At 38.2% G+C, this 60,948-nt stretch overlaps 2 protein-coding genes across 13 annotated transcripts; one reads left to right on the forward strand and one right to left on the reverse strand.

The window, feature by feature from the left end:
• Nucleotides 1–16,208: 16,208 nt before the first annotated feature.
• TRIP13 (thyroid hormone receptor interactor 13) lies at nt 16,209–28,434 on the reverse strand. Its single transcript, XM_009910150.2, has 14 exons — nt 28,336–28,434; nt 27,387–27,489; nt 26,556–26,721; nt 25,938–26,067; nt 24,662–24,717; nt 22,877–22,967; nt 21,406–21,478; nt 20,394–20,457; nt 20,064–20,150; nt 19,209–19,315; nt 18,314–18,467; nt 18,016–18,128; nt 16,817–16,886; nt 16,209–16,324 (listed from the first exon to the last, which is right to left on the reverse strand). The coding sequence occupies exons 2-14, from the start codon at nt 27,476–27,478 to the stop codon at nt 16,229–16,231; spliced, it is 1,299 nt and encodes a 432-aa protein (XP_009908452.1). The 5' UTR covers nt 27,479–27,489; nt 28,336–28,434; the 3' UTR covers nt 16,209–16,228.
• Nucleotide 28,435: 1 nt separating this feature from the next.
• On the forward strand, nt 28,436–56,091 carry BRD9 (bromodomain containing 9). 12 transcript variants are annotated; one of them, XM_054164044.1, is made up of 19 exons: nt 28,437–28,565; nt 29,843–29,893; nt 31,462–31,682; nt 33,324–33,456; nt 33,568–33,628; nt 37,141–37,285; nt 40,662–40,772; nt 41,551–41,726; nt 43,255–43,362; nt 44,237–44,369; nt 45,600–45,675; nt 46,595–46,690; nt 47,414–47,546; nt 48,477–48,588; nt 50,211–50,249; nt 51,716–51,787; nt 52,842–52,944; nt 54,623–54,790; nt 55,516–56,091. In XM_054164044.1, the coding sequence occupies exons 1-19, from the start codon at nt 28,493–28,495 to the stop codon at nt 55,614–55,616; spliced, it is 2,112 nt and encodes a 703-aa protein (XP_054020019.1). In that variant the 5' UTR covers nt 28,437–28,492; the 3' UTR covers nt 55,617–56,091. The 12 variants fall into 12 exon arrangements, with proteins under 12 accessions (XP_054020020.1, XP_054020019.1, XP_054020021.1 ...); XM_054164046.1 differs by having other exon boundaries at nt 41,611–41,726; XM_054164047.1 differs by having other exon boundaries at nt 41,614–41,726.
• Nucleotides 56,092–60,948: the final 4,857 nt, after the last annotated feature.

Genomic DNA, 60,948 nt, shown 5'->3' on the forward strand with positions numbered 1-60,948 from the left:
GAACAGCAAAATTTAACTGACTTTTTTCCTTTGTTCTGCCTTCATAGAGTTGTACTGATTGTACAATGTTTGAGCTCTGTCCTCAAGATCTGTACTCAGTCCTCCAGATCAGTATCAAGGTCTGTCTTGTGAAGTGAGCATAAAAATATCTTCCTTTTTTTGAGAAAAAATACCTCAGCTTTAACTGGTATGAGAAGGAACAGATCCTTATACGTATTTAGGTGATGTTTGTACTGCTGGTCTTTTACCAGTTCTTTTCAAACCTGGAAAAATTTTCCACAGTATCAGCCAAAAGTGTTTCATGGTGGATATAGTTGAACGTATTTGTACCACACTGATCGTATTGTCATTATATCAATGACCATGTTGTGCTTGAGAAACACTGCAACAGTCACACTTTGTAGCATGATTACATTTATCATATTTATAAAGGATTAATAATTCTGCTTTCTAGAAGTGGAAATTATTTCATTGCAATATTTGCTACTACAGAAGAAGACGCTGCAGGTTGCTAATAATCTATTAACCTACTAAAAACTCTAAAAATAGAACTGAGTTTCATAGACTGTAAGCAGGCATCACTATCCTGTTCATACAGAAATTGCTTGTCTGGAACTCCTTTACAGTTATGCAGACACTGACAAGTGTTTGCAGATGTTAATCATAGAATATTGATGTTCAAAGAACATGCCATTGGTGAGTCTCTTAAAGCTTGGGTCGGATTTGCCAGTACATGCAAATTCTTCATCCAAAAGAGTTGTGTTTGTTGCTGTTCTGGGTTTTGTTTTTTTTTCTCCAGAATAAATAAGGCACTTGATCTTCACAAAAAGTCTTTCAAGGTTTTCATTTCCACAGGAAAATATTTATTCCTTTCCAATCACAAGAAGCCAAAACAGAACAATTTCAGGTATAATCAAGTATGTTACTTTAATTTTTCCCCATTTCATCATTGTAAGTGGGAAACAAGCATTTTTAAACTGTAAATCATCTTCATTATTGTACCCCTTTTAATCTGGACTGATTAGGTCAAATGAAGTCCTAAAACCAGTATAAATTAATTGTATGACATTTTGTTTTGACTTCCTAGCTCCACTTCATATTATGGTATGTGTGACACTCCATTCTATGGCATTCTATGATTCTGTAATAATGTAAATCTCATGTATTGGGTCAATTCTACATTGTATAAGCACAAAAAAAAAATTGAGGAAGATGAAAATCAAACAGAATGACAATGCCTACTGTTTGCAGCAGGCCTCCTTGGAAACAAACAAAAAGGAAAAGAAAAAACACACAAAAACAACAAAACAAAACCAAAACCCACCAAAACCTACAGAAACAAAAACCAACCCAAAATAAGAGCAACCTTCCCTACCCACTCTTCCCTATCCCCTCCTGTCCCCATATAAAATTAGTACAATTTGTATTTGCCTTTGGCAGATTTTTTGGCATATATTAAGGTAATTCTAACCAACAACCTGTCTTCTTGTAAATTGCATTCAGGTACTGCCACTTGAAATGGTAGAGTTCTTTAGCACACCCATGCCCCTCTTGATTTAATCATTGGCATGTGACGGTATCACAGCAGGTTTCAACAGCTTTTCCCTGTAGCTATGTCCTGGGTAATCTGGACAGGCTGCATTCAGTTATTAATCGCCAAACATATTGTCTTTAAACAGCTGAAGCATGCTTGTGAGGCTTTTCCAGAGATGAAATCATCTCCAGCAAGTTCTTATTGTGAGATTTCAGAAGTAAAATGTTAAACAAAATACTGTGGCCGTTTGACGCTGTGCCTTTAAGAAAGGGGCACACTGGCTAAATATAATCTGTTTCCTTGTAAAATATAATCTCATTTCTCCGACTGGGTTTAGCCGTGGTCTCTTTCTCAGTGGGGGAGGGAAAGTAGAGCCTTTCCTTTCAAACCACCACAAATACTCACAAAATAAATATCTCTGTCTGGCACAAAAAGTGGAAATGGTCACAAAATGGTATGCAGCAAGCCTTAGCAACAGTAAATGGAGTGACAAATTCTATTTGTCAGTTTTAACTGTGATTTAATTATCTTTTGTCATTTTCAGCACTCTTGAGTGTTGTGATTCTGAGATTAATGGAGTTAGATAAAATGTGATTTGAATGAGGGAAAGATTGTAAATGGTGTATTTTCAAAAGAATCAGGCTTTAGAGAAAGAGACTTCTGCTAGGGGAACAAACTATTGAGACATTGATTCAGTCATCCCTCAAAAAAGCAAGCATGAAGAGCAGACTCTTTTCATTCCTACAGTGCTTACCTGCACAACACAGACATTAGGCTGCCAAATTAGGAAGGCTTGTCCTGGTTTTAATGAAGCTTATAAACAGCTACTTTAAGCTGCATTATTGGCCTGTGGATGCCACTAAAGATTCTTTCTCCTCTTCAAAATGGATTTGTTCAGCAAATCAATAAATCTGTTTAAATAGGATGGAAGTACTCTGATTTTTTAAGTGCCTTGTGTAGGGTGGGCCAGCAAGTTACAGGCTGTCTGCTGTTAATTCTCAATCCAAAAGGAGTCAACACCATTTAAAATGACATATTGCACTATTTGTAGCGTTTCCTAAAAGTCTGCTTAGCCAGGTGCAACTCTGATCTCGCAGGGACAGAAGCCACAGATGCAAATGGATGGAAATCCAGAATTTTGTAGTGCTATTGAGAGAGGATCACCAGATGGGAAATTTAGCAGGCAATCTCAGGGCATTATGATTCTCCCCTTTTGTATTTCTAAGTCAAAAATAATGCTTGAATACTGGAAAATATTATATAATAAACAGTTAATGTGAATTGCAGATAGCTGGCATAGATTTACCTGGGAGTTTTGGAAGTGCAGATGGCACAGATATACCTGGGAGTTTTGGAACTACAGATGGCAAATTTGACAGAGCCTTGTGTCCCTCTATGAGGACAGACTGAGAGAGTTGGGACTATTCAGTCTGGAGAAGAGAAGGCTCCAAGGAGACCTTATTGTGGCTTTCCAGTATCTTAAGGGGGCTACAAGAAAGCTGGCGAGGGACTTTTTAGGGTGTTAGGTAGTGATAGGACTAGGAGAAATGGAAAAAAACAAACCAAACCAGAAATGGGTATATTCAGATGGGATGTTAGGAAGAAGTCCTTCACCCTGAGGGTGGTGAGACACTGGAACAGGTTGCCCAGGGAGGTGTTAGAAGCCCCATCCCTGGAGGATTTTAAGGCCAGGCTGGATGTCGCTCTGAGCAGCCTGATCTAGTGTGAGGTGTCCCTGCCCATGGCAGGTGGGGTGGAACTAGATGATGATCCTTGAGGTCCCTTCCAACCCTGACTATTCTATAAACAGCAGAAGACAGATTTCCTCCTAGTTTCTCTTTACTATGTTGCAGGTAACCATGGCACTGTTTTGACTGCATTAACTGCTTAGGGATTACACTGAAGTGCTGGCTGTGCAGTGTTCTCCCATCTTGATCCAATAACCTCTTTCATCATTTAGATTAGTAGAACAATTTGATAGCAAATACTTTTAAACAATTTAAATATGCTCTTCCTTCTTTTCTATACTGCTAACCCTTTCCCTCACGAACACACAACTAAAGTGGTTTTCTCAGCCAAATACTTGGTTGTATCCAGGAAATCCCTAAAGAGACAGAGGCAGTTGATCTCTTTTCAAGAGAATGGTAACCACCAACAGGGGTGACCAGTCAAGTGGGCAGAGCTGTTCCTCCCCACATTCCCTGCTTGCTGTGCTTCTGAGCACTCTCATCACAAGCTCCTCTGAGACAGCTAGCCTTGCACATGAGAGATGCTGATTCCTGTTGGGTCCCTCCACTCTCCCTCAGGCTAACCTGGATCCAGGAACCCCCTGTCTACCTCAAACTAACACACAGGCACAGAACTTACAGTTGCCACTGCCTTGTTCTTTGTGATCTGGGTGTAGCTTCTGGTTTCACAGCTTTTAAATCTCCCGGAGTTGCCCTGGCAACACCCCAGCCACATCACCCTCTCAATCTCACGTGAGAGCTGCCTACCCCTGTCACACATGCACTGTGGAGCTGGATACAGCAATGGAAGCAGAGTAACTGGCAGTACATCAGTAAATCCATCTGGGCTGCTGAATTATGGCAAGATATTACTGCTCAGGTAGAGAACTTGGTAGTGAAAGTACATCATGTGGATACCTAAGTACCCAGGAATTCAGCTACTGAGGAACATCAAAACAACCAGCAGGTAGATCGGGCTGCTAAGACTGAAATGGATCAGGTGGATTTGAACTGACAATGTAACAGTGAATTATTTATAGCTCAGTGGGCCCATGACACTTCAGGCCATCAAGGAAGGGATGTGACATTACAGATAGGCTCTAGATTGAGTTGGGGACTTAACCTTGGACAGAGTTGAACAGGTTATCCATTATTGTGAAGTGTGCTGCAGTCAAACATGTCAAGCAGTTAAAGGCTCTGTGGAATGAAGGGTGATGACTGAAATATAAATATAGGGAAGCCTGACAGATTGATAGCATCACACTGCCACAAACACAATAAGGCAAACTTTGTGTGCTTATGATGGTGGAAGCAGCCATTGGATGGCTGGAAACATTCAGTGCCCCATTGCCACTGCCCAGAACACCATGCTGGACCTTGAAACACATGTCCTGTGGTGACATGGCACTCCAGAAAGAACTGAGTCAGATCACAGGACTCATTTTCAGGAAAGCCTTATAGACACCTGGTCCAAAGAGCATGACATTGGGTGGATAGATCACATTCCTTATCAAGCACCAGCTGCTGAGGACATTACAACAGACTGCTAAAAACTTCACTGAAAGCAATGGGAGGAGGAAGCTTTAAAAATTGCAACACACATGTAGACCAAGTGTACTGGTTTCAGCTGAGAAACCAGTTGAAATAGCCTATTGATTCTGATGATGTGTACTCAATACCATGTTGATGTCATGCTAGCTTTAGAATGAAACCACTGGCCAGAGCAAAGAATCATTGGGCTTGGAGTTCAGACTGTAACCTGTGACACTCCCTGTTTCCAGGGGTCTTCCGGCTTCCAGTTTTGGGGGATTGGAATCTATTCTGCATTGCTGGCTGTGGGCTTGAGGTGAGGGGAGTGTTTTATGACTGTCTTGCTTCTCCTGCTGCTTCCTCTATGCTATATATAGCATTTGTATATTGTATTACATCATGAAATTCTTTATCTCAACTGACAGAGCTTTTTGTGTGTTTCATTCTCGACCGTGGGAGTGAGTCTTGTTAGTGCAGACTGTCTTAAACCAGGACTCCAAGCCACCTGGTTATTTAACACTAGACGATCTGCCAATCGAGCTGGCACTGCCCAGTCTGTGTAGAGCACATGAAGAATTTATCAGGGAATATGGCCTGGGTTAGTCCTGCACCAGACCAAGGTAAACCCATACCTGGAATTGCTTTTGCCTAAGGACCTGGGTCCACCTGGTGGGTGATGCAGGAGAATGGAGAAGTTCGTTGTGTACTGCAGAGCAATTTAATTTTGGGTGAGAATAGACAGTGAATGGTGTATGTTGTGTAAGGCATGTTGTATGATGGCAATTGCTGCTGGGAATGGTGTAGATTGTATGGAATAAGGGGTAGATAATGTCCAAGGTTCATCTGGGAGGAAGCATCATCCAGGACAGCCAGCTGAAACAGGGGTATTCGATACCATGCTGATGTTATGCCTGATATAAATGGAAAGGGCTTAATGGGGCAAAGGAGGATGGGACTTGGAATTTGGGCTGTAATATGAGATGTTTTCTGTTTCTAATGTTTTTCTCTTATTCCACTTCCACATTTTTGCTCTGATCTCTCTCTCTCTCTTGCTTGTTCACTTGCTTGCTGCTTACATGGTCTCTCAGCTTCCTGGGAAATCTGGTTTTTTACATTGTTCCATTCAGCTCTTCTTATCTCAACCCACAAGGCTCTGTCTTTCTTTTGCTCCCGATTCTCCTTCCCATCCCACTGGGAGGGTGGTGTAGGGGGGGAATGGCAGATCTGAGACCTGCTCTGTGCTAACTCAGCAGCTGGCTGAGTCTAAACCATAACATTTATGTACTTTTAATTTTGTCAAACAGCAACACGAATAATAATGCTATACAGTGTTTTCAATATCAGCTAGTTGCAGGAACTAGGGAATGTAGGAGATAAGCTTGAAGAGCAAATGGGAGAAACTACAGGGCTTCTCTGCATTCATTCAGGAGTTCAGACTTCTTTGATGGAGAAGAATCAGACAAGTCTTCCTACATATCCACTCACAGTCAATGTAGATAACAGGAAAAAAGAGACAAACCAAAGCAGAAAATGTATGGTCTGGTATTGTTTTAACAGCAGTCTGAGAAATTACTATAAGCACCTGATTTCAAAAATTTTCCTGATTTCAAAATTTTCATTAGTAAACAACAAGGGCTACATTCAGGCATCATGAAAGTGAGTGCAATGTTAGAGAGAAGTGCTCTAGCCCTAATGATGATTGTTTGCTCAATTTCTGTGCCCTGGACAAACACTGCAGAAGGTTATTCTGTCCTCTAAAATTGCTTAATTTGCCTATGACAGCATGTCTAAAAGAATAGCCTGGAATCACTGGTAAAGAGTAATAGACATCAGCACTTCAACTTCTGAACCTTTGATGTGTCTTGCACATTTATTATCACTGTTTATCTTATTTATTACCCGGATCAATTTTATTTAAGACCAAGACTCTGAATGAGACACTATCATTTCAGAACGGTGTTTTCTCTAAGAAATCACACTTCTGGAAAAGGTCAGATGGACTGCATCACAAAGAATTTGGCTTTCTTCCCTAGGTGACTTACATTAAAAAAAATAATTAGAAGTGGCAGCCTTAGGTTGTTAGGAAACAGCATCATTCCAGATACAATCAATGCAAGTAGAACAGCAAGACCTGATAAAATCTTTTTGTTTAGGTTTTGTTCTATGCTTGTATTCTTCCCATTCTTTTCACAAAATTTTGAAACCAAAGAGGACTACAGCTATCATCTCATCCAACAAGCTACAGAATTTCATTAACAAATTCCTGCACTGGATCTGTAATTCCTGCCTAAGCAAGGGTAGGTGTCATTCAGGTAGACAATCAATCTTGATTCACACACTTCAACTGATGGAATATCCCTTTGAGTCATGGTAAATTACTCCAATTGCTATTCATTCACACATTTCTCATTTGAACTTGTCTAGGGTAATTTCCAGTATTGTGTTATGCTTTTCCATGTTAAAATTTAAACTCCTACCTTGAATATGTACATTCTCACAGACGATGGGAAAGTTATCCTTAAACATTTGTTGGATACAGATAAAACAGATAGTTTAGGTCTTTTTCATGTGAGGCAAATTTTCTAGGCAATCAGTTTTATCTCTTGGGACTTTTTTTTTCCTTTTTTTTCCTTTTTTTTCCTTTTTTTTAAATTTTTTTCTTTTTTTTCTTATTTTTTTCTTTTTTTTTTCTTTTTTTTTCATTTTTGGCTACAGCTTTCTAGAAAACAGCCTTGTTTTGAATAGCATTACAGCCATTGGCTGTAAAGCAACCCTCAAAGATGGATGGAATTGCTCTTTTAAATTTGGTCATAAATGTCTCAAAAAATACTTGTGACATTTCTATATACTAATTTATCCTAAAAAGAACAAATATCAGCATTTTGTCCTTACTAGCTGCCATAGTATGGTTTCAAAGCAACAACAAAAATCTTATACTATTCATGTCTATTGCAGGAAATGTCAGTAATAGTCCAGAATTAATGAGGCTGGAATAGATCTCTGAGATCATCAAGTCCAGCCTATCAGCTAACACCACTGCATCGACTAGACCATGTCACCAAGCATCTTTAATGTGGAAGTGACCAAGAGCTTTCCAGTTCCTGGGATCAAATAAACAGAACTCATTAGTCATTTCACATCAGTTCACCTTAATTTACTCCAAGGGAATTTTTAAATCTAGCATGACCTCCCAGTTGCCCAGGATTAGCTCAGGAAATCAGGTCCATGTCAAGGGTCTACTTGCTGAGATCAAAAGCAATAGATACTTATCTGTTACAGAGAAGCATAACTCTATGGAATTCTGTCAGCCTAGAGCTTTTGCTCTCAGGAATAAATTAAATAAGTTCCAACTTATTTGCTACAGCTGCTGGAGTCTTCTGCATTTAATGAGAGTAGAAATCTTACAATTTTAAATAGAATTGTAATTTAAAACAAGATATTATCTGTTTCATAGGTCTCAAAATTATTAAATACTGCTGTTCTCTGTTTTGAAATGAAAATCACTCTTTGTATTACAAATCACTAAATGCATGTCTGATGATAAACCCATGTAATCTTAAATTTGCAACAAATTAAATATCACCAAAGTAACTCTGAACACTCCTCATAAACTGAATCAGGAAAAAGGCTAGAATATGGCATTTATTTACCACACACACAAAGATTATTTGTGTACATATACATGTATTATTATGAAAATGTGAATTATAAAGTATAGCTGTCTTTCCAACTATGAAGATTAAATTACTGCCTTTAGTTAGCTGATGAACTAAGAGGAGCATTTCTTGTTAACAGAAACATAGTAGAGTCATCAGGATGCCTTACAGATACCATATGATATACGACATATAGATAGCATGTAGTATTTAAAAAAGTTCTATGTTCTAATTTTACAGCATACACTTGTATCTATTTTTTGCTATATCATAGTGTCATAGTATCAATCAGGGTTGGAAGGGACCACAAAGATCATCTAGTTCCAACTCCCCTGCCATGAGCAGAGACACCCCACACTAGATCAGGCTGGCCAGAGCCTCATCATGCCTGGTCTTAAGTACCTCCAGGGATGGGGCCTCAACCACCTCCCTGGACAACCCATTCCAGGGCTTCACTACTCTCATGGTGAAGAACTTCCTCCTCACATCCAGCTTCTTTGCATTCCCCCTAGTCCTATGACCTGATACCCTGATATATATATCATATATATGTTAAATTTTGTCACTTTTAAAATGGTTTCAATATGTATCCATGTTACATTTAATGCTTTAAGTAGCAACCAAAATATAGCTTTACCAAGTAAAATAGAACAAGTTGTCAATAGTGAAAAATAACTGTAGACAATGTTTTGTGGGGAAAATCTAGTACTGTGCTAATTAAAATGCAAATTCAAAACTATTTTCTTGTGATTTAAAGTTGAGGGGGGAAGTGTAAATGTTGATGTGCTTTGAAATTTCTATTTTTTCCCCTAAAATATTTTTCTTATCTCTTTAAGTATTGTAAAAATATAGCATTTCCCTTCTTTTACCAAGAGTTCCAAATGCCAATTTTCGCCTCTTTTTATTAAAGTTCTGATAGTGAAAAGTGTTTAGTGCATGACCATAACAGAAAAAAAAAAAATCCGAAATAAATCTGGGCCAATATAAGATTTATGAACAGTGGAGAATGACCAGGAAGATAACAGTGACTGTTACATGCATTACCAATAATTTGTTGCCGAAAAGGTATCTTTTACCTTTGTGGAGTAATAGTGCCCCCTGGTGGTCAACTGGTCGTTAACATCAGTTACTGTCTTTTCCACAAGTATTCAACTCCATTTCAATTGATATGCATGAAGGTACTATCATAATAAAGCTGAGACTCTTGTGTAATTGTTGCCCTAGGAAGTGGTTTTGTTGAAAATTCATTTCAGTGCTTTAGATACCTGGAGTTAAATATGTACTTACATACCTTGGAACTAAATAGCTTTTTTGGGGAAAGAACCAACTAATAAACTCCCTATGCCTGTGGTCTCACCCATCCTTGATTATTATCTTCCCAATCCTCTTCCTAAGGATACAGGGAAATTTTCATCCCTTGTGAAGAGTAAAGCTTTCTAAACCATTTCTCGTTCCTTCTATTTCACATTTTTCACTACACATACAAAAAGGGAAGAGGTTAAATGTCTCCTTATCTTCAAATTCAGTTGAGACATTTTATTTGATTAAGCATATATATGTGTATTTGCATAGATATAACAATCGAAATTTTCACTGTGAAGGATTGACAGGAGAATTTTATAACTTTACATTCTACTCTGATCTCTAGCTTCTGTATGCTATCTATGCAATTTCCTAACAATACTTAGCTTAAATTTTAAACAATATAAGTTTCTAATATGACATCACTAATACTGCTACTTGTCAATATGTTTGACCACCAAAGTGCAAACCTGAGTGAACTTAGAGCTTTCTTTTATGTCAGAATCACAGACTGAAATGAAATTTAGCAAAAAAAAAATATATTTTGGTATGCAAGAACAATATGCTAATAAAATACTCAAATGTGTGCATGGGAGGTGATTAAAATATAAAGCTGGTGATATTCTAGCATCTGTGAAGAGTGTTATACAGAACAGGTAAAGATCTCTTCCTTTGGAAATGCAGATAAGCATGGATCTTTACCATCAGAGGTTAGGAAATAAGTATTCAAAAGGCTGAACTAATTTTCCAGGAGTTTTATTGTTTATGTGTGCTTCTCTTTCTCTATTGTTTCTTTCTCAGTGACTAAATATATCTATAAAAATACCCAATTCTACAATGGCAAGTGGATAGAGATCTGCCTGTAAACCTATTAGAGGTATTTTTAGGTTTTCTATTTTCCTCTCCGTGACAAGAGATGTTTCCTGTTTATGGCTCCAAAGCTTTACAGAGTTAATATACAGTTAGCTACTGCATATTCATGCCATTTCCTATTCATTTGTATTTGATTCCTCTTCTCTGTACATGGCAGTGTCTTTTGGTAGTGGGCTTGTGAGGGTCTTCCTCTCAGCTGCATTTTTCCTCTCCACATATGCTCTTTTGGTTGGGGTTTTTTGTCCTGTTCTGGTCACATCTGCAGGAACATCTGTTCTGCCCATGGCCTGTTTTCCTGTGATCTATTCATTGTCTTAGATAAGCATTCCACAGATACTCCTTCATCTGAACATTACATTGTGATTTGACAGCATTCTTTCTGCATGCTAAGTAGGCCTCAAGCTTCTAAATAAAAAGCCCAAGATTCTTGTATTCCCTTCTTTCAGCTCACAAATTAGAAGCACATCGTGATATATGATCATCCTGTCCCTCAAACTTCCTGGTTTCCATACATTCATTTAGCTCCTGTTATTTTGGCTTCTATACACTGGTTTAGTATAAAAACTCTCTTTCAGTGGGAGTTTGTGTGAGCAGACTGTGTTGGAACTCAGCCAACAGCTGAATCAAACCACAATGCTCTTAAAATTCAAACTACTGAGAAGGCTTACAAGTAGTGACAAACAGAGTATGGTGACACTCATGGGCCAGTGGAAAACATTGATTTGAACTGTAAATAGGTATTATGCTTGAAGAATTATATTACTGTACATCTTTTTGTCACTCTTACTCTGAGTCTCCTGTAAGCAGATTCATTATCTTTATTTGATTATGGCTCTAATAGGCTTTTAGTACCTTGAGCAGATTTATGGCTGAGGAAACACAAAAGTCTGATAAACATCATGTAAAACAGATTGAAGGCACAATTTCCACGGCCCTTTTGTATTCAATAGGTTGTGAATGTTTAAGAATTTTCTGGACAACTATGCTTAACATATAAATGTGTTTATGAGCTTTGCCAATATGAGAGTTGTATAGATATTATGTTTCTATCCTTACTTTAGCTAAGCAAGTAATGTTTTACTGACATTTGTGAAGCATGTCTAGTATGTATGTGTATGCACATGCTCCGTGTGGATTATTTCAGAAGAGCAAACTTGAAAACTACCACAGATTTCCACAGTTTCAGTTAGAAAACCCCCACATATTTGTATCCTCTACAATTAAATATATTCTCATGTCAAATGATACAAAAGAAAGAACTAGAGGACTACAATAATAACAGACACTGTTCAAACATAGGTGGTGCTGCTCCTTGCATCAATGTGGCTTTTAATCCAGATACGACAGATGAAGACACAGGGTGACTAACACTGCAGCAGAAAATGGCTTGATATATTCTTGGTCTAAATTTAATTTGCACATAAGCAACTAAATGGGAAGGAAAAGGGAGTTACACCATGCACATAAATTATGTAGAGAATAAAAGAATGAAGACAGAACATAGAGCAAGTCTGTATAGTGCAGTGAAAATTCAGTAAAACTTCAGTTCCACAAAAGATCAAGAATTCCTGGCAGACTTAGAATGTTACTCTTCACATCATCAGTCTTCACTTTGGCTGTTGCTGTTCATCCCTCCTCTAAACAGCATGGATATGTGTTGCTAATTTTGTTCTTGCACTGTATGCAAATCTCTTATTGATGTCAGTGGAAATGTCAAGCATGAAATGTGTTTAGTGTATGTAACTGATTTGTACAGAGAGTAAAATTTTGCCCTGGTTTTGTCTTCTGGTTTGACACAGATCTGTCATTAGAAAAACATATGCAATGCTGGGCACTCACAACAAAGTTCAAGTTATGGCTTCCAAGGAGCTGATTATATTCTTGTACTGACTGTATACCTACCACTTCTGGTGAATTCAGTACAATGACACCCAATGGGCACATAGCTGAAAGGGAGTTTGATCCTTCATGGTCTGTTGTTTGGCAGGATCAAAAGGATCAAAAAACAGCCAAAAGGCACCGTAATCCTTCTAGTAGGAGCTCACCAAAATCCAGAAGTTGGATGTAAATATCTAAATGCCTTTTTGAAAAATTAGGTTCCTTATTTAAGTTACACAAAACCCAAAGGTTGCAAATCTGTTTTGATCTAAGCTCAAAGTTTAAGAATAATGCCTGGGAGCTCTATTTTTTCTTTCATTACACATCAGTTTTTTAAATATCATAGTGCTTTTCAGTTTATTCCAAATTTGCCATATGCTGTATTTCTAATTTGAGAGCATCCTTACACAAAAGAAAGGCATACTCTCTCAAAATCTCAGATCTGAGAGCAGGGCATGCTGAACAGTAACACTGTTTCTTCTCTGATGGATATTGGACACATGAGATTTCTCTCTTTTATAAATACATGGAAGAAAACATTCTAGAAACAGAGGACCACAAAATCTTGAGGACAGAAAATAAGGCGGACCAGGTACCTCTCAAGAGAACAAAGAGGAGTAATATTCAGAAACTGTGAACAAATTTCTCTAAAGCTCCTCCTCTGGGAGCAGATGGAGGAAAGGAACAAGGCAGCCAGAAGACCAAGGTTCAAAAATGTCCCTCTGCCCAGGGACCAGGGAGGAGTTGGATGAAAGGGAGTCAGAAGGCTCCCAGCAAGGGCCTTGACCCATGCTGGGAAGCACCTCAGAGCCCCAGCCAGTGACCTCAGGACTGCCTCTGCCATGGGCTGACCTGAACTGTCCCACCACCCTGACACCTGGATATCAACTGCCACAACTGCTCCAGGTCCTGGTCCCACTCAACTCTTTGGAGCATGGTAGGACTGTGCCCTGTAGGGCAGAGAGGGCATGGACCTACTGTCCTGCAGTCACTCACTGGACCATGGACTGTGGACCATGCTGGCCCCTAACCAATCTAGCCATCAATCATAAAGTAGGTATATTCTGGTTCTTTTAAATGACATTATTTTCATTATTTATGAGTTTTCAAGCAACTTTATATTTACTGTCAAATGACTTTGAATCTTCAGTTTTGCCTGAGTGCAAAAACAATTACTCACCTGAACGCTTTGTAAATTCCTTCGCTGGTATTCAGACATCATACTGTATTACTTTCCTGCTTCAGAAGCTCAAGTCATCCAGTCAAGGTCTAGAAGTTATTCTTTATGATCTGGATGATCAATCATACAGCACTCTAGTTCTGTAGGACTAGACAGTACTAGGACAAGACAGATTAACCTTGCAGAGAGCAAGAAATACACACTTTTGTGGCCAAAACATCCACAAAATACCAACAGTATATAAACAGATGCAGTGCCCCATTCTGGTAATAGCCTGAGACAATGACTCTACAAGGTGTAATGTGTCCTCTGCACAGGCATGGTATATTAACTGTGAAATGAAAAGCCGTAATGAAGAAAACTATAAACATTTGACTCCTGCTTATGTAACTTGGATCATAAAGTCAAGGTACTAGCTCAGACCCTAGATACTAGATACATTGACATTAAAATGTGTAGACAAAGTCACCATGGGCTGATGTCCAAATGCAAAAAAAAAAATTGCAGTTTAAAGGCAGTCAGAAGGGCAGATAAACAGTTTCTATTTGGTTTTATAACATGTTAAGATGTACAGAAAACAGTCAGCAAAATGGCATCTTTTAATAATAGGAATGCAATATTTCTGGTCATAAAATTTTAATTGAAATGACATTTAAGATCATCAAGCCAAATCATTATCCAACTCTACCGAGTCTGGTGCTAAACTACATCCCTCAGCATCTCACTTCTGCATCTTTTAAATACTTCCAGGGCTGGGGATTCAACCATGACCCCAAAGAGCCTATTCCAGTGTTCGGAATTCTCACAGAGACCAGCAGGTAGGACTGCACAGAGGAAGGGAATTGTGATGAAACAGTCTTGCAAGGAGCAAATTTTGGGGCTTTTTGAAGCTGAGAAAGCGGCTTGCCTATGCTGGGAGCCAGCACATTGTGAATGTGTGCCTGAGGCGGCATGGGCAGAGCCAGGGAAGCCTGAGGAAGAGTGCAGAAACCTGACAGGAGCCTGCAGCATGCAGTTGTGTGGTCTGGTGGTTCACATACAAGAACACGTAGGGAGGGCACTTCACTGAAGGAGTGTCTCCCCACTAACAGTGGTACAACATGAAGTAAGTCTTCCTATATCTGGCTTTTATGGAAAAGTTTCTTGCAGGCACCAGTATTTCCAAAACAATGGTTGTGGGGAAAGCAAAGTACATAACTGAAAGCTACTGAATGTGGTACAATGTTCTCCCTCCCATCCCCTTTCCTTTTTTTGGGGGTGGGTAGCAAATAATATTAAATAAGTTATTTTTACAAGTAATATCATAAACAGTTTACATAAACATAGATGCCATAATAAAAATTTACTAGCATTTGACAAGTTTTAGGGAATTTTTTAATGCACTGTTTGTAAGGTTGATCAATAAAAACAGCTCATGACAAAGGCTTTTTTCTCATGAATGTGTAATATTGATTTAGAAGCTAGAAATAATGAACTAACAAAATGCACTATTATTAAAATATTTCTAATACAAACAGCAAGGATGTGCACATTAACTGCACATTTTCAACTTAAACCTCACTTTTATCTTAATTTAATAAATTTTAAACTTCTAACCTGGAAATTCCTCTATCATTCCATTCTTTCAGCTGACTGCAGGTAAAGTACTCGAAAATATAAACGAAGAGCTGACAGTTTTGGAATGAGTTTTATGTAAGATATGTATTTACAATAAGAAAATTGAATCTGCTCCTTTAGGAACTGGATGTATATATTTCCTGGCTTTTCTGATACAATTCCCACCCTCCACCCCAACACACAACACCCCTTCCCCCCCGCCAAGTTGATTTGTAACTTTCATGTGATGTTTATTAAACAGAACAAAACCAAACTGCATGCATTTTAAGGATCCCTTTCCACACATTGTAGTTACTTTTCAGTGAGTTGTCCTTGCAACAACACTAAAAAGTAGCATTACAAAACACCACTAAGTGATCTCTTGAGATAAAAGTTTTGAATCTGCTATAACTAAAAACAAAACAAAACAACACCAAACAAAACGAAACAAAACAACCTTTATATTAAATGTTAAGATAAAGAGTTGTCAGTATTAAAGGTCTGGACCATCACTAAGCACTTTGAATCCTTTCCAGTTTCATGCTTGTTATTTCAGAAGCAATTACAAATAGTACATTTCTGGCAGAAGTATCAGGCCCAGAGACTGCATTCCTATTGCTATTACAAATACATTTTAAAAAACCATCAGTGTAAAACTTGATGCATGAATAAAATTAGCAATTAAGAAACAACAAACAAAAATCTGCCCACTTTCACTAACTGGAAAAGACAAAAAACTGACTTTTCATGAGAATTTTTTTACAGTCCTCTTACTGGCATTTGAAACAAAGCTTTTGAAAAATACACTGGAAAATTTTCTAAGTATTTATTAATCTTTTGAAAAAAAAAACAGATTAGGGATTCAACTTCATTAAAGATGTTGACCATCTATCTTACAGAGGTTGCACCATTTGTATAAAATGTTTGTAGTTTTCTATGAAATAGCAGACTGTCACACACAGTCTGCAAGTTTCCTTCTTTCTTCGAATTGTTTGTCTACGGCAAGTGAAAGAGCCTGAAGAAACGCTGTCATTGTGACACTGGGAGACTGAAAGGAAGAGACTATTGTTAGACACTCCACAGCAATAGGCATACATAGTATTTCACACACAAGTCAATTCTCAAAATGCTATAAAACATAAATCTGCAGGTTTATTTTAAATCAACTGACATAGTAAAGTCAAAGTCAAGACGTGCAAAATCTTGAGGCAATCATTATTGCTGAGGACTTGCTTCAAAAAAAAAGGGGGTTAACCAAGAATTATTTATGAAGTGTCAGAGGGTTTTCTTTAAGCAAGAAATTATCAAAGAATTAATATCAATCTTCTGCCACAATGTTTAATTAAAAATAGAATGCTGTTGGACAGGTCAATCCCACCTATCTTCTTCAATTACTTTTTAAAATTATAGGCAGCACAAAATTGTTTCAGTCTGCAAAGATGCAGAAACAGTGCAATTTAGATTAAGAGGGGGGGCTAGGCCAATTCTTACTTCAGGAAGTGTCCAAGTATCTTCCCATCTGTCTCAAAACCAAACTTACCTGAATATAAAGTGCGTGTGCTAGGAAAGGAAGTTTCCTCAGGACCCGGCCACTAAGACCTGCACTTCTTCTAGAGTTAAACAGAGAGAAATGCTGTTTAAATGCTAATACCCATTCTTCAAAGAAGACCTTTCATTTTGCTGTGTTTCTTGCACAAGCTGCTCTAAAAAAACTCAAATTGCAATGCAGCAGGTAACGCGCAGCCCTTTTAGCACCTCAGCCTATGGGAGGCTATGCCATACAAAAAAAGCAAGCCAGGGTACAGAAATATCAGTCACATTTGCCTGCTAAAGCTTACCTAATGCCCTTCACATCACTTTGCACAGAAGGTGTTCAAGGAATGCATAAACTATAAAGGCAGACATGACCGCCCATCCACACCTAAAAGGACTTGAAAAACTCAAAGGCTGGACCTCATGTTTACTGTTATCTCCTTTTTTGCAGCAGTTACATACATTTACTTTATCTCACCTACTAGATATATATTGCTGTCTTCTTAAGCACTACTCTGTGTATGTAGAGGCAAAATGTCTACGCCTGGAAAAACTGACTTGCTTTTACTCTTCTGCTCATTGATTAAGGCTGTGTATTTCAGGAACAGAAGGAAAACACACTTCACCAACTTCATGAATGTTACTTTGCTTTGTTCCTCAGGAAGCAGGAGTTTAGAAAAAAATATTGCTTGATAACATGAATCTAATTTGTATCGTTTCAAGAATTACTATGCTGCCATGAAACACCATTTGATCTACTAGCATACTCAGCAAATCATAACAAACTCAATTTATACTTCACTCCTTTCTCCTCTGCTTATATCTCAATGATAAAAACTGACTTGGTAGGTTGCAAGCCGTTCCAAAACACTTTCTTAGCAGGAACTAAGGTCAATGCTATTTCCACTGAACTGCACTACAATTCACAATATCCACTGAAACCTAAAGGATCTCACTAACCCACCAGGCAATTTGTCAAGAGGAGTTTAAAGGGCAGAGCAGAAACAAGAAGCAATACTAAGCCAATCCAGATCTGAGTCTAAAAAATGTTGGCAAATACTGATTGCTTCCACTTTTTGTACCCTGAAAGGTTTTGCACGCACCCTAACAGAAAAAAATTAGATGTTTCAGAGCTCTGTTATGAAATTCAATTACTTCCAGACATCACTACATACATAAATAGAATGTAGACTTTCAGAATCTTACCTTGAGATTTCTTTTAGTACAAGGCTTAACCGTGACACATTATTTTCGACAAAGCCTATCATCTCTAGCTCTCTGAGAGTCAACAGCTGCTGTCGAGGATATATTATTTGACACTAGAAAGAAGAGTTATACATTGTGCTCTGAAAAACTTAAATACATTCAAAATTGAATTCTATAGCAAGAATGGAAACAGAGAAAAAGAAATGCAATGTGTGTATTTTTTGTATTTATGACATGTGATTAAGACATCAGATTTATTAAAATACAACACTTTACAGCCTTGCTTTCAATATGTTACCTTCATCAGTTCTTCCAAGCAAGAAAGATAAATTCTAAATATTGCTGCAGTAGATGGAGGTCCAATGTATTGCTTTATGTCAGCCCTGTCTACAAAGGCCATGTCAATTTTCTCCGTAATATTTGAAGTGGTCAGGATAACTACATTGGGATACCTTCAAGATAAAAGCAGATTTTTATGTCACATGTACAAGAATTACCTCCTTTCGTGACTGGCATATTGAATCCTTCTTTCTTAGGACTCAATCCATTTCATGCAATAAGCTGTCACATCACTCCTGTCAGCCAGCAATTACATTAAATTATCTGACGTTCTTGGACAATTATCACTAATGCATTAAATGCATATAGTCTCTTTCTTTCAGCTGGTTCTCAAGTGCCCATCATTTCTCCAACCCTATTTCAGAAGTGATAGCTATTAACTGGCATAGCTTCTGCCATAACAAAAATATTATGAAAAGATTAATAAATCTGAACCTTCCCTGGGAAGGGAAGTGGCAGGAGTAAAATAAGAGATGGTATCTTGTACTAAATCCAGCAAGTGGATCAAGCATCAGTGATAGCTTCTAGGCCATATGCTGTGCAAACCTGCCACACAGAAGATGTAAATAATTCTTCCTTGATCTTACTTTTGCCTTCCCAAAGGAGGTATCATGACTCTCTCTTCTGTATCTCTCCCTAGCTTTAAAGAAAGTATGCTATCTTTGATTTGATTGCTCACTCTGTTACATGCAAAATATTTTGTTGGATTACTCCTATTTCTTGTCACAATTAGCAAGAATAGTGCAGTAACAAATTCAGTTTAGTATTCAAAGTATTTCATTCTAAGAATTAAGATTCAGCAGGAATCCTGCAATTGTCAATTACTTTTTACTGTTACAATAATACAAGTTTACCTTTTAATCTGATCTATTTGTGTCAGCACAGCATTCACTACACGAATAGCATCTGAAGGTTCTGTGCCTGCCTTGAAGGCACTGCGAGCTGCTGTGAGGCTTTCTACCTACCAAAAAAAAAAATCAATCCATCAGTCAAACAAACAAATCAAACCAATCACCTAAAACAACAACACACACACAAAAAAATCATAAAATATTGTGTATCTGGAATGCAGTCAGCAAGCAAACACCAAAAAAACACACCTTGTGTATGGTATATAAAGCTTAATTTCAAAATCTTTTGTCAAGTATAAATTTACTGTGAGAGAGAAAACAATGCCAAGGAAGAAAAGTCTAGTGAGTAAGATTCTTTTTTAAAGACAACAGAACTCTCTCTGTGTGTGCATAAAGTCCAAAGAGAATCTGTACAATAAACTGAAGCATGGCGCTTCTTTTTAGAGCCTTATACATTTAGAGCACAATTAACACACATTGTTAATTCCTTAATTTTGTTAATTGTCTAGGCTACTTTGAAGTTTAAACAGAGCATTTTTAAGGTTGGAAAAGACCTTTACAATCACTGATTTCATCTATTAATATTCCACTTACAAACACATAGAAACAAAGGAATTTCCACCCAGCAATACTTTGCTTCGCTTTTCAGCTGGAATTTGCCTACTAAATCATACTGTGTTCCTCCTGAATCTCTCAAATCTGCAGCAGTCAAAATTCACACTTCTGCAAAAAGTTGTAACTTACAAAAACACATAAATATGCTTTTATTGTTCTTTATGAATGACAATCATCATAGTTCCCTCTTATCAGTTTACTTTCTGCTGAATGTTATGTACATCAGCACAGTTAGACTCATACCTCATCAATCAGTACAAACACAAGAGCATCTTTGTCATCAATTAACTCTTGAATCTTCCGGAACATCTTGGTTACAAGCTTGCCGCTCTAGAATGACACCATATACATATGTTTAACTATTGTGTTATCACATGACTGCACAAGCCTTATCATATTAAAAATGAAAACCATTGTGTTTTTAAATAATTTTCAAATATAGCTTCTATTTAAGCATTCTCAAATTACATTAATTATTTTGGGTATCTTTGGTGCACGCAGTTATTTCATGAAGCAGTTCCACAGTGTAATTTCTAAAACACAGTCTACTTAATTAGCTACATCAATACATACCTCAGAAAACCATTTAGAGAAAAGGCTATGGCTGTTTATCTCAATTAATTGCCCATACCTGTACCTAAAATATGAAAGGAAAAAGAAGTATCAATCTATTGTAAGTAATAGTCAATAACATTATTAATTTACCGTTAATCTCATTTCTTCCATTTCAGTCCTGGAAATCCACAAATTAGTACTTTAAATTACTTACTTTTGAAAACATACTGTTTTAATTGTCATTTCTAGAAATGTGTCTCACTAGATTTATTTCTACTATATTTCTATTAGAGCTTCTTCATTAGATCAGGTGCTATTTACAGTTTAAGTAATAGTCAACATGCTAATGGCCTCATTTTGTTCAGTTTAGCTAGAACACATATAAAAACATGAAGCTTATTAGCTCTGCATGGGTATTCATGTGACAAAGTATTTCAACCAGACATTATATAGTCCCTGTTTATCATAAATTCAGCTTGGGATAGAGTCAAATCACTCCAACAATTATACATGCTTTATGTAACACCTAGTATTTTATACAATAAATGTATATATATAAAAACATAAAAATCTAAGTTGCTATGAAGTTTAAAGCTAACTCTTATTACTTGTCTGATATACAGACCAGCCTCTGCAGACTGTGGCATTCAGACAATCCAAGTACAAAATTAATTGGTTACAAAATCACTACCCATTAGAAACAGGCTTTCTTGAAGATGAAGATACAAATAGGCTGGGCAATATGACCTTTAGTCCTTTAATATTAGTTGATGTACAATGTAAGCCCACACAAATGACTATACACCCATTGGAATCTGTTTTACATAACTGAGCACAAATAATTACTCATTTTAAAAGGCATTAAAATACCCTAACCAGCCTCTCTGTCAGATCAGTTTTATTGCTATCCAGGTGCACTACAAAAGAAATATCAACTTTACCACTGGCACAAATTACTTTGAATCAAATATTAAACATCTTTGAGCTACTGAAAGTGAAACTAACGAGAAACGTTTCCAAAAATGATCACCTGTACGACAATCGAATTGTCAGCTTCTGAGCCAATGCTTTGCAGAGAGAGGTTTTACCAGTTCCAGGAGGGCCTGATTTGAAAGCAAATCCATACATTACAAAGAATATGCATCAGACTGTTAATGATATGTAATACCTTTTTAACCACTATAGTTCATTACAGAAATAATTGTAGAATATAAACACAGAAGACAACGACTATGAATACCAAGGAATTCTGAAGGCTGCTTACTCCACTACAGTGCTAGAGCTGACCTGTGAATTAATACAATTTCACTGAAATAGTTTATTTGCAGACACCATAAAGTTGAAATATCAATCACAACAGCAAAGTGTATCACTCTATCAGGGCTTATTAGGATTCTTAAAATTTAGTGCTATGCTTAAACTTTTATGTTCCTAAAACAGTATTCTGTTATGCAAAACAGAAACATATCAAGGCCTGTTTGGTCAGCATGCCCTGGCACAAATCTGCATCTGGCTTGAAACCTCATGGAAGAGCCACACAGACCTTCTCAAAACAGGCAAGTAGCTAAAGTATGAACAAGTAGAAGTTGATGTGTGGGTGTTAGTCATCAGTCAGATAACAGTACTTTCATTGAACAGCAGTACTGCCATTAGAGCATACAGATATTTTGCACTGCAACAGTTGTAGATTTCCACACTGTCAACTTCTTTGTGATCATAATAATGAGCTCATTTGTTAAATATGTATCAGATACATTATTAACAGTCTGAAATAGCTTTCCAAATAAAAACATCCTGCAGCTTCTAAACTAATGTCATAATAACTATAATCAATACTCATAATAAACATGAATAAGTCTGGATGACAAAATTGTAATTTATCAGTAACAAGCTGCATTTTGCAATAGATTCAGTTGATGTCAATCTTCTTTAGGATATAACCACAATAAGCTAGGACTGACTGAAAGATTAATAAGTAAACTAGTGAGAGTACTGCCTTCATACATGGCAACAGAACACACAGTTAATAGTGCAACACACTCATTGATTTCCCAGTTTTCTGAGAAGTATGTATGTATATACATATGTATATACTTTGGGCTTTTTTAATGGCTTTGCATTCCTATAAAGCCACAACTAATGTACTTTTTAATACTACAATGGAACTGTAACTGATGTGTGGCTCCTTATGTCCTCAGTACCTGCATTATATTTGCATTTTATTAAAAAAACCCCAATCATTATCACTTAAGAAAATTACAAATCAAACACTGTCACTACATTATAAATTTTAGAACTTAAATTCATGCAAAATAGTACATGTGAACATTTGTTTGATTCTGACATCACACAATCTGAATTTGTATTACAGAAAGAATACTTCTCTGCTGCTTTTCTATCATCAAATTTCACTACACACAAACACAATACAAGTTTTTCCAGAAGGAAAGTATAAATAGGCAGGAAATTAATCTACTTGTTTTAAAACAGGTAATTTTTACCATGCAGCAAAACAACTCTGTTCCATGATACCAGGTTGCTGTCAACGTTTTTGTCAGAAAATAGTAATGTGGTCGTCACATAATCAAGCAACTAGTTGAGAAGAACAAGAGAGACACAAATTAGAGACATACCAGCAAATACCATTACAAATAGAAACAAATTTCTCATGTCTATTGTGTAATCTAAACTAAAACAACAACAACAAAAAAGTCTTTTAGGCATAGGCAAATTTTCTTACTGTAAATGTCAGAAATTAACTTCCTTCCTGCCCCAAGGAAAAAGAATAGGAGGTAGCCGGCACAAAAGGAGTTCCAGAACTTTTACATGAATAATTGAAAAGCATTTCTATCAGCTCCTGCAAGGAATTTTTAGATTGGTCATCCTCCCAAAGACGAGAAGTTTCATGTACTTCCCAGAATGATGCTACACCACAGACATGACAGATATTTTAAGAGCTCAAAACAGAGAAATAGAGCACTGATTTAAAAAAATGCTGGGTGCACTTTTTCTGTCTCTGAAGTTGTACTTTTCTTCCCCATCCATTTTCTTCTCCCCCTTTAGAAAAACATGCAATAAATGAGCCTTAAAACAAGGTGCAGTATTTTAATAAGAGTGTATTTCTACTCTATTCGTAAAGCATTCATTGTTTTCTTCATGCAGACTGATGAATATGCCTGAAGCAAAAGTGAAAATCTGAGAAGTTTTAAGTTGCCACCAAAACACCTCCACCTATTTTCTAAGTAGAAAATTAAATAAAATAAGTTAATGAAAAAGTAGAGGTTTTATAAATAAACATGAAATACTTCAATAGAATAACTAGAGCACAGTAGAGAAGCCATAATTGTTAGCTTATTCGTCTTTTGTTTCTTAAAGATAACACAGAATACAGCTGTAGGCCTCAGATGAGGTGATGAATCATGGAAAAAAGGTGATAAATTGTGAAATAAGCAGTATCCATGAGGGTGAGAAAGAACAGAAAGTTATCTAAGCTATTAAGGCCTTCATTAACAAGTCCACACCTCTCTGAGCATGTGTGAAACTCAGGGTCACAACGAAGACACTGGAAAGGGATGAAGAGAGGGGCTATCTTCTGAAACCCTCTCCCCAATATTCACACAAGATGGCAGTGTGCATGCAGAAGACACATTTGCATATATTAGCAAGACCTCCAGAAGACCAATGAATATGCTAATGATTTCTCAGAAAAGCAATGAATACATAGTGATGTGTTTTATAATGTAACAAAACCCACTTCAGTATGCATTAATGTAGTGAAATTATCTGCTCATACATTCGGCACTGTGAATACACAGTTGCCTTTCTGCTCCCTGAAATTTTCAAGCTGATCTGAGAACTGAATCTGATATTGTATTCTATGTATTCTATTATCAGTGACAGTTTCACCTCCAATTTCTGTACAATAAGCCAATACATATGAAGCAATTCTTTACAATTTGTGGCATGAGCATTACTGAACCCAGTTTCAGCTGACTTCACAACAGTACATATTGCTATATGTCTGGTATATGATGCTTAACCCCAGAACATCAGCTCTGCCTTCTTTTGTCAATGTACATCAGAGAAGTATTTAACTATCAAAAATTTCTATGAAGAGATATTAACCTGGATATAAAGCTTTCCAAAATGGCTAAGCCTACACACCACCTATCAAAATAAAGTATAATAAGCAGACATTGAAATTCTTTCTTGAGATGGCGATTTCCAAATGAGGTCTCCAGTGAATACAGCAAACTTTAAACTTTCATTATTAATTTTCAACTTACATCTGATTTTACTTCAGTGTCATATATAAGACTTTCCCAAAGGCCATGAAATTCAGCTGCAAGAAAAGCAATATATTAATACCTGTTTAGGACAAATCAGTCTGGGAATTTCTAAACTACGATTACAGCACAAAGCAGTTTTCAAATCATTATCAACTACAACGAAGGATGAAGAACATATTTACATGGACTATTAAAATGTATAGAAAAAGATTTAGTTATTTCTCTCAAAATATAAACACTAGTTTCTCACAGACAAATTAAGCAGTTTCACAGACTGCTTTCTCAAATAATTGCAAAGAGAAACTGTTCTTATTAATTTATTAAGATGAAAGGGAAAATACCATTCCTTCTACCCTCAACAGGGGATAGATCTACATTTCCCTAAGATAAAAAGCTATGAAAAGTTGCGGTGGGAGGAGGCTTCTAAGCCTTATTTTATCATGCCCTTTTTTTATTGAGGATGAAAAAAAAATCCACATAGAAGTTGTAATTTGGGTATCAATCATTTCTAGCAGTTACTTTCAAGTGTTCAGCAAAGAAAAGCAAAATAGACATAAATAATTATAAACCAAAATAATATTGGCATAATGTCAAAGTATCAGGTGGAATTATTCCCTAAGAGAAGTGTAATGGATAGTTTGGCTGTTCACAACATGGAAAGAGCAAAAAAATGTCTCAGAATCACTGTCTCTTTGAGTTAAGATCACATCTATACTTCCTTCTTCCAGGTGAAGAATCCAACTTCCCTAAGCACAAGATTGTAACAAGCAAGCCACACTCTGTTGCAGAGCAAAGCCTTATTCTTTTCAGAAGGCACTCTGAGGACTCTAAATCTGTTTAGTTTGTTTGTTTGTTTGTTCCAAATGTAAGAGCAGTCTTGGGGGCTGGAAGCCAACTTTGGGCTCTGGAAAATGAATGTTTAAACTGATGAGTTTCTTGTGGGTCTCCAAATAAAAATTTGAAATACATCATGCAGGGGTACAATTTTCCATGCTTCTGATTATGACTATACATTTTATTCTCTAAGACCAGTTACTTCTACCCATCCACAAGTATTATAGAAATAAATGTCATGTTGGGGTATCATCTGTAGCAGTTCAATCAAAATCATAAAGAAGACAGTCCAAATATATTGGTTCCATTGACAAAGGACAAACTTAAACAACATATAAAATAATACCTTTAATAGGTAACCCTATAAACAGTTTTAGCCTTGCCAAGAGTTTCTTTCATTGTAATTGCTCTAGACCTTCCAGAAATATCACATGGGTACCTGCTGGTAGCACCCAGTGGTTAGCTGCAATGATATCCTCATTCTCTTCTTCCAGGTTTTCAGAGCTTGGTCCTTCTTCATTTAGATGAAAAATATGAAGAGAAAGATTGCTTTTGCTCAAGTCAATAGGCTAGAATAGACATAAAAAGAATTTTAACACCTCATGTATCTTATTCAAAGCTCATTATAATATTAAAAAATTAGTTTTCAGCTGGCATCCAGTTTTGAAGCCTACTACTTCTGTTTCAGACCTTACTAACAGGAGTAGGCCCAAGAACTTAACCACCTACTCCTGGTTATACCAGTCAGCCTAATATGAGATACTACATTGTGCTACAGACCCTGCACTGCATATGTCCTTAGGCTACCACTAGTTTACTTACAACTAGTTCATATGCATATGAACAGAGCTGTGCATTCCTGGAAGAGTGGTCAAGCATTGGTATGGCCTGCCCAGGGAAGTGGTTGAGTCACCAACCCTGGATGTGCTTAAAAATCGTTTGGATGTGGTGCTTGGGGATATGGTTTAGGGGGTGAATGTTGTAGAGTAGGGTTATGGTTGGACTTGGTGACCCTGAGGGTCTTTTCCAACCTGAATGTTTCTGTGATTCTGAATACCTGTCTGTCTTTTAGTTTCAGGTCTGTATCCACAATCGACACGGACTGCACATTGCTGTTAAGGAAACCATCATCGAATTCTGTCCACTTGTAATCACCAAACACAATGTTATGTCTGTTCAACAGCTTTAACACACTCATCCTGATATCTTCTGTCTTGGCCACACTAACAAGAAAGAAACAGCATTATTTATGGCATGGACATTTATAAGGAAGTATGAACTAATGTCAGAGTGCTTAACTTCATACACTGAGTCTACATGGAAAACAACTTCCATCTCATACAAAAGGGTGAAGATACAGTTTACAGAAACTCTCAATCTCACATTTATCAAGTAAACATGAAATTTCTCTCTCCATCTACTTCCTAGACAATGGTACAGACCAGAGACTACCTGGATGAAGAGCAGGTTTGCAGATAAGGATCTTAGTGTACTGGCAGACAAATTGGCCATGCAGAGTGCCGCTGCCACAAACAAGGCAAATCTCATTTTAGGATGTTCTAGCAAGAGTGCAAACATTACAGAAACCAATTCCATTCATCTATTAGCTGTTTGTGATATTACATCTATAGCAGTGCATGCAGTTTTGGGGTCTGCTGTAGAAGAGATAACAATATACTGGAGCAAGTATAGAATATGGCCGAGAACATGATTATGAAACTAGATTGCAGGATGTACATGGAGAATCTGAGATAAATGGGTTTGTTCAACCTTAGGATGAGACACTTGTGAAGAGCATGGAGAAGGCAGAGCACTTTTGTAGCTGCACAGCACATGGATAAAATGCAACAGACCCAAGATGCAGCAAATAGAAGTTCTGATCAGACACCTGGTTGATTTCTGATGAATTTCCACATGTATCTGAACATTTTCACACACGTTTGGGAGGGCTTGCTTCAAATCCCCAGCAGCTTTATCCATCCTTCTTGCTCCTAAGGGAAAAGGGATACCAAGAAGAAGCAGGGTTTCAGTGACAAAGACGATTAGGGGACTGACTGAAGCATCTCTCTTACAAGAAGAGGCTGAGAGACCTAGGGCTCTTTAGCCTAAAGAAGACTGAGAGGGCGTCTTATAAATGCTGATCAATAGCTAAACACTGAAGGTCATGAGGATGGGGCTGAGCTCTTTTCAGTGGTGTCCAGTGACAGGACAAGGGGCAATGGGGACAAACTAGAACACAGAAGGTCTCGCTTTAACTTAAGGCAAGTCTTTCCTGTGAGGGTGCCTGGCCCAGGCTGCCCAGAGAGCTTGCAGAGTCTCCTGCTCTGGAGAAATTCCAAACCTGCCTGGGTGTGATCTTAGGCAACCCGCTCTGGGTGACCCTGTTTTAGCCGAGGGGGTTGGACCTGATGATCTCCAGACGTATCTTCCAACCCCCACTATTCTGTGATTTTCCTGGCTGTCATACTGCAACGGCACAATCAGTCCTTCCTGGCACGGGAAATACCGTGCCCCATCGCGCTCCCCGCGGCCCACGGAGGGGTCCGGCGCTTCCCTCTCCCTCCCTCGGGAGATGTCGCCGACAGCCTCAGGACACGCCGAGAGCGCACTCGCGCGCCCTGGCAGCCCACTCCACCCTCCGCGGACCTCCATTGTGGGGGGACAGGACGTCACCTCGCGCCAGACTCAGCCTGGAGAACGGCGGTCCGTGATCGCGGGGCGCCGGTCCACCTAGGGAGAGGAAGGACCGGGTAGATCCTCTGACTCCTTCGAGGGCTGCGCCTCTGCCACATAAAGAGTGTGAGACTCCGTTACGATTCGGAAAGAACCTGACTCACCGAGACACCGCTACTGCCTTTTTCGTAAAACGCGGGCTAGCGAGCAGAGGCGCGGCCCTTCTCTCCTGACCTGGATCTTCCTTCGCAGCAGACGGAAGGAGTCCTTCCGTCCCGAGCGCTTCCGGCGAGAGTGGTGTGGGCACCGCGCAGTTCTGAGATGGGGAAGAAACACAAGAAACACAAGGCAGAGAAGGCAGAATGGCGCTCGGCCTCCGCTACTGCGTATGGCGGTAAGAAACGGGGCGGTAAAGAGCACCTGGGGACGCGTCTAATCTGCCCGCTTCCCTCCCTGGCTGTCGGCAAGATCTGGCATCCCTTCGTGGGCTGGGTCACAGCGGAGTACATTGAGGGACAGCGTGAAAGCGGTCTGAGGAGCGTAAGCTGCCGGGGGCGGGCCAGTGCCCTGGGGCCGGGTTGCTGGCGCCGTCCAGTTGTGTGGCAGGGCCGAAAGGAAGGGACGTGCCGCGGGAAGTGGCTACAGTGAGGCGGGCGGTGGCTTGCCGGAGCCTGCCGCAACCGCGCGAAGATGACTCGGGAGAGTAACAGGAAGCGCAGGGCGGGCTCTGGGGCGCTGATGTGTGTTTTGAGACCAAGCATCTTCGTGCTTCATGCGGCTGCTGGTGATTGATTCCAATTACTGCACTGTTTGAGTGATGCTTGGTATCACAGGATCATAGATCGCATTGGGTCTGAAGGGACCTTTTAAGGTCATCTAGTCTAACCCCTCTCTGCAGGAAGCAGGGACATCTTTTACTAGATCTGGTTCCTCAGAGCCCCATCAGGACTGCCCCTGAATATCTCCAGGGATGGGGCCTCCACCAACTCCCCGGGCAACCTTTTCCACTGTTCCACCACCCTCAGAATAAAGAACCTCTTCCATCGTCCAATCTAAATCTACCCTTCTCTAGTTTGAAACTATTGTCCCTTGCCCTATTGCTACACACCTTTGTAAACAGTCCCTCCCCAGCTTTTTTGTAGGCCCTTGTCAGGTCCTGCAATGCTGCTATAAGGTCTCCCTGGAGCCTTCTCTTCTCCAGGCTGAACATCTCCAAGTCTCTCAGCCTGTCTTCGTCAGAGAAGTGCTCCAGCTCTCTGCTCATTTTTGTGGCCTTCCTCTGGACTTGTCCATTTTCTTGGGTTGACGCCCCATAGCAGACCCCCAGTTTCACCTTGCTCTGAAAAGAATCATGTTATGTTTCCAGGGAAAGCCAAGGATTTAGATCTTTGTGTACTATAGGTTGATGGAAAATCATGTTGGTAAAATAAATATGAAAGGAAAGAAGTGAAAAAATCTCTTTTGATCTTCACTGTTAAAATTGAGAGTGTATACTGTTAGCAGTTTTAATCCTGGCTCCTCTCTTCCTTACACAGTGAAATGCTGCTTTGCTTTTTTTTGTGTAAGTATTTCACATAGTAGAATTCTGACAACTTGCTATTACAGAATTGTGGTTATGTGCATTTTTTTTGCCTTAAATGTTTTTTGTTTTTTTCCCAATTTTTAACATAGGAGGCAAAATTGCTGTAAGCTACCTGACCAATTTCTGTGAAGGAAGACAAGGTATTATAAAAATTACATAATGAGTCATTTTTAGTTCAAATGCTTTACAGTTAACTAAATTTTCAAAGAAGACCTTTTAATATGGCTGTTCCATACATGCTTTGGAATCCTAATCTTAAAACTAGAGCAAAAAAAATCTTTCCAGGACTAATTTAGTGTCTTTGCCATACAATTTGGCTACATAAGGAAACCATCTAAGACTCCAGTTTTAAGTTTTAAAAGATAGGCGTTTTATTTTAAAGTTGCACAACTTTTGGATGCAAGGAGACTCCTGTCTCAGATCTTGAACACTGACAGATTAGCCACTTTTTATTTCTTAAACACATGCATGTAGATTAGATTTCCTGGAATAGTCATGCATTTTCATATAATTTCTTGGAACTAATTACTATATTTACATATCTGTTATACATGTGGTGCATCCCTTTGGTGGTTTCCAAAGAGTTTCTGGTAGTCTTTGGCAGGTCTAACTTCATGTGCTTTGGTTGAACTTCATTACTGAGTTTGTGCAGTTTGACAGAATTTCCTAATTGTTTTTTCAGCCTCGAGGATGGCTGATTTGGCCTATTCATTTTCTTAGCAAGGAAGCAAGGTTCCTCCCTACCTAATGTGTGTGATGAGAACATGCATCTTCTCCTTGGAAATTCTGTTTGTACAGATAGTCTTAGTTAGCAAGTCTTCATTTCCACTGAGTTGAAAATTTGTCATCTTAGCAGATGTTAAAGGAGAAGAATAGCTCAAATTGACAGCAAATGTAACTGTTTTGGGAAACTATCCATTTTGGCAGTGAATAGGATACAATAGAATTAATGAGGCAGGAAAAGACCTTTGAGATCATCAAGTCCAGCCTATCACCCAACACCATCTAATCAACTAAACCATGGCACCAAGTGCCCCATCCAGTCTCCTTTTAAACACCTCCAGTGATGGTGACTCCACCACCTCCCTGGGCAGCCCATTCCAATGGCAAATAACTCTTTCTGTGAAGAACTTCTTCCTAACATCCAGCCTAAACCTCCCCTGGCACAGCTTGAGACTGTGTCCTCTTGTTCTGGTGCTGGTTGCCTGGGAGAAGAGACCAGCCCCCTTCTGGCTACAACCTCCCTTCAGGTAGTTGTAGACCACAATAAGGTCTCCCCTGAGCCTCCTCTTCTCCAGGCTAAGCAACCCCAGCTCCCTCAATCTCTTCTCACAGGGCTTGTGCTCCAAACCACTCACCAGCTTCGTTGCCCTTCTCTGGACACGTTCCAGCAGCTCAGCATCTTTCTTAAACTGAGTGGCACAGAACTGGACACAGTACTCAGCGGTGCTGGCTCATTGGTTGGACTTGATGGTCTTAAAGGTCTTTTCCAACCTAAATAGTTCTGTGATGTAAAATGTGCTGAATAACTGTTTCTTAACTTGGATTTTTTTAGGCTTAGCTGTTCTTTCTCTGTCCAAATGTATTGCATGTATTTTCAAAGTACAGCAAATTCTTGTAAACAGTATTTCTAGAAGAAGCATCAGTAATTACTGTATGCTATCACCTCCATGTGCATTTATTAAATGTTTTACTTTTTTAAATTTAGATTATGTGGATAAGCCTTTGGAAAAACCATTAAAACTGGTGCTTAAAGTTGGAGGGAGTGAAGTGACTGAACTTTCTGGATCGGGGCATGATTCTAGCTACTACGATGATAGATCAGATCATGAGCGAGAACGACATAAAGAGAAAAAGAAAAAAAAGAAAAAAAAGTCTGAGAAGGAAAAAGAAAAGCATCTAGATGATGAGGAAAGAAGAAAGAGAAAAGTAAGCTGTGGTTTTTATATTTCAGACATAGCAGTCTTCTTCATGCAGAGCACCAGAACCTCTTTTTTAAAAATCACTGTTGGTAGAAGCTTACTGTTTTGGAGACAGCTCTTCACAAATGTAGATAACCCATGTGTGTGTTGGTGTATGTCTCCCATTTAAAAGAGTTATCTTTGTGACGATTTTTTGAACAGAGTGAAAGCTTGTTTCTTGTAATTGCTTGTTTTTCTTATCATATTTTGTTATTATTTGGGGTTTTGTGTTTTATTTTTGTCTGTTAGTATGAGTACTTTTTTTTTAAGTTGGATATTTTGTATTTCAGTCAGGTCAGAAATATAATTCCCTACTTTTGAGGAGGTTATTTTTTTCAACTAAATCTAGATTGCATTTCTTTTCATGAGATATACCAAGTTACTGACCATTGAAATGGATAAATTTACTCAAAACACCTTTCTGAAATCTCATCTATTGAGTATTGTGGTGAATAGTCTTGTCGCCTCTTATTTAGACCAACCTGCATGTTAGGCTTTGTGGTTTTCTTAGTAGCAAATGGTGCAGTCATATCTTGACAATACAGTTAACTGTACAGTGTAATTTGAATAATATTTATTTTGTGTACTAATGATTCTCTGACCTCTGATTTATTTATTTTTTAATTCTCTTCTGTCCTGTAATTTTACTATTCTCGTATGACAGGTTTTTTAGTACTGTATAGGTATATGTGACTATCATCTGTCAGTTTTAATTGATTTATTCATTAGGTTTGTATTACTTGAAAGTGGTATGTCTTGTAGGATCATTCAGAAGCCCTTGAATATAGGGCAGATAGTGGAAATTATTTTTTTTGTGCAAACATTTTCAAGTGCTTCCAATTAGGAATGTGGCTGGAACTTGGAAATACAGTGAAACAACTGTCTTTAATACAAGATCTTGAAACATCAAATGGAATTATTTGGTTTGCCTTTGCTAAATTGTGGGAGAGTTTTGTTAGGATGTTGGCTTTTTTCCCAGAACTGAAGTATTAGTGCATGCAGAACAAGCTAACAGATAGATATATAAAAAACTTTTAGTCTAAATAAGGCTAATGAAAGTAGGCTTTTATGTGCTGACATGAATGATTGCAGTCATAGGAATGGCTTTGCTTTGAAGCTCAAGAAAAGATCGTTAACTGTCACCACTGTTAGACAGCATTTATTATGGTCCTTTATAGGCTTCCTAAATTATCACATAGTTTATTCATTCCTGTTCAATACACCAGACAACAAAAACCTGATGATCAACACACAGCTATAGACTGATCCCAACTGAATAGTAATTTAACTTCCTTTACTGGTGTAGCTTATTGTGCAGTTTAATGTATGATTAGCTTCAGATTTTGACATTCTTTTTAGTAAAAGTACAGTATCTAATGATAGAACAATAATATATTAAATGCAGAGAAGCAAAAGCTGAACAGTATTAGTTTTAATCAGAGAGGAAAAATGGAAAAAGTGGCAGGGAATATGTATGCACTATTGTTTAAATCATTTTATGGCTCAGATAGATTGAGTATTCCAAATAATAAATCACTGTCTTTTGGTATATGGGGTTGCACATTCCAGGGGCATTATTTTGAAATCTGTCTACTTATTGCTGTGCCAGGAAGAGAAAAAGAGGAAAAGGGAGAAAGAACAGTGTGACACTGAAGGAGAAACTGATGACTTTGATCCTGGGAAAAAAGTGGAGGTTGAGCCCCCTCCAGATCGTCCTGTCAGAGCATGCAGAACTCAGCCAGGTGAGCACTGTGTAGTTAAGATTTTCTCTGTTGTATTTGTATTTTTAAATAAACACATAAATCTGTATTCTGTTTCATTTCACTTACCTATGTTTCTATTTCCAACTGCAGCTGAAAATGAGAGCACACCGATCCAGCAATTGCTAGAGCACTTTCTTCGCCAGCTTCAAAGGTATTAAGTGTGTAGTATCTATAGCTGTGCCCACAGTGCCTATTTGTATTTGTTATTTTATAACTTCTTATCCTGGATATCTGCTTAAAATAGTGCCTAAAGACTGGATCTAGTGTGTTTGGTAACCGTTATGACTGTATTAGACCTGGTGGTTTTTTAAGAGTAATTGATGATAATTATTACCAACTATACAATTCTAGCTGTTAGTGGGGAAGTGTTTGGGGCCAAGGATACATAGCCATTTTAAATTTATCAAATATCAATGACTTAGTCTAGGAATTTTAAAACCATTATGGATTTTAATAGTTTAAAAGATAGGACTGTTCTTACAAAATTTTGTCTTGTTGTGTCCTCTTGTCAGATACCAAATCAAGTTTATACCTGTTTACTTAATGATAATTCTTTTAGTTTGGAGAAACTTTTTATTTTCATAGAATCAATTAGGTTCGAAAGACCTCTAATGTCATGAAGTCCAACTCTCAACCCAGTACCACCATGGCCAAAAACCATGTCCCAAAGTGCTATGTCTACACTTTTATTGGTTTCGACTGGTTGTCCCCACTAGAATGGACAGGGCACAGGGGGACCTCCTCCCTACTTCTCACAGTGGCACACTGAAAGCCAGGAGGGCAAACGGTTATTTAACACCATGCTGATTAATGCTCACTGCAGGAGGAACAGGCTGGTTGGGGCCAAAAGGGGTTATGGGATTTGGAGTGTATTCTATAGCTTGTGAAGTTTCCTGTTCTGGGTATTTGTGGCTTTTTCTCCACTTCCAGGTGGGGGTGCAGCCTTTTTTGGTGCTTTGGTTCATGGGTGTGTGTGGTTTGCTGCTACATACCTTGGTATTTTTGTTTTCTATCGTCTGTTTCCCTTGTAATAGTAAATCTTCCTTATCTCAACTTCTCAGCTCTGCCTCTTGGGTCCTTTTCCTCTGTACACACCCAGAGGGGAGAGTAGAGGGGAAGCTGTTCATTGTGAGCAGACTGCCAGACTTAGCTGCTAGCTGAGTTATAACGTGGACATCCCATATTTGGCATCCTGACATGGGGACATGACAAGCTTGATTTTCAAGTTGAGATAACAAGAGAATTCAGTTTTGCTAGAGTAAATTTGTTCACCTTATATTTGCTTTAGTATGTTTCCCTGCATGTTAAGGTGTTCGATGCATTTGCTTTCCTGGTAATGCTGCATAAGATCTTACACATTTTTTGCATTTTTACATCCTATGGTGTCCTCTGCTGCTGTTTGTCACCTCAGGGAAAACGTGGCTTAATGCTATGGTGCTACTGTGATGTTTACGGGCATGTTATGATTTGATTGTTCCACTGGTCATTCTGTTAAGATGGTATTCATATGCGGTATCATCATTTATCAGTACTCTCACCCAACTGATGTATGGAGCAGAAACTTTTTCATCTTATGCAGGTTTTGAATATCCTTGGGACACCAACACCAGCTTCTATTGCATGTCTCCTATGTGTGTGCCTTGTCTTGACCATAGTAATACAAATCTTTCCTAAGAATACCACCTGGAGACCTGCTCTGGGACTGGATGATTAAGAGTGGCAGGGTATGTGGGAGAGTCTGAGCAAGTGCCTAGGACAGTGGTCATTTCTGGTGTTTTGGAATTTCACCCCTGAGGAAGTGCAAAATCCTGACAAACTGGTAAAATGTTTGGAAAAAGTATGTTGTGAGCCTGGAAATTCCCAAGAGATACAAATCATTGTGATGCGGTAGGGCCTGGTCCATGCCTAATAAGCCCTTCTCATTGCTGTTCAGCATACTCACGGGGAAGAGGAGGTCAACAGGCATGGCAGCTGCACCAGAGAGCCAATCTGTGCCAGTGTCAGTTGCCCCTGCACAGAAAAAGAAGTACACAAGGAAAAAAGCTCATCCTGCAATGGATGAGGATGCATATCCCAGAATACAGTCTTATTGTGAGCCCTCTCTACCAAGTAACTTGGAGGAAGCATGATTTTCAATGGAGTCCTGAGCAGCAAGAGGCCTTTGAACAAATCAAACAGGAGATTGTGCATGCAGTAGTCTGTGGGAACACCAGTTACGAGCGGTGTGAGCAATCTGGCAGTGCAGGCCTAAGAGCCTGACATGGTTGTAGGCCATGCCCAGCACAAGGGCAGAGCCAGCTACCAGTATGCCAAAACAGTGCTGTGCCTGCAGCACTGTAACTAAAACAAGACTCTGGTAGCTAGAAACATAGTGAATTATCTTGGGACAACAGGACATGCACCTGCATCAACAAACCTCGTGTGTCATCCATAGCTGGACCAATAATCTACAATAGTGTGATGTGTGGTCACTCATAGAGGACCAATGAGTCCATGCCAACAAGGCATACCAAGGTTATATAAATTGTAGCAGTTTCCTTGCTACGCACTTCTTCTTCTTCTTTTTCTGCCTGTCCTGTCTCCTCTCCTTCCATGCTTTACTGTGCCATGCTTTCACCATAGGCCTGAGCCATAGGCCTGCAATACTGGAACAATAAAGGATCAATACCCGATCATATTGGTCAGCCATATTGATTCCAAGAACCTCCGTCGTCGCCATATCTGGCTAAAGTAGTCCTCAGGTCAGTTTGGACAGGATAAGATGTTACAAGTGCTCTACACTACAGTGGGGAAGAATGGAGCCTTTGACAGAACACATCCAGGGAGACACAAGGTTGATCTCTAGGATTTTGGAATCAAAACTACAAAAGGAGCTGAGCCCCACTATACTCCAACTGAAAAAGAGATACTGGTTGCATATGAAGAAGTTTGAACTGCCTTGGAGGTGATCAATACTGAAACAGCTCCTCCTGGCATTCTTGACTGCTGGTGCCACGTCCCTAGATAGCCTATTCCAATGCCTCATTCAGTAAAGAAACTTTTCCTAATATCCCATCTAAACCTCCCCTGGAGCAACTTGAGGCCGTTTCCTCTTGTTCCATCACTTGATATGAGGGAGAAGAGACCAACACCTACCTCACTACAGCCTCTTTTCAGGTAGTTGCGGAGAGCAGTAAGGTCACCCCTCAGCCTTCTCTTCTCCTCTCTCTTGTTTTCCAAGATGTTAACCCTATGTATCAGGTTTAAAAATAAACTCATACTTTTTTTTTTTTTTTACATAGCAATAAGGTACTTTTGAAACCAATTTGAAAATACTAAATACTAGTTATGTTTAGAGGACCTCATGAACAGTAAGAATTGAAGAGTTTATTACTCAGTGAAACAAACGCAATTGGAGTGTAAATAGAGACACAGAAAGCCTACACAAAATAATTAAATAATTCAAAAACTACCTGAGTATGTTTCAAAAAGTCTTCATATGTGTATTCTCACCTGTAATAGATGTTTCTCAAACATGCTTCTGTTTTATGAGAGTGCTTTTATGTGGTTGTGTTTTTTTTTTTCTTTTCAGTTGTACTGTTCTTTTTATACCATTAATGTGGTATAAAAACAGTAATCATTTTCTTTGCTAATATAAATCTAAATGTATTGTTTTTCTTTTAGGAAAGATCCTCATGGGTTTTTTGCTTTTCCAGTCACGGATGCCATTGCTCCTGGATATTCCATGATAATAAAGCACCCCATGGATTTTGGTACAATGAAGGAAAAAATTGCAGCAAATGAATACAAATCAGTCACTGAATTCAAGGTGAATTGATAGAGATTTAGTTATTTTAGAACTCTTTAGTAAGAAACCAAACATTGTTTTTAACCATAAGAGCATTTCTTACATTTCATAGAATGGTAGGTGTTGGAAGGGACCTCCAGAGATCATCTGGTCCAACTGTCTTGCCAAAGCAAGATCACCTAGGGCAGGTAACACAGGAATGTATCCAGGTGGATTTTGAAAGCCTTCAGAGAAGGAGACTCCACAGCCTCTCTGGATAGCCTGTTCCAGTGCTCCATCACCTTCACAATAAAGAAGTCTTTCTTTTTGTTGAGGTGAAACCTCCTGTGTTTATGTCCATTCCCCCTATTCATATGGCTCCTTCTTGACACCACACTGCAGCTATTCATAAACATTAGTAATATCCCATCTCAGTCTTTTCTTGTCCAAGCTAAACAGCCCCAGGTCTCTCAGCCTTTCCTCATAAAGACAGATGTTCCAGTCCCTTAATCATCCTCATAACTCTGTTTTAGTTTGCCCCTTTTTTTTTTTTTTTCCCAGAAATGAGCACTTTGTGTATTCTTTGGGTTACCATGGGTTTCTTGCTTTGTTTTTCCACTGTTTTTCACTGTATTTGTCTGATTCTGCTACACTCTACTACAAATTACTGTGGAAACTGAGAAACTACTTTGAAGTTCTATAGAATTCATGCTAGTAGACATATGCCTAAGGAAGATCATAAAGTCATTAGGAGCTCCAGGTTCTTCATGTCCTTTTTTTTCTTTTAGTCTAGACTTGATTAGATTGATTAAAAGATAATTTTGACTTGCCTACAAGAAAATTGCATTTACTCAAGCATTTTGTGTAAGATTCAATAACAGCTACGTATTTTTTTTGTCTTTAACTTTCCTGTTTCACATATAACTTTATTTGGAAGTATCTTTTGACAGAAACTTACTTGGCAAGTTTATTGGCCATTTGCCTTAGCTATTTTGTGTATTAGTATTGCATAATACTTTCTAGGATGCATTGTGGTTTTACAGACAATGCAATAAATCTTTTTATGATATTGCTAACTCCTGGAAAGAAAGAAGTTTTCTTTTAACCGATTCATGAAGATCTATGGCTGCCTTCAGTAGTGTTTTCTAAAGTCATATTGATACAACACATATATGTGTGGCTAGACTTGGCAGGCAGCGTTGGCTTACTTCTCAGGGTCCAGCAAGGTGAGCAGAGGATGGTTTTTATTTCTATGGATGCTTTAAGAGAGATTGTATAGATTTATAGGAATTAGTAAAGTAAGATTCATAATAGCATTGTTGTCAACAGTGCACTGAGATCTCTAAATTCTGATTGCTTTCTGGATTTTGTTATTCAAACAGTTTTAAAAGGAAGTTTGAATGGGAGCTCTGTGGCTCTGTTTAGCTACAGGCAAGGTTGCAATAATGAAACTGGTGGGATGGCAATGTGAAAAACCCAAAAATCAGTGTTGTTTAGGCTGACAGATTATTTTTGTTCTGAAGGACTTGGTTTCTGCTGATACTCTGACAAGCAATAAATGGTTACTAGAAGTCTATACCTTTCTAGATACATGAACACATCTAATTACTTTTACACCTTTGGAATTTTGTGTAATACAGAAATGAAATTTATAGGGTTTTGACCTCTAAAACAAGGCCTGCTCAAGGGTTCATCTTTCATTTCTGATACACATATTAGGACTAGCTGAACCTAGTCAGAAGCCAATAAATAATCTGAGAGTGGAATCTATGAGAACCAATGCTACATTTAAAAGAGGGGAAATTGCACAGAAAACTCAATAGTTTTGCTGCCAAAAAAAGCTATCTAGTTCAAAGTTGGGTGAGCAAAAAATGCATCTCTGTCCTTTTCTGCAGCACTTCAAAGGCCATCACCAGATGTATAGCTTACATGGGCTTTTCTATTTCTTTCTTGGCACATAGTTTGCTCTTCCATGTTACCTTCTCTATTTCTAATTTTGTGATGGTCTCGTGAAGCAAAGGCAGATTGCCATAAGAAGTCACAGACAAGAAGTTATAAGTCCTTTCACCTACTTGTTTAGTATGGGCTTGATGGTAGCTATTAAATGATTAGGAGAGCATTGACTTGACATCCTTGTCTGGCAAAAGGAAATAAAACAATTAGTGCTTTTACGAAATCTCAGGATTGCAGTAGGACAAGGTTATTTTTTGTAAATGTTGTCTGCCAGAGAAGGCTTTAGAAGGAATTTTGTGTCCAGCACCAATTTTTGGTACCAATATTCAGTACTCTTTATCTCAGCAAATCTGTTTGCTGGGCTGTAAACTCAGTGGGTTAACTTATCAAAAAAGAATACCATTCTGTTTGCTTACACTTCTGCACATAATGAAGTCATCACATATAGTGGAATCATTAAAAAAACACACAACATTTTTGTGTATTCACAGAATAAATGAAATCTAATTTTCTGAACAAACATTCTTTAAATATTGAAAACTTACTTGAGAGAAAAATACATTCTTAAATCAGGTGCCACTTTACTTTGTTAGGATCCAGTTTGCAAAGAGCCTAGAAAGACTACTTCATGATTTTTGCTAAGTGATTTGCCAACTTCAGAAACTTGCAGAGCCATTAATGTCTTCTTAATGAAATGTTTCATTGAGTTTCTAATGCTTTTTGTGTTTTACTCTACAGATTAGTAGCATGTGGCTAGAAAAAAAAGGCACTCTAGAAAAAGTTTTTGCAATCCACAACAGTTTATTTTGGTTCTGTTTACAGTGGAATGTTGTATCTTTGTTTTGGGAACTTCTGTCAGTAAGAATTGCTTGAAAACATGTGTAACATAACCATTCAAAGGAGAAAACAAAATCTTGGCCATTTGTTCTTTTGTTGCATATGGTGAGCATCTAGAAGGCTGTTTCTTAGGCTTTGAAGTTTTCTTTTTTCTTGTTCATGTTTTAGTCCAAGTGAACTAAGAAGAGAACTAAAATTACATGTAAGATGCTTTGTACCTTTCTGATGTCATTGTATTTCTCAAGTCTATTCTGATTTAGGAGGTGGGGAAATGACCAAGAAGTGCACCTTGGTGCCTCAGTCCTCCTATCAATTTCTCCATTTCTTCTGTTTGGTCTGTTTCCATAAGAAAGAAATGTTATATTTGGCATTCAAGGCTAAGGGGGGGGGGGGGGGGGCGGTTTTTAAATAAAAAGCTAATTCTAAAGAAAACTGAGCATCTTGCAGAAGCAAAAAGGACTCAAACTTTTGCAATTGTTTATTACTTTTTAGCTTGTATTTATTCCATGAGCCTGCCACTAAAATATTACTGGGTTCTTCACAGAGCTGCCATGATGGAATGGTATCTTCCAGTCATTTAACAAAGGAGTTTGAAATTTTAACAGTTGTTTCATTTTGTATTTTACAGGCAGATTTTAAACTGATGTGTGATAATGCAATGACTTACAACAGACCAGATACTGTTTACTACAAGCTAGCCAAGAAGATACTGCACACAGGCTTTAAGATGATGAGCAAAGTAAGAGACCTATTTAAAAAAAAAACAAAACCAAAACCACAACAAGCATGTGTCTTTAGTTTTGGGGGTATTTTTTGTCATAACTGAAAGGAACATAAATAGAATGAAAAATGTGATTTTATCCATCTGTGATTAATTGTAGCATTGCCTGTTCATGCTGCTATATTTAAGGATTTTATATTGTTATAACCACACACTTACTAACTTCACCAGCACCACTGAAGTCTGTAGGAGCTTCTTCCACTCACCTCAGTGGAAGCAATTAAGATCTGCATACATAGAACCCAATTGTAAAATATTGCCTCTGGCTGAAGCTTTGTAAACAAGATCTCATTTAAGTTTTATTTCTGCATAAACAAGAAAGCTTTTATTTTTGAAGGTGATGGGTGTTGGGGAGGTTTCAGGGGTTTCACAGCTGTGTTTTCTGCAAACAAACCTTTTACTGACACATAACTTTTGACTTGTGAAATGAAGATACTTTGGTGAGCTGCTCTATGTGCAGGTGTGTGCATGTGTTGCAGTCAGTTATGGTAAGTTTTGTGTAAAATAGGCAATTGTCTTTGCATATGCAGTTTTTTTGTTTGTTTCTCTCTTGATAGTTGGGCTGCAGAAATTCTGATGTCATGCTACCATGACTAAATCACGTTGCATCGCCATTGGAAACGAGGCACAAAGAACAAAATAAGGCCATAGCCATTCCCATCCCATCCCATTATCATAGCATCTTGGCTATGAGGGAAAGGTTAAGTCCCTGCCGCTCTGTCCTTTCTGATTCTAGGAACGGCTGTTAGCTTTGAAGCGCAGCATGTCGTTTATGCAGGACATGGATTTTTCTCAGCAGGCAGCTCTTTTGGGTGATGAAGATACAGCAGTTGAGGAACCTGTCCCTGAAGTTGTTCCTGTACAAGCAGAGACAACCAAGAAATCCAAAAAGCAAAATAAAGAAGTTATTAGGTAAAGGTTTTAATAGACATTCTTAACTGGTTTGTTGAAGATTTTGCAGTATCAGACAGCAGTAAAGAATCTAGCAATAAAAAACCTTATCTTTCCTCTTGTGGTCCATATAGGATAAATGGTATGTTTATAGTTATTTATTTATAGAACTAGTTTAATAACTCAGTGATTCCCAACTTGAAACAAACAATTCAAAGAATGACTGCATACTCTTTTTAACATAGCCACAAACACTGTTCACTTTTGTTCCTTTCTTTTTTTGCCCCTTCATGTGTGTGTGTGTTTGCTTTGGTTTAGTTTTTTGTTTGTTTGGGTTTTGTGTTTGTTTTTCTAAAATGATTGACTGTATCAAAATCTAAACAGAATCGTTCTTGGAAGGCAAAGCCCCAGATCAGTAAATTTAGTCTTTAACTTTAGTCTTAACAGGCAGGATATAGAGTTACAGGAGATTATTTCTGGAGCAGATCACATCATCTTCACAATTAAAACTTGTGAAGCTTTTATATAAAATGCTTTGCTAGTGCAATAACTGTCTTCAAGCTGATGGGCACCTCTGTGTTACAAATTGTAGCTGAAGTCTAATTTTAGTCAAATTAAAGGGTTGTATTTTCTATTTTATGAGGAGATTTTAGTAGATACTATGATTTACAAGCAAATTACACTGTTCAGTCTTCATACATAGACATCTGAGGATAGATGTTGAATTTAAATTGTAGAGCATTACACCAACTGAAATTGTATGAAAATAAAACTGTAATAGAGCATTAATAGTCATGTCTTAAATATGTTCTTGTTCTACAGATTTTCTTTCTTAAATATCCAAATTATGTAGAATTATTCTAGTATGAATACACAAAAAGTTATCTATTGCTGTATCATGAAGAAATATCAAAATATGAGTTATTTGTTTAAGGGATTGTGTATAGGAATTAGCTGAAAGTACCTTCCTGTAAACAAGAATTCATTGAGGAAGAGGTGGTTTGGGTTTTGATTGCTTGGGTTTTTTTAAAGGTACAATGATTTGGTTTGTATGGTGCCCAGAATAATAGATTTCCTCTTTTGATTAATTCTTACATAAATTCTGTTACAGAAGTAACTTTGTACTTTGCCAGTTTTTGTGTGCTCATCTTCAAATACAGATGGCTAACAAAGCAAGTACCTAATAGTCTGCATATTTCACAGTTAAAAAACAGGGAAAGAACTGAACTCAATGTCTGCAAAGTGTTACAGCAGTTTAGACCTCTCTATGGTAGTTTTAAAAGGGACTTGATCACTTGGACATCCTACTGTAAGTAATTTTTAAAAACTTTGTCCAGGACATTGAAGCCTTCTGAACACTCTCTCAAAGTTTTTGTTTATTAAATATTCTGTAGAGTGTGATAGTGCTAGTTGTTGAAGAGTTTCCTGCTGTATACACTCTTTCTTAAACTTTCAATGAAACAAAAATCATCTTACACATTTGTCTCATAATAGTATCATCTTGTGGTCTTTTTATTGTCTTTAATAGCAAAACTTTCTTGTGTATCAGATCTGAATCTCTATACAGAGAGAAATTCTTAGCTAAGCAAATGGAAGAAGATGTCCCAGGAGAGAGAAATGGATTTGGTGTGAGGAGATGCTCTACCCAGTACCTAAGGTGTTTGGCCCTAGTGTCTAATGTCCATATAATGCCTTGAAAGATTTTGGTGTACAGCATTTTTTAAAAATATATACTATAATATAATGAAGACTGTCATATCCTATTGATACCTTCACAGTTCCCTTTATAATACTACCTTTCTCTGGGTTTTATATAATAGCTAGGTTATGTCCTGTTCCATCTAAGGTATGCTTATTTGGGGTTCTTTTACTATTTTAGTGCTTTATTGGAAAGGGATCTACTGAAAGATAAATGTTAAATTCTGTAATTTTGATGAGAAGTAATTGGTGCAATTGGTATTGATTAGGAATACTAATTGTCAGTATTAACAAATTAAAAGGAATTAAAGAACTCCTGTTAGATTGGGAGCAGTGTCCTACTTCACCAAGCAACTAAATGACATGATCTTCAATAGCCTGTTTTTCCATTTGGGTTTTGTTGTTATTGTTGTTAGGGTTTTGTTTTGTTTTTCTTTTTCTCAGAGTTACAGAGACTCCATTATGTAATCTTTCTGCTTCTTCCTATTTGGAATTTGTGAAAATCACATATTCATGCATCTGGGAGACTAAAGTCACATACGGCATTCACTTTGTATCAATGCAATTTTACTCCCAATCTCCGTTTTGCAATAATTCCTTTACTTTTATCAAGGTACAGAAACAATTAAATTTTTGAAGTTCAGTAGTTTGGTAGTTCTCATCTTCTGCTGCAAAACTTTGGTTTCGTGTGGTTATAATTACACTTAAATGCTGAAGTAGACTGACACTGGGAGAGGAGTGGAACTGATTGTTCTGTTTATCAAACCCAGAATTCAGCCCTTAGTTTTGTTTTAGCTTTTGATTTCTACATCTACTCCTCTTCTCTTTCTTAGTTGCATATTTGAACCTGAGGGAAATGCATGCAGCCTGACAGATAGTACTGCTGAAGAACATGTCCTGGCTCTAGTGGAACATGCGGCAGATGAAGCTCGGGATAGGATCAATCAATATCTACCCAACAGCAAGGTCTACTGCACAACAAAGTTCACAATTCCATTCTATGTCTTAACTATTGTGTGCTTTGTTTCATCTTTGGAAACAAACTTTAGTATTACATTTTCTGAGACTGTAACATCTAGAATGCACACTGTGTCTGGGACACTACTGTAGCTGCTGTTTATCATTTAATTTTCACTGAAGTCCGTTGTGGGGGTGTCATAAATGGATCTCAAATTGTATTATGTGTTAAACATGTTTAGAAATTCACTTGCATGAAACAGTGAGATGTTGCTCAGTCTTGAATTTCACTTCCTTAATTGCAACTCTTAGCATTGAAAATTATTTTTAAAATAGCATCACACTTTTCTTATTGTTAAAACTTCAGAAAATGTGAACTTTGTCATAGATTACTAGGATTTCCCTCCTAACCTAAGGAATTCAGGAAATTTTGAGTGCTAAATTACTGTTTGCAATGAGAAGTCCAGAATGTCTTAGAGTTAAAAGTACAAAAGTAGTACCTGTCAGTTATAGCATATCCTTGTGTGAGTACAAAATACAGGCATCTTTCAGGAACTAGAAGATAGCAGCAGTTATTCATGTTGCAGTTTTGGACAGAGCGTAGTTTTCATTTTCCCCCTGTGCTGAGAAGTTAAACCTTTTTTTATGATTCATGTCAGTTTCTGATATCAGCTTAGTTGGTTGCATCTTTGCAGACCCCAATGTGTTCTCTTGTCTTTCACATCTCAGGCTATCTTTTTAGCATTGTGTCTGTGTGCTCTGATAGATGTGTCATAGCACTTTAATAATTTGATTGTATGTTCAGAAAAATTGTGGGTGAGATGCAAAAATGGGTAGTTCAGTCTAGATTTGAAAATAAAAATGGAGGTAGATTGTGGATAGGAGCTACTGTTCTGTCTCTGGAAAGTGTGTTCTAAACTAATTATCATGGAATTGGTTTTGTCTTGGATGCAAACTTTAGGTCTTTTTATGAGGATGAGTATGTTTTATGCAAAGTTTCACTACTTTCACTACTTCACAAGCTTACAAGCTTTTGCTACTTCTGTTCTGAAGCATTTAGTAGGCAGTGATATATAGTTGTGATCCAAGATTCTCTGTATTAAAAAGGGAATACCAGGCTACAGGATCTGAATTCCATCTAAAAATGCTTTTCCTAGTTTTCTGTTTAAGTAAGCAACTCTTACTTTGAGTTTGGACTGTTTAATGATTGTTTCCATATCATTGTGGTTCTACTTACAGATTGGTTATCTGAAAAAAAATGGAGATGGAACTTTATTATTTAGTGTAGTAAATTCATCTGATCCAGAGGCTGAAGGTAAATGCCATAATTTTTCAAGAAAACATCTATGTTAAATATTCTAGCAGATTTTGGTGCCTTAACTCTGCATACAGATCTTGGGTAGTATAGTTGAGTTTTTTTAAGAAAAATTATTACCAACCCTTTTTCACCAACAGCTGTATTTATTATCTCCAGTATGAGATGTTTCTCATTGCCTTTCAAGTTTTAACTCTTCAGATGCTCTGTTTCACGAATTCTAACATTAAGAAGAAAAAAATAATACCTATTTATAAGCACTTATATGTTGCCACAGCTTGTAGAGAACTTGAAAACAGGCTTTTGCTCTAAGTACCCTATGGAGTTAAAATCTAATAGACAAAAAGTGATTGAAAGTACTGTAATCTGATGTAAAAGTGCATTGCACAGATGCAAATGGAGAATCATCTAAGTTTTTGAGTTTTTCTTCATACTATAATTTAGATTATTACCTAGATTTCACTTAAGTTAATGAAGCTTTGCTTAATTGTTTTTCTTTATTTCCTTAATCTTTTCTATGGATTTTTGGTTTTATTACTACTATTCATTATGTTATCTTATGCTTTCCATTTGTTATAGTTTCAAGATCAAAATACAGACGTTTTGAAAGTTTGTAATGAATGAAATGTCTTTATAGGTTGGATCTCAAAAGTCCCTTCCAACCTGGTCCATTCTATTCTATTCTATTCTATTCTATTCTTTGAAACTGAAATTGTTAACAGATGGAAACATTCACAACATGTATTTGAAATCGGAATTGAGAACCTAAATTACACTACATATCCATAGTAAAAATGTACAGATTAAAACACATTTAGCATTTCTAATAACTACAGCTCTTTTTAACAGCAGAATCTAAATATTGATCATAAACAAATTGTTAAAGATTTTAAAATATTCTCTTATATCAAATCATTAGAGGAAGAGACTCACCCTGTGGATCTGAGTTCACTGTCAAGCAAATTATTACCTGGCTTCACTACATTGGGTTTTAAAGATGAGCGAAGAAATAAAGGTAAATGCCAAAAAAATGTTTTTACTTTGTATTAATTGTTTGAGCAATTTCTTAGCATGAAATAATTTCAGATTATACCTTTCTCCAAATGAATGCTCACTTGATTATTTGTATAATATGTAATTATTCACTTTACAGCAGAATGCAGTTTTAATTCAATTTACTGTTTTTATTATGAAACATAGTTTAATTAAGAGTTCATGGGTTAATGTTTTGCATTAGTGTTGTAGACACACTAGAAGCTTTCCAGTAATTGTACTCCATTTTCTCTGGATGAAATATTTTTTCCTGAGGAACTTCAACTAGATTTGGGAAAAAAAACTTTGTGTCATTTTTTTTGTATCATATGACAAGGATTTTACAATCTGTGGATTTTTTTTTTTCTCTAATATTATTGATACCCTTAGTAAATTGACTGGCAAATAACAGTGAGGTAGACACAAGCAAAAATAAGGCTGGGGACAGGAGTTTATTGTTTGGTTGGTTGTGGTTTTTTTGTGGGAGTATGGTTGTTAACCATACGGAAATGAAGAATGAAGTTAAAATAGTTATTCTGATTCCAGAGTCTGGAAGTGTCCCAGAGATACTCCTCTTTATTTCACTTGCAGGAAAAAAAACACTGCATTTTCCATCTGTTTCAGAAAACTTCTGTTTTCTGCTTTCCTGCACCCAGATAATCTTTTACACTTGTATTCATCATTTGTCATCTCTTTTTCTTGCTAGTAACCTTTCTTACAAGTGCTAGTACAGCACCTTCCATGCAAAACAACTCTATATTTCATGATTTAAAAGCAGATGAAATGGAACTCCTGTACTCAGCATATGGTGATGAAACTGGGATACAGTGTGCCTTAAGGTAAGGACTTCCTTATTAATAGGTCTAACATCTCAGCAATTTTATGAAAAGCATTTAGAACTAAAGACAACTAGGAGCCTTTAAATTCTGGTTATTTTTTTTTCCTAAAGCTTATTTTAAAAGATAAGTAGCTTTTGTCCTGGTTGGTATTTTTCCATGATGTTGGAGGGGATTGGTAATCGGGAAAAAGGGATGGTGTTTGATTTCGTTGTGTTCTTTTTTTCTCTCCATTTTCCCTCTTAAGGTTGTTTCAAATCTTGTTAATGTCTTTGACCACAGGATATTAACTGTTTCATAGAATCAATAAGGTTGGAAAAGACCTCAAAGATCATCAAGTCCAACCTGTCACCCAAGACCTCATGACTACTAAACCATGGCACCAAGTGCCACGTCCAGTCCCCTCTTGAGCACCTCCAGGGACAGTGACTCCACCACCTCCCTGGGCAGCACATTCCACTGACTAACAGCTCGCTCTGTGAAGAACTTTCTCCTCACCTCGAGCTTAAAATTCCCCTGGTTTCAAAACAGTTAAAGCTACTAGATAAAGAAAATGTTGCTTTTCATAAAATTGTCACTCTTCAAGGGAAAGAATAAGTCACAAGCTTTTTTAATTTTCTATTTGTTTTCCTTTTGGGGGGGGGGGGGGAGGGTGTGCTTTTTTAACCTAGTACCAATGATAGTTCAAGTGTAAATTTTCTGGTAGTTGTGAAAAACAAGTTTGCACATACAGTTATTTCCATTTTTTTAAAGAAAGGAGAAGAACAAGAAACCCCTATACTGAAGGCCTTAGTTACTTTTCTAAAGAAATGTAAAAGAACAAGGAAAATGTAGGTGTAATACAGCATAGCTGAGGAAAGCCATATTACAAGTTGAAATTTTTATTACAAAAGTAAACATTCTCTATAATGTTTATATCTCCTTTCTTACTAGCTTACAAGAATTTGTGAAGGATGCTGGAAATTACAGCAAGAAATTAGTAGATGATCTTCTGGACCAGATCACTAATGGAGACCATTCCAAAACTGTTTATCAGCTAAAGCAGGTGTGTCCTTGATGTATAGAAATGTCACAAGTTCATCAAAACAAGAATGGACCTATTTGTCTTTAGGTTTTTATCAATACTGTATGTGTCATGTTATGCCTAAGATCCTGATGACTGCCTCTCTCAGAGCCCAGGACTGTTACTAGAACTGTTTGGCAAAATTAACATTGACTCTCTTTATCAGTGCCCTAATAAGGACTTGCTCTGACACAAGTTCAGAAAGTTAAAGCAATTAAATGGTTTAGTTGTTCAGTGCAACAGATAAAAACCATTTGGGAACTGGCAGTGATAAATGCACTAACTCCAGGTTAATAAATCCTGGGTAACATCCAACAAAGTGGGAGATGCAAACCTTTTGCAGTAGCTCTAATATAATAGAAATGCTAGCAAAAGTTAAGCCATGTACAGAAGGCACAGTTGTCACCAAGAAAAGCGTGTCCCTGTCTTGGGTGGTGGAAAAGGAGCACAGCCTGTCTACCATGCTTGTCTCTGTCTTTCCCTCCCTGCTCCTGGCCACACTGCACCTCTGCTACTGGCCCACTCTGCACCCACACCCTCGCAGTGCATGTGAAACCTCTGATGGGTTTCATATCCTAGCCCAGATCATGCCTGCTCCAGTGTCCCACCACCACCATGGGGAAGAACATCCCCCTCAACATCCAGTCTAAATCTACCCATCCCTGTCTTTTCTCTCCATTCCCCTGAGTCCCATCACTACCCAACCCCACAAAAGTCCTTCAGCTGCCCCTTTTTTCCCCCAAATCCTAGAGCACCTGTGCTCTGGTGGAGTCTCCTCCCACTCCAGGTGTGGCCACTTTGCCCTCCCCACCCACTCCCCTATTTAATTCCTCCAAGGCAAAGCAGAAGCCTCAAGCTGAGCCCATCTGGGCTGAGGGATCCTCCTCTCATCGCTGGTGAGTGCCCCCATGGTGCACACTGGGTGATGGTGGTGGTGACAACAAAGGCCGGGGGGCCTGGTGGCCCCCCGGTTGTTAGGAACATTATTGACATCTACTCTAATGTCATCCACGGGTGCTGGCTGGGCCTCCTTACTGGGGCTGAGCTCCTCTGGGTAGTATCTCTTAGGTGTTTAAAAAAGGCCTGCATGTGGCACCTGGAGCCATGGCCTAGTTAGTCCTAAGGTGTTAGTATTAGGTTGGACCTGATGATCATCTCTGAAGTCCCTTCCAACCTGGCTGATTCTATGATCTTGGCTGGTGAGGGTCTTGCCCCTGGCTCTGAGGTGGGTGCAGTATTGGTGGTGGTGGAGCAGGAGCTATTTAGTCAGATGATATTATGCTAATAACATTGTTTTATAAAGTAAATAATAGGAATTGAATTTAATGTCAGTAATGTAGGTCTCTTCCAGCCTGGTTTATTCTATGTATTCTATGTAATTTAGTATAAATAGTTTAGGAGGACTCAAGGATTAGTTAAAGTGTGTAATACTAAAATACTTCAAAACAGTATCTGTTACATTGTGATTGTGATGTACAGATATGTGAAAAAGCTGTCTCTAGCCTCATTTTCTTTGTAAAGATTGGATACACCAGAAATTGTACAGGAAAGCAGGCTTTCTCTTATGCTGCTTATAAGTAATTGTTAACATTATGTCTTTCCAGAGGCGAAACATCCCAGTAAAACTACCAGATGAAGTTAAAGTAAGTTACTATGCAGATAGGCTATTGTTTGAAGGATTTTTACTGGAAAATATGCCTTGGTATTTGAAGTAGAAAAAGTGGTGTTCTCTGGCCTTAGAATGCACTGGATTGGAATGGACCTTTAAAGGTCATCTAGCCCAGCTGCCCTGCAGTAGAGAGGGACGTGTTTAACTAGATGTGGTTTGGCCCTGGCTGGGGGCCTGATGCCCATCAAAGCCACTCTATCACCCTTCTTAGATGGAAAGGGGAAAAAGGAAAATACAAGAGGCCTATGGGTCAAGATAGAAACAATTAAGTAAGGCAGAGAAAAAGCAAAGGCCACACACAGAAGCAAGAGCAAACAAAAATACTTTTCTCTACTTCCCATTAGCAGGCAAGGTCCATCTGCCTCCATGGAAGCAGGGCTTCAATACACATAGCAGTCACTCCAGAGGATAAACACCACTAATGAATGCCCCGCTACTTCTTTCTTTCCCTTAGCTTTTATATCTGAACTGACATCATAGGGTACGAAATACCCCTCTGGTCAGTTTCGGTCAGCTGGCCCAGATGTGTTCCCTCCCTAGACCTTCCACCCACTCGGGTTGCACTAGGGAGTAGAGAGCATTGAAAAAGCACAGCATTGGTGCTGTGTGAGCACTGCTCAGCAGTAGCTGAAACACTGGCATGTTGTCAGCACCCTTCCACTACAAAAGATACTATGGGAAGAACTAACTCCATCTCAGCTAAACCAAATGCACTAGACCAGATAGCTCAGAGCCCCATCAAGCCTGTTTCCAGGGATTGGACCTCCACCACCTCCCTGGCCAACCTGTTCCAGTTTCTCCACCTTCATAGTAAAGAATTTCTTCCTAATGTCCCAATTTAAATCTACCCTTTCCATTTCAGCTGGGCTGTTGGCCGTATCACTTTCTTAGAGAAACACCCCTTAATACCCTTAAGGTGTTTCACTGATGTTTCTCTGTTGGCTCCTACTACCTCAGGAGCATGTGGCTCATCTTCATAAGATTTTGACTGGGATTTTGAATGTCTCCAGCATGCCTCAGGACAAGTTGGAGGCCCTTACTAGCACCTCTTCACTCTAACCCTGATGTGTCATTCTGCATCTTGTCACAGATTCAAACATTCAAATTCATCATTTTATTTAATGTGCATCTATTCTTTGTAGTAATACAGCAAAGCCTGATAAATGACAAATATCATAAAGGAGAGTCTAGTCTTAAAGAGGCTGTGCTATGAGGCTGTGCTGGTTAGTTCTAAATTGTTAAAGCACATGTATATGATCACCTAATAGAGGGAGGTCCTTGTGAAGGATCTATGCAAACATCGTCATGCATGATAATGTTCTGTGGTGGCCTAGGCTCTGATCATAGTAAACCAGTAAATTACAGTAACTAAGAATATTCTTGGGAAACATCAGTTAAGCTGTGAAATGCCAAGATCTAAAAGGCTATTTTGTTCTTTAGGTTCTGCCAGTTCTCATAAAAGAAGAAAACAAATTGCGTAGTACCTGTCCAGATTCTTCCAAACAGATTATGGTAAAAGTGTTCTCTTCAAATACACAAAACAACATAGGGAGGAGAGGGGAGTATAGAGGCATTCATTTGGTTTCAGTGCAAGGACAGAGGTAGATGGTTTAAAATTACAGTATCTACAATAAGCTTTCAGTACTTAAAATAGATTCTCTGATGCTCAGTTTAATGGCTTTGTTTTTCTGTTCTGTATTACGTAGTTTAATTCAGCATGCATAACTAAATGTCAGAGACAGAAAGACCACTTAAGAATCTGAAAAGATACTTTATGAATACTGCCGATGAATCTCTGAGGTTCAACCTGCTGTAAAAGGGGAAAAAATCAATAGTATTGATCAGTTTTGACACACGCATTGAAATTGTCAGTTAGAAAGTAGGGATAAATAGTTGTATATCTCATGTTTTCACAAGTACTAATCAGATCTTTCTTTAAGTGGTGCTGGTTTTATCTTGTGAACTGTTTGTGACAAAGGATCTGCACTGTATTCCGTGGCAAGTCACATAATGTTACGGATTACATTATAGCAACTCTAAAGCTCTTGTGCTAAACCATTACAATTACATAGCAGTATTACAGGCTGTATAGTGCAGGCTGTATTTCGTTCTCCAAATGTGTAGAATAAATACTTGAGCTGATAGTATGTACAGGGGGGCCCACCTTACTGTTTTTCTTAGGCATATAATAAAAATTTCAATAAATCTAGTGGTACATTGAGTAAATGAGGAAAAGGGGGATCTGAAAGTGATTCACAGTGGGCCATACTGATAGTACTTCCCTTCTGCCATGAGAGAGGGATGAGTTGAGCATGTGATTGAGTCCCAGAAGGTTCGATAATGTTGGTTTCAGCAGTACCAAATAATGAGATGAAAAATATGACTGACAGTTTGTTGCCACTCATATGACTGCGCTGTCCTGAAACCATGTTTGAGCTGCCTATGAGTTGCAAGTGGTGTGTGCTCTTTTGAGAGAATGGATTCATGCATTTACCTCACACATTCACCTTAACATAGTGACAGCTCATCACTATTGTTGCTCTTTCTGTTTCTTACATTTTAATAGGTTGGAGAATCTGCTGGAGATAATAACACATCTGACTTGGACTTTCTTTCTATAAAACCATATTCAGATGTATCACTTGATATTTCTATGTTAAGCTCATTAGGTAAGTCATAAAATATAAAAGCAGCAAAATACTAGCTGGATTTGCTAAGAATAAAAAGGTGTTCAAAAAGCAGTAATAAGTCTGCATCTGATGTAGGTAAACATCTAGGGCCGCTACAAGATAAATGAAACCTTGGCTTGTTTTTCCTTCAAGAAGTTCATGTATTAGCCAGCTAACTTACCCTGTACCACTGCAGAAGCTAAAGTATTTGTACTTGACAATTTTCATAGGATTGTAGAATGTGTTGAGTTGGAACGGACATTTAAAGGTCATTTAGTCTTAATTCCTGCAGTGAGCAGAGGCGTATTGAACTAAATCAGGTTGCTCAGAGCTCTGGCTAACCTGATCATGAATATTTGCAGGGATGAGGAATCCACCACTTCTCTCAGCAATCTAGGCTAGGCTTAACCTCCCTCAGTGGAAAAATTTCCATCCTTATATCTAGTCTAAAACTACCCTTCTTTAGGTTAAACACTTATTATCCCTTGTCCTGTTGCAAAAGGCCCTGCCAAGAAGTCTGTCCCCATCTTTCTCATAGGCTCCCTTGGAAGACCACAATTAGGTCTTCCCAGGGCTTTCTCATCTTCAGGCTGAACAACCCAAACTCTTCCTGACTTTCTTTATAGGAGAGGTGTTCAAGCCTTCTTTGCTTTTTGTGGCTCTCGATCTACTTATCCCCCAGCCTGTACTGATGGTGAGGATTGTCTCAACCAAGGTACAGGACTTTGCACTTGGCCTTGTTGAACCTCATGAGGTCCATGCAGGTCTACTTCTCAAGCTTGTCCAGGTCCCTCTGGATGACATGCTGTGTCAGCTGTACCACCCAGCTTGATGTCTGCTGCAAAGCTACTGAAGGTGAACCCCATCCTGCTGTCTATGGCATTGGTGAAGATACTAAAACAGCACTGGTCCCAGTACTGACCCCTAAGGGACACCACTTGTCACCAACCTTCATCAGGACATTGAGCTGTTTTACAGCTGCCCTCTGGACGCTGCCATCCAACCAATCCAGTATCCATAATTCCTGCAAAGTTAGCAAAGTCTGTATTGAAGACAGCCTAAACAAGAAAATTAATTATTTCTCTTCTTTTTTAAAATTGAGGATTTTTTTTTTTTTGGTAGGTCTTCAAATGAAATAGCAGCATGTGTTGGCACATGCTTTCAGTTCTTTCCTACTGCACAGTTTTATTTTGCTTACTATAGAATCAGTGTAGCTGGAGAAGATACTGTTCTTAAAACCTGCTGTGATGGGGACTTCTTCACTTAAAATACAATTAAAATAGAACATTTAATTTATGTAAGTTAGATATTTAAGTAATCTTTCTATTGACTTCTTTGCAGCAAACTAAATGCATTCATTATGTCATGTGAGGAGTTTAACAGATGAGGATGACAAGTTAAGTTCTTATAGCTGTTCAGCTACTCAGAGTCAGTTCAGTTTCTCATGGCACTCTCCATACTTTACATGTTGAAGACATTTAATGATACCAATTCTTGAATCTGTAAAGAGATCTGTGGCTGTTACCTTTTAGAAGTGCAAAGGAAAACAAAAGGTTGAGGTCTTTTTTTAATAGACAGTAGTCATGATAATTTATTTCAGTTTTTTTTATAGTGACTTGGTCAGAGTTAATCTGCATGTGCTAATTATCAGTTTTGGTTGGTAACTGGTGGCCCTTAGGGAAAGTGAAGAAGGAGCTTGATCATGATGATAACCATTTACATCTGGATGAAACAACTAAGCTGCTGCAGGACCTTCATGAAGCTCAGGCCGACAGAGTGGGATCCCGGCCATCATCCAATTTGAGTTCCCTCTCCAATACCTCCGAAAGAGACCAACATCATCTTGGTAAGCTTGCTTGTGTCACAGAAGTTGCCATACTTCTGCTGTTAATTGAAACTGGTTAAAACTTACATTTTAACATACATAAATCTTTGCATGAAACTACTCTGAAAAACCAGTGTGCTGGCTACAGGATCACGGTTTAATTTTGAAATCTACATGGCGGCGGCAGCTAAGACACAGTTTTGACCTGTAGAATTAGGGACACTAGTAGTAGTTACTTAGTTTTTGTTAGGCATAAGTAAAGTAATTCTGAAGTAGGTTGATACTTGCTGGCAAACCCCTATAGGCATTTGCATTTCATGATCTCAGAAATACAAAGGCACAGTAGTATGCAGGAAGTAACGGGTGGGATTCTACAACAGCCTTCCATTGTCAAGTGTAAAAGGCAGCATGATCGAAATGGCAACAAGTTAAGTGATACATTACTCTAAGAAGGTAGGGGATGTTGGTAGGGTGATACTTGATTATATTTTGTGTAATTTTCCAGATCACAGTAACAGAATAATCACTTTTTTCAAAAAGGATCTAAACTACTGAAGACTACTGTAATTTCTTTTTCAAGATACCCTGTGTAAATACCATTTAAATGTCTGAAAGCAGCATGTGAAAGTCTTAGCATTAGCATCATTAACAGTTTGGTTAATACTGCTTATATACATAAATACTTCTTCATTATTTTTCTGTACTTTTAAAGCTCTTGATTTTATATTTTCCCCCATATTCTACAGGAAGCCCTTCTCATCTGAGTGGTGGAGAACAGCAAGACATTGTTCATGATCCCTATGAATTTCTTCAGTCTCCAGAAACCTCAAATGCCACTACTAACTAATCTGACATGTACTATGTATATTTTGTATTTTAATTGTATTATGTTTTTATAAAGTTTTTGTCCATGGCAGAAACATCAATTTTGTCCTCTTTTCTATGAGGATTCCTGTATAATATTATCTCGTATATGCTGGATTAAACAAAAGAGAAAAATAGCTACTTAGTACATCCTGTTGTTAGTGATGTACCAAAAGCCTGCTTTTGGTTTGCTTGTTGCTAGAGGTCGTTGTCTACAGGTCTGTAATCTTACTGAAAAGCAACAATTTATTAGAAAAGCATATATTTTATAGAAACTAAGTGACAAACTTCTCAGTACCATGGAAGCAGTCATGGTAGAACTACCAGTTGTGTCTTAAGTTGAATAACTTCAAGGAGGAATATTTCATTTCAGCAGTGACAGAACTGCGTGACTTGTGCTCATTACTGTATTTCCTATCTCCTAACCCTAATAATCAACAGAAGCTGTTTCTGTTTCCCTGTTTTTATTTTGGTTTTGTTTTGTTTTTTTAAATCCTTCCTAATCACTCTAGAGAATACTGGAGGGTTACAGTACTCAATACTTGCCATAAAATATTCATTATGAGAATTCTACCCTGGATTTTAAAAAAGATGGATGTTTTTGTGATCCCTTGTGTTTTGAAGCACAAAGAAAATATAATTTTAATTTTGTTTGATGCCTACCTTTATTTGGATTACCAAAATACTGGATAAGGTGTGCTTTTCAGTAATTCTAAGATAAACCTTTTATAATCCAGTACTGATGTAACGAGGGGATTTTGTACCGTTGGTATGTGCAAGCTAGACAAATGTTAGGAAATTACAGTATTTTGTAAATGTTAATAAAACTGCAAAACCACTTTTGGTGTTTGCAAATGTGTTCTTGCCAGGAGAAAATTTGCTTCCTTGCCTTTACTAAGCCTGTGCTAGAATTGCTTCAGTAAATCTGTATCTAACTTGTACGCGGGAGCCTGGACCCGGACACAGCACTTCTGATACGTGTGAGTGGTACTGATGAGATAGAGCATGATATTGCTCAGCTACATGGCACCAGGCTTGCTGGCATCAGATGGGAGTTGCCTTTCTCAAAGGAGAAAAGAGGGTCTTTGCCCAGGAAGTTGTGGGACTCTTGGCAGGGCTTTAAACTAGATATGAAGAGGAAGGAGAAAGAAATTAGGCTTGTCTGTGATAGGCAGAGGATTGACTCACAATGTTTGGAGGGAAGTGGTGCTAACATAGGCCCTGTTGCCCACACCTATGCTGGGAACACTGCAGTGCAGTCAAAATCCAGTGCAGGTAAGCTGAGGGCTCTTCAGGTAGTGGAAGCCAGCAAGGAAACTTCTAAGGAACAGTTGAAGAGAGTCAAGGGGCACTCCACTAAGACAGTGATTCAGCCAAGGGCCTAGCTGAAGTGCCTCTACCTGAAAACACACACAGCATGGGCAACAAACAGGAGGAGATGGAAGCTACTAATCTTCTAGAATACAATGACCTGATAGCTGTCACTGAAATTGGTGGGATAAATCCTATGACTGGAGTGTACCTATTGATGGCTACAGGATGTTCAGCAGGGACAGGCAAGGAAGGAGGGGGGGAGGCATTGCCCTTTATGTCAGGAATTGGATAGAGTGAAGAGCTGTCACTGAAGAAAAGCCATGAGTAGGTAGAAAGCTTATGGGTAAGAATTACAGATAAGTAACAAAAGGAACCTTGTGGCTGGTGTCTACTACAGGCCACCTAATCAAGAGGACCCCACTGACAAAGCCTTATTCCATTCATCTCTATCACTGCCAGTCATAGTCCAGGTCTCTCACCAACATCAGAGCATCCTACCACAATACCATAAACAGGTTCTTCAGGGCTGTCAATATGTGCTTGGAATGCTTTTGGTGCTGCTTTGCAGGAGTAACGTGAGAATCCAGATATGCTGGCATGTTACTAGGGATTTATTATTGGAAAGAGAAGTCTTGAATCTTTGTACTTAGTGCTTTGGTTCTCAGAGGATTAGAATAAGATAGGATGCTGTTTTCACAGGTTGGGGGGAAACCTCAGAAGTAGCCCTATGGAAAGCAGAATGCTCAACTCTTTTTCGCTTGTATCACAGAATCAACCAGGTTGGAAAAGACCTTCAAAATCAAGTCCAGCACTCTGTCCATGGCAGGATTAAAAATCAGTGAATCTGCAGTGGACTTACGAACTCTCACTTTACTTTTAGTAGGGTCAGCTTGGATAACGTGAAACACCTTGTAATCTTATTGCTTGTTGTTTGGTAATTCAGTAAATTACAGAGCTCAGGCTGAAGTTCTGCTTTACGTCCCAATACATCTCTTTTTTACATAGGAGAGTGAGAAAGGTTTAACAGCATAATGAGAGAGAAACCACTGGTAGGCAGTATTTCATCCTTCTTTTTTTTTTTTTTTATGTACAAAACAGAGATTGTTGCTAGGAAATGCTATGGTGTCAATCGAGCACTCCTATGACAGCACATTCTTGTTGAAACAGAGGTTAAGTAGGCAGCACAGCTGTAGGTCATATGCCTGAAGGTTTTTTCAGTGTATTGAAGAAAATTGTCTGTTAATCATGTCTCGTCTTTTTCTTCTTTTGCAAAATGAAGGCAATTTTAATATACACTGGAAAAAAACAGTATGCAGATAAATGCAGCTCTTTATAGCTGAGTAATTAGCAGCCTTGCTGAAGCTCTGGTGTGCCTGAAGTCCTGTTTTTCCAGTCATATTCATCCTACGTATTATCGGTTGAGGACTTGAGCTTTAGTTATGTGAAGCTCCACAATGATTTGCTTGGGTTTTATGTTGAGAATAACCACACTCACAATACCATAGAGCAAGTAACACGTTTTATATCATTTCATGTGAAAGAAGCTCGATTCTTTATCTATTGTGTCTGCTTTGTATTGAAAATGACATAAAAAACTTACACATTCAGATGGATGTGAATGACTTGACTGTGAACTGTGTTAGTACAATTGCATCTACAATGCAGTAGAGATCTAGGAAAGGAAGACAGTAAACCCAGTAGTGTGCTGTACTTATTGTTCAGGCATTCTTCAATGGGGTGGCAGATCACATCTATTCCTACTTCTCTTTCTCTCTGCAGGAGATACATGTCTAAGCAAGAAAGACTTCATGACTGCTACAAACTGTCATGAAGCCTGATTTTTATTCCACTTTCAAAATACAGTTTTTACAAACCAAAGCTGTAGAATGTAGTAAGAAGTTCTGATTCTAACACAAATAAAAATATAAAAGAAAATGCAGCCAAAAAGAGAGTAATTTGTCACCTATTGGCCAAAGTGGTTTTATGTTCTACCTGACAGAAAGATGTAAATATATGAAATACTGAAACCTTTCTCTTTTTTTCCCAGTTTTTTCCCCTCCTTGAATTTTTGCCTCTTTTAACAGGTACTTGAAGAGGCAAACCCCTAAAACTTCTGTATTTCTGCATTGGTCCTCTCTGAGTTCAATTTTTTCACCAGCTTAGATGCTACGGTGCTTTTGCTGAAGAATAACTTTGCCTAAAAATCATAGGAAATAATTGCATTTGGCCACACAGTCACACTTCCTGGACTTTAGAAACACACCTTCCCATTGTCCTTTTGTTGTGTCAGTGAGCAGTCATTCTCTTCAAAATACTGGTAATTGCTGTCATGGTAACAAAACAAAAACATGGTGTGGCAACTATTTTCAGCACTGCACACGTGACATCTCTTCTGAGTGTAAAACACTTTAGTTTTTACCAGGAAAAGAAGTGTCATCTGATTTAAACCTAGCATAGACAGATCATTTTTTCTAAACAATGCTCCAGGTATGGGGTCTTTTTCTGTAGGATTTCTTTACTTCTTTGGGGTTCTTTTATGCAGACAGATTGGTTATTTTTTAGAGGTGGGAGGTGAATGGCAAGCCATCCAACTGAAGTTCTGGGGGCACTGGCAATAGCTAACTTAGCTTATGTGTTTCTCAAGGCAAGAACAAAGCAACAGACTAATACAGGAGCTTCACAGGAAGAGGTGGTAAGGACAAGAACTTGTGTAAAATTCTTAAGAGTTGAGGCTGAGACACCTGGGGCTTCTGAGTCTGGAAAAGAGAATGCTTATCAATATCTAAAGGGTGGAGGTCATGAGTACAGGGCTGATCTCTTTCCAGTGGTGCCCAGCGACAGGACAAAGGACAATGAATACAAAGTAGAACACAGGAAGTTTTGCTCAGGAGAAATTTCTTTCCTGTGAGGTTGCTGGAACACTGGACGAGGGTGACTGGAGAGGTTGTGTTCTCCTCTATGCTTTCAAAATCAACCTTGGACACATTCATGTGCAACCTGATCTATACAAACCTGCTTTAGCAGGGTGGTTGGACTAGATGATCACCAAAGATCCCTTCCAGCTCCTACCATTGTACGATTCTGTGATTGTTCAGATAACTTCATCGAAACAGCCACAAAAACAGTGGGAAGGAAGGATGGTGGGAAGACAAGATGACAGGGAGAGAGTACTTTTGTAAAGTATGGGGGCAAATTAAAACATAAGAGTTGGACAGCTTTCATGTGCAACATTTTTAGGAGGCTTCTGCACTAACATTTTTATGGTAATCCATCTTTTTTTTTTAATATGCACCAGTTAATAACTTCTAATTATCAAGATCACCTTGTAACAGCCTGTTTTTAATACACCTTTCTACTGTTACTACACAGTGTTTTTGTTAACTTCCTTCCCTGATTTTAGTCAGTATTAAGTGTCTACTACTTGCCTTCCCTGTTGCCACCAAGGCAGTAAGGAGAAAAACAGATCAATATATACTGATTCAAATGTGGATGGAAGTCAGAAATCACTGGTGCGTGTTTTACAATGAGAGATGCGCTCTCTTTCTTCCCAGTGATCCTCTGGATAATATCTCAATTCCTAGCAGAGTTAAACACATTCTCTGCACATCAAACAAAACTGTCAGTCCTTTTTACAGCAGAGTATAAAGAAATCAGCTTAGAAATGTTCACTTCCCTTCCAAATAGAGGTCAGGAATTTCCAGCTCTTGCTGTGCTTCCATTTTTTTATTTTTTTTCCCTAGTCTATCTGTAAATATCTTTGATTTATGTTTGTTCAAGAATAACATTAACTCAGCATCAGATTTTGGAGTGAATTGTTTGGAAAAGCAGGGATTACATGACCGACAGAAGCATGACAAAAGTGATCAGATGGAACTCGGTTACTTTGAGCAAGTTCTGAATCCCCCTAGTCCTGCAAATGGGAACAGACTTGGTGTTTCTAACCCATCATAGGTGATTTTTTATCCTGATAAATGTAACTAGTACCTTGTGAAAACATATCT

The sequence above is a fragment of the Dryobates pubescens genome, chromosome 9 (assembly GCF_014839835.1).
Source record: "Dryobates pubescens isolate bDryPub1 chromosome 9, bDryPub1.pri, whole genome shotgun sequence".
NCBI lineage: Eukaryota > Metazoa > Chordata > Aves > Piciformes > Picidae > Dryobates > Dryobates pubescens.

Excerpts from the sequence above, each read along its gene's own strand:
- BRD9 (XM_054164044.1), top strand. The coding sequence starts at position 28,493 with ATGGGGAAGAAACACAAGAAACACAAGGCAGAGAAGGCAGAATGGCGC. Across the intron at positions 33,457-33,567 it reads AGCATGCAGAACTCAGCCAG|CTGAAAATGAGAGCACACCG; the intron begins GTGAGCACTGTG and ends TTCCAACTGCAG. Across the intron at positions 37,286-40,661 it reads AATCAGTCACTGAATTCAAG|GCAGATTTTAAACTGATGTG; the intron begins GTGAATTGATAG and ends TGTATTTTACAG.
- TRIP13 (XM_009910150.2), bottom strand. The coding sequence starts at position 27,478 with ATGGATAAAGCTGCTGGGGATTTGAAGCAAGCCCTCCCAAACGTGTGT. Across the intron at positions 24,718-25,937 it reads CCACTGGGTGCTACCAGCAG|CTGAATTTCATGGCCTTTGG; the intron begins GTACCCATGTGA and ends CTTTTCTTGCAG. Across the intron at positions 22,968-24,661 it reads ACACTGAAGTAAAATCAGAT|TTGCTTGATTATGTGACGAC; the intron begins GTAAGTTGAAAA and ends CTTCTCAACTAG.